General features: G+C 35.7%; 1 protein-coding gene and 1 long non-coding RNA gene across 2 annotated transcripts; one reads left to right on the top strand and one right to left on the bottom strand.

The window, feature by feature from the left end:
• Nucleotides 1–38640: 38640 nt before the first annotated feature.
• Nucleotides 38641–39393, top strand: LOC141627186 (uncharacterized). Its single transcript, XR_012536737.1, has 3 exons — nucleotides 38641–38688; nucleotides 38871–38951; nucleotides 39322–39393. It is a non-coding gene; the product is annotated as an uncharacterized LOC141627186 (long non-coding RNA).
• Nucleotides 39394–44085: 4692 nt separating this feature from the next.
• LOC141632487 (protein FAR1-RELATED SEQUENCE 5-like) lies at nucleotides 44086–46749 on the bottom strand. The gene is made up of 5 exons (XM_074445034.1): nucleotides 46560–46749; nucleotides 45404–45663; nucleotides 44985–45241; nucleotides 44768–44895; nucleotides 44086–44099 (listed from the first exon to the last, which is right to left on the bottom strand). The coding sequence occupies exons 1-5, from the start codon at nucleotides 46747–46749 to the stop codon at nucleotides 44086–44088; spliced, it is 849 nt and encodes a 282-aa protein (XP_074301135.1).
• Nucleotides 46750–72089: the final 25340 nt, after the last annotated feature.

The raw sequence follows: 72089 nt of genomic DNA, 5'->3' as shown, positions 1-72089 counted from the left end.
CATCAATGTGATTATATTTCTATAACTATATCTCTCAAGCACATCCTAGAGGTGTGACCTTTAGGGACCAGTTGATCACCGCCATCTGTATGATAATAACGTCAAACTTTCTAGCAAGCCAACCGTTATTAGGTAATCGTTAATCAACTAATTAAAATACGAAGTATACCCTTGTGAACCTGTAAGAGATTTACAAATATTATCACACTAATTTGTGGAGGACACAAGCTCCAACAAGCTCATCTTTATAAATGTTTAGAAAATATAATAATACGAGGCCTTTTGGGAAGGAGCCCAAGAGTAAATCCGTGAGGGCTTGACCCAAAGCGGACAAAATCGTACTATTATGAATTGTGAACACAGATGCAGCAGAGGCCCAACACGGGATATTCACGCTTCCGCACAACAGAAACATCTTGCACCGCTTTAAGAATTGAAAAGTCAATTCCATAATTTGAAGGGGGAGCAAGGACAATGGACATAGCATAAAGCATAAACAGCCTTCGAAATTCATCTCCCCCATCATCCCCCATATCAGTAATTGCATTATAAACAGCGGGGATAGTAACATAATTTGTCCCTTCTACATTAAACTTCTTCCGGAACTCAGCTTTCAACGTTTCTTGTGAAGACAATAAACTATGTCCAGTGTAAAGAACCTCAACCTTATCACCACCATTTGGCAATCCAAAAACATCATACACATCATCTTTTGACAGAAAAAATTTGACATCTCTTGCTTGAAAAATATGAGCAGTAGCATTAAAGTGTTTTATAAACAATGGTATAATACCCAATGGCAAACTATTCACTTTAAAATCAAGCAAACCACCAAATCCGATCTCAATGACAGCCTTTCGCTGATTTGGGCCAAGTTGTTTTACTAGATTAACCAAACCATTAGGGAATGACTCACTTTAATGTTTTAAGACTTTGAAAATGGAAAATCAAGTAAAATATAAAAAGAGTGACACAACAAACAAAGGAGAAATAAACGGAAACTCATAACAGGGGGCAGGACACATATACTCACATGTTCAATCTCGGAGTTCCAAAAACCTTACTGAGCTTCTTTTTTGGAAAATTTACTTTTGAGCGTTTCAAATCAGCTTTATTACCAACTTCGGGCTCCCTATTACGTTTAGGACCCATTTGTTTTTATCACTAAGCAAACAGAATACAAAATTATCAGAATAAACACAAAAAATATGACAACAACTAATACAATAACTGAGTTTTGATAATACAATAATCATCATAAAATAATACAATAATTGGACTTGACTAAAAATGATAACTAAATAATTTACGTATAGAATAACTAAATTACTATATTGCAATAACTACCCCAATACATTACAATAATAAACATCACTATATTACAATAAAAACATCACTATATTACAATAACAAACTTTTCATATTAAAATAACTGGACTTGACTAAAAGCTGACTTAAAAACACTAACCAAAGATCAATAACTAAAATAATACTCATTACAATAACTGAGTTTCTACATTACAATAACTATCACAACACATTACAATAACAACATCAATATATTATAATAACACAAATAATTCCAAACACACACACATTATGTTCATTAGAATTATACGAATTCACAACAAAAAGAAAAACCTCAACAACAGATACACAAATGAAAAATGAATTACGAAACCCTAAATTATGCAAAGACAATTAAAAATGTAAATTAACAACAAAACACAACAAATTAAACTATATACTAAACAAAATGAGAATAAACACAGAAAACAAGAAAATCAAGTAGAAAACAAGAAGAAGAACATGCAAAATTGAACAAAATCAACGAAAAAAACAATTTCAGCTCATTGATTACCTGTTGAGAAGGACGAACAAACTGAGAACCACGATTATGAGAGAAACGACGATAATGAAGTAGAAGAACGACACAAATTGTGCACAAATTGAAGTAGAAGGACAGCGAAGATGAACAAAATCAACGAACGCACTGATATTTTCAGAGTGAAAATATGAGAGAGAGAAAGAAAGAAACTGTCGAGAAAATGGGAGGAAAAAAGAAGTCAAAACATTAAAATTGGGTTTATATATGAGATGTAAAATTAAATCTCAGCCACATATCTTATGTTAGATGAATGATCCAGATTTAGAGGGGTAACTCACCAAAAGTACTCTAACTCATTTGATCCTATTTCTACATATATATATATACATATACATATATATATATATATATATATATATACATATATAGTTAGGTTCTTGTGAGTTTTGTTTCTTATGGTGAGTTGTGAGTTTTGTCCTTGGAAATCTCAGCCACTAGATTATATTAGAGATGAATAGTCAAGATCTAATCCTACCTGTCATATAAAATCACTGTCATTTATTTATTTTCTAGTGCTACTCTTTTTTTTACTTTAATTTTTTTTATCTTTTTTTTCACCTCGTGTTATTATGCTTTTTTTTACAACTTTGATTTTTTTTTCTCTTATGTTTTTCTCTAATTTTCTCATTATGTTACCTTTTTTTCTTTTTCTTTTTGTACTAGATTTTTTTCTACTTGAATTTTTTTTACTCATATTTTTTTTTACCTCGTGTTATTATGTTGTTATTGTGCTTTTTTTTTTACGACTTTGATTTTTCTCTTTTTTTACCACATGTTATTGTGCTGTTATTGTGATGTTATTGTTATTCCGCTGTTATTGTGATGTTATTCTGCCGTTACTTTGATTTTTTTTACGACTTTGATTTTTTTTTCCTTTTTTTTTTTAACACGTGTTATTGTGTTGTTATTCTACTGTTATTCTGCTGTTATTGTGATGTTATTCCGGTGTCACTTTGATTTTTTTACTACTTTGATTTTTTTAATACTTTAATTTTTTTTACTACTTTAATTTTTTTACTCTTTTTTTTACCGCATTTTATTGTACTGTTATTTTGGCGGTATTGTTATTTTGGTGTTATTGTGATGTTATTCCGGTGTCTCTTAGATTTTTTTATTACTTTGATTTTTTTACTCTTTTTTTTTTACCGCATGTTATTGTGCTGTTATTCTGGTGTTATTAGAGATGAATGGTCAAGATCTAATCTTACCTGTCATATAAAATCACTGTCATTTACTTATTTTCTAGTGCTACTCTTTTTTTTACTTTAATTTTTTTATCTCCTTTTTTTTACCTCGTCTTATTATGCTTTTTTTTTACAACTTTTATTTTTTTTCTCTTATGCTTCTCTCTAATTTTCTCATTATGTTACATTTTTTTCTTTTTCTTTTTGTACCAGATATTTTTTTTTACTTTAATTTTTTTTTCTCTTTTTTTTTACCTCGTGTTATTATGCTGTTATTGTGCTTTTTTTTTTACTTTGATTTTTTTTACCACGTGTTATTGTGCTATTATTGTTATTCTGCTGTTATTGTGATGTTATTCTGCTGTTATTGTGATGTTATTCTGGTGTCACTTTGATTTTTTTACTCTTTTTTTTTACCATATGTTATTGTGCTGTTATTCTGGTGTTATTGTGATGTTATTTCGATGCCACTTTGATTTTTTTTACGACTTTTATTTTTTTTCTTTTTTTTTACCACGTGTTATTGTGTTGTTATTCTACTGTTATTCTGATGTTATTATCATAGTGTTTTTGTGGTGTTATTCTAATGATATTTTAGTGTCATTATGGTGTTATCCTCATGTTATTCTGTTGTTATTGTACTGTTATTATGGTGTATATAAAATTTAAAAGGGCATAAAAGAGACTCGCGTAGAGAAAAATAATTTAATTAAAATTGGAAACAAAATAGCTAACTAATACTAGTATAGACTATGGAGTAGGAAGGAGTAGCAAAATTGCCAAAACAAGGAAATGCACATATTACGACGTGTCGGTGGGATAGTTTGTCTGTCAATTTTTAATCCTCTTTGTATTCCCATCATCACTCATGTGAATTCTCTATCCTATTTCAACAGTAAAAACCGAAACAACTGTACAACAACGCCGAAAAAAAACAGATCGACAAATGACCAAAGGTAAATGTTACCTAAACTAATTTGAAAGGTCCACGTGTGAGAACCTTATTCTGAAATGCTATTTCTTAGAAATCATACACCATATTGTAATAGTTGATTTGTTCGCTCAAGCAACTCGACATCTGCATATAGTGCAAATACCTTCCCTGAAAAATAAACAGGTCTATCAGAGTTCAGTGCTGCACAAGTGTTAATAACACAAATCACACCATATCCTGTAACATTCCGTTTCACCCGCTTAAGTTCATGAGTTCTTGTACTAGAAAATCTGTTTCGGTAACCACGGCGATGCTTGGAGGTTTGGTAGATGAACGAACTTCGGGACGAAGTTCATTTTAAGGGGGGAAGACTGTAATACCCCGTATTTTATATTGTTTATTGAGCCGAGTAATTGTCTGGTCGTATTGATATCGTAGGGTCGAGTTATTCGTAAGCTTGTCAAGACGGATTTAACTGAATGAGATCACGTTAACTAATTCTTTTACCAACCACGCGGACCCATAACATTTACCCACTTACCCAATCACGTTTACCCATGACCCATTTACCATCTAACCTAAAATTTAACCTAATTCTACCCTAACATTACAAACCCTACTCCCTCACCCGCCTACCTCTTTTTTTCGGCATCAAACATCAGCCTTCACGCAATTCGAGAGAGAGAGAGGGAGCGTGGGCATTGATGGCGCAGCAGGGAAGAGCTTAGGGTGGTTGTCGACGTGGTGAGGCGGCCCTGGTGGTGTTTTTCGTGGCGGTTTAGGTAAGCAGTCACCATCCCTTTTCTCTTTTGTTGGTTGTCAGGTTGTGGTTGTTGTCTCGGTGTGTCGCAGGGAGGTAATAAGGGTGGTTGGTGTCGGGGTAATGGTGTTGGGTGGTCTGAGTCGCCCCTATTGGTGGCGGTCAGGTGGGCTTTAGGTGGTGGTGGTGGCAGAGATAGGCGGCATCGACATGGGGGGGTAGCAAACGAGTTTATTTATGTTTTCAGGCGAGTTTAGATGCTAGGCTTGGGGTGGCGCCACCGTGGACTCGGGGAGGTCGAAAGGCGGCGCCACGGCGTGTGTGCATGGCTAGACGGTTAGCGAGTGGTGGTGATAGGGTGGAGTCTTTGTTGACAACGGCGGTGTTTGTGGGGTTGTGTTGTGGCTGCTTTGTGGTGGCAACCGTGGGAGGTGGAGTGAACCGGGGGAGTTCGTGGCCACGGTCGACTCACCGGCGGGGAGTCGAACCCGGTGAGGGTGTTGGTGGGTGCTCAGGTCGGACCGGTGTCCGACTGGCGGTATCACGGTGGAAGGGGCGCGTGGGAGTTCGGGAAACGGGTTGGAAGTCGTGGGTTTGGGCGTGTTTTTAGTCGGCTTTGATTCGTTTCTTTATTGTTTAAATTATCGTATTTTGTAGTTAATTTAATTCCCGAGTCATTTAAATAATTTATTTAATTTAAATTCCCGAGTCTTTTAAAATAATTAGAGACGGATTTTGAGTCGGGTTTGTTAAAAGAGAAAAGTTACTATATCGGGAAAGTTTTCATTTTAAGAAATTCTATTTTTAGTAACTTCTATTTTGGGAACGGGAATAGTTAAGTGATTGTTTATCATTTAATTATCTTTCGGAAGGAGCATTGTTGTAGAATATTCTTTGGACACCCGACTATTTGATTGCGGTATTGAGGTAGGGAAATACACTTGACTTCTTATCGTGTTATTGAATCGTGTTGGCTTGTTTGTGTTTCATATGACCAAGTTGTGAACGTGACTTGATTCGTGGTTGTTGATTACGCTATGATATGGTTGACTGAATTGTTCGTGTTGAGTGTGTTATCACGACATTTGGTAGCTGGCATGATTTCATTCATTGTTATACATTTGTATTGCATTGTTTACTGTGGAGCATTCATATACATTGGAGATGGAGGATATTGAGGTGATATGGTGTGGTGATGATGAGGTTGTGATAAGGCCCATGCGGGTTCTGCAGGACTTGCCCTGGTGTCCTCGGTGCGGTGGCGGATCGGCTTCGGTCGATATATATAGTCTAAGGGGGATCGGTATGGCTGGGTTGTCCGGGTTATGAGTTATGAGATATGAGTTATGAGATATGAGTTATGATATATGAGTTGAGGTGGAGATGGAGGTGACGGAGGAGCATGCATATCATATTTTTGTTGTTTCATTTTTTTCCCTACTCAACCTCGTGGTTGACCCTGTGTATTCGTGAAAACCTGTGATGACCCAAACATTGGCGAGCAGACTTGACAGGTTTAAGATACAGAACGGGAGCTTGGTGGGCGTGAGACACTGGATCAGAAGACTTAGTAGCTAGATCATCATCTAGAAGACTTTCACTTTTATTTTTGTTAGTTCTTTGTAAATTGACGTAAAAGAGGTTTTGTAATAATTAAGTTAAAAATAATTATATAAATTGCCTTGGAGTTTAATTTGTTATTCACTACCTCGAGAAACCGAGATGGTAACAGTCCGGTTTATTAGGGAATGTCTCGGCGAAGGCTCCTTCATAAACCGGGGTGTTACAAAGTGGTATCAGAGCCGAACGATCCTCAGGCCTAAACCAATGAATCCAATGAACGTAGGATGTGTCTAAATAAAATGAACCCCTGGGAATAAACTGTTAGGAGCTCACAGTGCGGTTAAGAAGGCGCCCTTAATACGTGCTCTTTTGCCCTCTCAGTTTTGAACCAGGTAACACGAGAGAAAATTGAGTGAATGAGGTAGTTAGCAGGAAAACCTTGGATATAATCGAGTTGATGTATACCTTGAGACCCATATATTCTAACCATTCTGCAGAACAACGTTACGGTAAGTATTTTGTATGAATGATGACGTGATCATATGATGTTGTGGAAATGAGAAATAAATTTTCGTGTTCAGATTGATAATCAATGAAGTGTTGGATTGTGGTAATCGTGAGCGTGAAAATAATTGTGAATTGATGATATTTATCTGGATGGATGTGAATGACGTGTTGATAGTGTTATTATGTCTAGTGATATGCAGTTATGTGATCCCGAAGCCATGCTAGTATAGTATTGTGATAGTAATTAGAAACACTAGTGACTTGCTTGTTTCTAGTCATAGCAATCGTGATTTAGATGTAAGGAGTAGGTCGAGATACGAAGGGATTCTATGGGATAGACGTTTACGTAAGTGCAAAGTGTGAGATTTAAGTTGGGATGGGTTAGTGTACATAGTGGGTTCATAAGAGCTTGTAACATAGTAAAGAATGACCTAGTGCTGAAACACGTTTGTTTGATTTTACTCCCTAATTGATCTTGCTGTTATTTCTTTTCTGTTAATTTCCTATAGATGAAAATTTTATTAGAGATAGCCACGTGAGTTAGTGTTCATTTGGCGTTGGTTTCATGTTTATAGGATATACGGATTAGGAGTAATAAATATTTTAGTGGGCTGTGGTCAGGAAGTTCCTGTGCAGTGATGTTTTGACCAACGATTTTGTAAAAATCCTCATTTAATTTGTGTAAATGATTTTTGCATAATTCAAACTCCATCGACTAGAAGGTTCGCATACGTTTTCAAATTGATAAGCCACGAAAATTTTTGATGTCTCTATATTAAATGGTAAGTTTTGCAAACTGACCCAAGTTTCGGACCAATTGCTGCCACATACTTGTTTGGACCAACTGAGTTGTAAAATTCTTTAAAAATTGAATTCTTGAACTTTGGACCTCATTCTTTTTATCACGAATTATTAACTCTCTCTATGTTATGAAAAGTAATATAACTCAAGTTTTCGTTGAGCGGCTATTTATTCGTGATTTTTGAAATTTACAACGTGAATCATAACCTGTAAAATGTGCGTTCTATGTTAAGTTTTCATACAGTTGATTGATTAATTCATGAGCCTTAGTAATGTGAAATTATAATGTTTTTATATGAAGATAGTCGCACGCATGTTCAGTAGTTATGTATCTTAACAAGTGATAAAATTAAAACTTAGTTGATAACATTGTTGGCATGATAGTATGAGTAAAATTGAATAGCTTAATTTGATTCTTAATCGAGGGTGAAATATGTTGTACGAGTCCAGTTGTTTGCATATTTTGTGGCATGTTGTAATATCTCTGGTGTTCATCATATTTGTATAGTGGTCGGGTATACATAAATATAAAACTATATTATCATATCTTGGTAAAATTGGTGGCGTTAAACGTCCTAATGTACTCGCATGAATATTTACAATAATTATGTTAAATGTTTACACATGAATGGTAGTAATGATTATGTCTAAATGTTCCCACATGTAGGATGTCATCTGAGTTCTAAGGTCCTTTATGTGAGTCTGTGTGCCTATAGTTATACTTATTGCTTTCATTACATTAAATTATTTGATTGAACCTAAAACCTATAACATGATAATAAATAAAGTGTCGTTATTCCTTATTGAATATGTTCGTTATTATATAGTCATAAAACGCTAAAGTGATTCTTGCAATTGTAGCACGACATTTGACATACCTATATTTCCGAGTCGTTGCTATCAATTATAATCTAACGAATATTGTTTATGATAACTATGTTGACAATTATAATGGGATAACCCTTTGATGATCCACATGTTATGTGTATGTTTAAATGATAGTCGTTATAGTTACGTTTAATTGAGCCGTGAGTTGCCTATTTGTTCAAACCGTGCAAACTAGAGAACTTGTTCACCTTGCTAATCTTTTGCCATAGATAATGTTTTACAAGTTATATGATGGTATATGTACATGTCTAGGCTAATTATGAGATATCTTTTGTTTTGCTGAAAAGGAGTTATACTAAGTTGCTGGACACGATTGAATGATGTGGTTGCTAAAATGTCAAACACATGTGTGATATGGAAGTAATGTTGTTGTTGTCATGGATCATATGTTGTTACTTTTATTGGGAAATATGTTTCAGAATTTATATCAAACAAATTGACTAATTCGTGTTGTATGTCTGATGAGTCAAAAGGTTTTGATTACGTGTTATGTTTTCTATGGTTTCAAGGTGTTTAAGTAGTGCTTATGTACCGCATGTTTTAATACTCCTGGTGATTTATTAGTAGTAGGGCGGGATGAATGCACATATGGTTCAATTGTTCGGAATTGGTAACAGTTTTGACTTGGGAGAGGAATTTGGTGGGGTCAATGTTAGATTGTATGCTGGTTTACGTGTATTCTTGCGGTTGATATTTCTAAAGTGGTTGTTCTCACGGTAGATAATGCGAACGTGGTGATCTTGAGTTGACCAAAACCTGGTATTACAACAGTTACCCTGAAAACTTGTTATATAACTTTCGCACACTTAAACCTCGAGAATGAATCCTTTATCTTAACACCCTTCTACGGTAACACCCTTGTGTCTTAATTTGTTTAACTTTCCACTTTGTAGGATGGATCCCTACAATGTGCACTGCGAGATTACATATCACTTGATGCGACTTTAATGAGCATTGTGAGAAACTTTGTCTTTGCCATGGACAAGTATGGCCATAATGGGCACCTTGAGTACCTAACTAATACTCGATTAAGAGCGTATACCCTTATCGATACTATCCCACGACTACGGCATACTAAAGGACAGCAAACGCTTCTATATGAGAGAGTTGTCCACCCATTGCATGAGGCTATTCCGTGACCCCAATGCTGCGGCGGGGCCGGATACCCGCCCGAGCATACCTTTGACTTTATAGCGGGCGACTGAGATACGAATTTTACGCTAATGTATCGATGCCTAAAGTACGTGAACCACTCATGCCGGACTTCGGGAAGAGGTGAACCAGGAAGGGAATGACGTAGAAGTCACCAGAATCAGAGGAAGCGCAACCTAAGGGCCGTTAGGTTAGGGTTAGTAACACCATGATCGGTCTGTTGTGGAGCCGTGTAAACCTTTGGCTCCTTTCTTGTTGTTCTTTAGTTGATGTTGTATTTTAAGTCAAGCATGGGCTAAGTAATAAGTGTTACTTGATGACAATCAGTTAATTCCATAATAAAACCTTGTTTTCGACTTTAATGTTACTGCGCAATCTCTTATCATGTGTTCTTTTCTCGTGACATGTTGTTGAGTGATTTTGTTGCATAGGGATATGAAATTTGAAAAGAGGTTACGAGGACGTAACCATGTTTTTAGTTGGGTAGGATTGTAAAATCTTAATGTTTATGTTGCACTTGTTTATAGATTGTGGTTTTGATCAAGTTGTAGATCGTGGTTTTGATCAAGCTGATGTTTCGTTGCGTGGTACCCATACAAATGAGTTCTCTATGTTGTGTAATTAAACTGCTGCTGTTATGGTGCTCTGATAGTTTGCATGAGTTCATGAGTGGTGATAGTTTTGCATGAAGTAAGTTCCGGGACGTAACTTTCTTTTTAGGAGGGTAGAATGTAACATTCCGTTTCACCCGCTTAAGTTCATGAGTTCTTGTACTAGAAAATCTGTTTTGGTAACCACGGCGATGCTTGGAGGTTTGGTAGATGAGCGAACTTCGGGACGAAGTTCATTTTAAGGGGGGAAGACTGTAATACCCCGTATTTTATATTGTTTATTGAGCCGAGTAATTGTCTGGTCGTATTGATATCGTAGGGTCGAGTTATTCGTAAGCTTGTGAAGACGGGTTTAACTGAATGAGATCACGTTAACTAATTCTTTTACCAACCACGCGGACCCATAACATTTACCCACTTACCCAATCACATTTACCCATGACCCATTTACCATCTAACCTAAAATTTAACCTAATTCTACCCTAACATTACAAACCCTACTCCCTCACCCGCCTACCTCTTTTCTTCGGCATCAAACATCAGCCTTCACGCAATTCGAGAGAGAGAGAGAGAGAGCGTGGGCATTGACGGCGCAGCAGGGAAGAGCTTAGGGTGGTTGTCGACATGGTGAGGCGGCCCTGGTGGTGGTTTTCGTGGCGGTTTAGGTAAGCAGTCACCATCCCTTTTCTCTTTTGTTGGTTGTCAGGTTGTGGTTGTTGTCTCGGTGTGTCGCGGGGAGGTAATAAGGGTGGTTGGTGTCGGGGTAATGGTGTTGGGTGGTCTGAGTCGCCCCTATTGGTGGCGGTCAGGTGGGCTTTAGGTGGTGGTGGTGGCAGAGATAGGCGGCATCGACATGGGGGGGTAGCAAACGAGTTTATTTATGTTTTCAGGCGAGTTTAGATGCTAGGCTTGGGGTGGCGCCACCGTGGACTCGGGGGAGGTCGAAACGGCGGCGCCACGGCGACTGTGTGCATGGCTAGACGGTGAGCAGAGTGGTGGTGATAGGGTGGAGTCTTTGTTGACAACGGTGCTGTGGGGTTGTGTTGTGGGCTGCTTTGTGGTGGCAACCGTGGGAGGTGGAGTGAACCAGGGGGGAGTTCGTGGCCACGGTCTGACTCACCGGTGGGACTCGAACCTGGTGAGGGTGTTGGTGGGTGCTCAGGTCAGACCCGGTGTCTGACCTGGCGGCTGTCACGGTGGAAGGGGGCGCGTGGGAGTTCGGGAAACGGGTTGGAAGTCGTGGGTTTAGGCGTGTTTTTAGTCGGCTTTGATTCGTTTCTTTATTGTTTAAATTATCGTATTTTGTAGTTAATTTAATTCCCGAGTCATTTAAATAATTTATTTAATTTAAATTCCCGAGTCTTTTAAAATAATTAGAGACGGATTTTGAGTCGGGTTTGTTAAAAGAGAAAAGTTACTATATCGGGAAAGTTTCCATTTTAAGAAATTATATTTTTAGTAACTTCTATTTTGGGAACGGGAATAGTTAAGTGATTGTTTATCATTTAATTATCTTTCGGAAGGAGCATTGTTGTGGAATATTCTTTGGACACCCGACTATTTGATTGCGGTATTGAGGTAGGGAAATACACTTGACTTCTTATCGTGTTATTGAATCGTGTTGGCTTGTTTGTGTTTCATATGACCAAGTTGTGAACATGACTTGATTCGTGGTTGTTGATTACGCTATGATATGGTTGACTGAATTGTTCGTGTTGAGTGTGTTATCACGACATTTGGTAGCTAGCATGATTTCATTCATTGTTATACATTTGTATTGCATTGTTTACTGTGGAGCATTCATATGCATTGGAGATGGAGGATATTGAGGTGATATGGTGTGGTGATGATGAGGTTGCGATAAGGCCCAGGCGGGTTCTGCAGGACTTGCCCTTGTGTCCTCAGCTGCGAGCTGGCAGATCGGCTACGGTCGATATATATAGTCTACCGGGGATCGGTATGGCTGGGTTGTCCGGGTTATGAGTTATAAGATATGAGTTATGAGATATGAGTTATGATATATGAGTTGAGGTGGAGATGGAGGTAACGGAGGAGCATGCATATCATATTTTTGTTGTTTCATTGTTTTCCCTACTCAACCTCGTGGTTGACCCTGTGTATTCGTGAACACCTGTGATAACCCAAACATTGGCGGCGGACTTGACGGGTTTAAGAGACGAACGGGAGCTTGGTGGGCGTGAGACACTGGATCGAAGACTTAGTAGCTAGATCATCATCTAGAAGACTTTCACTTTTATTTATGTTAGTTCTTTGTAAATTGACGTAAAAGAGGTTTTGTAATAATTAAGTTAAAAATAATTATATAAATTGCCTTGGAGTTTAATTTATTATTCACTACCTCGGGAAACCGAGATGGTAACAGTCCGGTTTATTAGGGAATGTCTCGGCGAAGGCTCCTTCATAAACCGGGGTGTTACATATCCAGACAGAAGAATTACAGGAGACCCGAGATCCACCACTTTCATATCCTCGGCTTCCTCCTCCGTTACCACCGCGGTAACTACCGCCTCCGCGGGATCCATGGGATTGAGCTTGGTTGACAGTTCAAGGGTATAGCTGTCTGCTGTCATTGAATAAAGTCGCTCATTCTAAGGCAGTTACGAGTATTTAACAAAATCCTTGAATAAAGCGGAAATGCATTATACTCGGAAACAATTTTTAAAAAACTATCATAGATTACGCGAAGGATAGACACACTAGAATTTAGCGTGAAATAGTTTAATTTTATTAGATACTTCTTGGATTTATAAAAAACTCAGATTTCACAAGCTGCAAAAATGTCCTTATAAAACACCCTTAAATGCACAAACCTGAGAGTGGCGTTTATTAAATCACTCCAATATTCATTCCTCATCACTGTCATACACAATTGCCATACGATGATGAGTAGTAGGTTTCTTACGAGGAGACTCCTCATCTGACTCGTATTCCTTGCGTTTAAGGCTGCTTCCAGCTTCTTTAACCGTATGCTTAGGCTCCTGTGAAAGCTTTTGAGTAAATAATGAAACTAACAATGATTTCATGACACTCCTGAGAACATAAATTGTAACAATCGAGGGGTGTATGTGGAGGAGTATCGCATGCTACAACCACATTCGACCACCATCCAAGCATGAATTTGTGTATCATTCAAGAATGAAGATTAACAGCAACAATATAGTTAACGAACGGATCGAACCCAAATTAAATTTCACAAAAAATAACTATTTCAACCACAACCCACATACTAATTCCCTGTCAAATGTATTTTTTTTTTACAAAATTCCTTTTTAATTGGTGTGATTTGAACTTGTTCTAGGTCAAACATAATTGATTTTGAACTAATAATCACCATAATCTAGCATTTAGGTTTCAAAACGATCGTGAACCCCGAAAATAAAATCAAAATATACAAAGGGGAACCAAATCAAATGACACGCATGATTATTATTATTAATAGCAGATTTGATTAATTGAGCTGCAAAAAAAAACGATACGAAGAAACGAAATCTGGTACCTGACCACACCAACAGCAATAGAAGGGAGTTCATCTTGATTCTTCATTGATTAATTGGTGTTAATCAATTAATCAATAGTAGGAAGACCCCTTTCGTCGCCATGATCACCGAGAGCTGTATGTAACACACTTAGGGAATTGATTCCGAGAATGTATTACACGAAGGCAATCAAACAAAGGAATTCCTGGAATTAAGAAAAGAATTCGATTGAATTGATTAAAGTTGAAGAACAATTACAGAGGTTTGCAAATGTCTTCACTAAGAATTACAGAGAAGATTATTTGAGAAGATTTGTGTAAAAAGTGATAAGATGCAAAATGAATCATAACAAACTATCATTTATACTAGAGGCTTTGGCGGGAAAGTAGTTGGAGCTAACTAACAGCCTGTCCCCAGTTGGCTTTGCTGATGTGGCATTAAAAGTAACAGAATTTATTAACATAACTTGAATTCTGTTACAAACCACCTTCCTTAAAAGAAACTTGTCCTCAAGTTTAAGCAATTTGAAAATCTGGGAATCTCTTCTCTATATCTTCATAAGGCTCCCAAGTAGCATCCTCTTGTGAACCATTGGACCACTGAATAAGCAGATAGACCACTGCCTGGTTGCCTTTCTTCACCATTTTTCTTTCCAGCACAGCTATTGGTTCAGCTCTAATTAACCCGTCTTCATCCAAAGCTGGTAGAATGACTGATATAGGAGCATCTCCATGGTGTTTCCTAAGTTGAGAAACGTGGAAAACTGGATAAACCTTGGACTGAGGGGGAAGCTTTAATTTGTAAGCAACCTTCCCAATCTTTTCCAACACTTCAAAAGGGCCAAAATACTTAGGAGCCAGTTTGTTACATGACCTGTAGATCACTGACTGTTGCCTGTAAGGCTGTAGCTTGACATAGACCCAATCACCCCGACTAAATTCTCTGTCAGTCCTATGCCTGTCACTCTGGCTTTTCATTCTTGACTGAGCCCTCACCAAGTGGAATTTAAGCATGTCAATACACTCTTCTCTAGCTTTTAAGCTTCTGTCAACAGCAGCAACAGGACTGTCACCACTCACATATGGTACATGAAGGTGGGGTGACTGCCCATAAACCACTTCATAAGGAGTGAACCCTGTAGCAGAATGAAAGTTGGTGTTGTACCACCACTCAGCTAAAGGTATCCAACTTGCCCATTCCTTAGGTCTTTCACCAGTCATGCATCTAAGGTAAGTTTCTAGGCATTTGTTCACTACCTCAGTCTGTCCATCAGTTTGTGGATGGTAAGCAGTGGACATGAGAAGCTCCACATGTTGTAGCTTGAATAATTCCTGCCAAAACCTACTCAGAAAAATCTTATCTCTGTCACTGATAATTGTTTGAGGATTTCCATGCAACCTGAAAATTTGGTCAAAATAGACCCTTGCCACAGTAGTTGCATCAAATGGGTGAGATAGTAAGAGGAAATGAGCATATTTACTCAGCCTATCCACCACCACCAAAATTGTGTCCTTCCCTTGAGACTTAGGTAAACCTTCTACAAAATCCATGGAGATATTTACCCATACTGCCTCAGGAATGGGTATGGGTTGTAACAGGCCTGCTGGTGACTGTAATAAGGGCTTGTTTTGCTGGCAAACCATGCATTTTCTGACAAAATTTCTAATGTCTTTCTTCATGTGCTTCCAATAGAAAATGGAGTTTAGTCTTTTATAAGTTCCATGGACACCAGAATGTCCTCCATAAGAAGAAGAATGCATCAATGTGATCAGTTCTTGCCTCAAGTCCACATTAGGACCCACCACCAACTTTCCCTTTCTAGTAAACTGATCATTGCTCCACTGATATTTGTGAGAAGTAGCTGTTTTATCAATTAGGGATTGAATAATCTGTGCACATTCAGAATCTTGCCAACTCAATTGCACTTTCTGAAGAATGTCTGACCTGATCTGAGTCACCATGGTGGCCATTAATTCTGCTCCAGAAATCCTAGAAAGAGCATCAGCTACAGTATTCTCCTTGCCCTTCCTATACACTACTTCATAGTCTAAGCCAAGCAATTTTGGTAAACATTTACTCTGAAAAGGCCCAGCAATTTTCTGTTCCAACAAATATTTCAGACTGAAATGATCAGTTTTGATAATAAAGTGTCTTCCCACTAAATATGGTCTCCATTTCTCCACAGCTAAAACCACAGCCAGCAATTCTTTCTCATAAGTAGATAGGGCTTTGTGTTTCATGGATAAGGCCTTGCTCAAGTAAGCTACTGGATGTCCCTCTTGGGTCAACACTGCTCCAATTCCCATGTCAGATGCATCAGTCTCCACAACAAATTCCTTAGTGAAATCTGGTAGCACTAGTACAGGAGCTTGACTCATAGCTTCCTGTAGCTGCCTGAATGCAACAGTAGCCTCTTCAGACCACTTGAACCCTTCTTTCTTCAATAAATTTGTCAAAGGTTTACTGATAACGCCATAACCCTTAACAAATTTCCTGTAATACCCTGTTAGGCCTAAGAATCCCCTCAAGCCCTTCACATTTTTAGGAAGTGGCCAGTCCATCACTCCCTTGATTTTAGCAGGATCAGTAGCAACTCCAGCAGCAGAGATAACATGACCCAAGTAATCCACTTGAGACACTCCAAATGAACATTTGCTTCTCTTAGCAAACAAATTATGCTTTCTTAATGTTTCAAGAGCTATCCTCAAGTGTATTGCATGATCTTCTAATGTGGGACTGTAGATCAATATGTCATCAAAGAAAACTAAAATGAATTTCCTAAGATAATCTTTGAAAATGGAATTCATTAAGCTTTGGAATGTAGATGGAGCATTAGTCAGGCCAAATGGCATAACAAGGAACTCATAATGCCCTTCATGAGTTCTAAAGGCTGTCTTTTGTACATCTTCATCCACCATCCTTATCTGCCAATAACCAGCCCTCAAATCTATTTTAGAAAAAATGACAGACCCATGCAATTCATCAAGTAACTCATCAATAACTGGAATTGGAAACTTATCCTTAATTGTGTGCTTGTTCAATTCCCTATAATCTACACACAATCTCCAACTTCCATCTTTCTTTTTCACCAACACTACAGGTGAAGAGTAGGGTGACTGGCTATACTGAACTACCCCACTGTCCAACATTTCCCTTGTGATCTGTTCAATTGCATCTTTCTGGATCACAGGGTATCTGTAGGGCCTGACATTAATGGGAAGGGTGCCAGGAGCTAGATGTATTGTGTGGTCATGAGCTCTATGGGGTGGTAATGCCCTAGGCTCCTCAAACACATCCTGAAAACCCTGTAACACCCGTTCAATGACTCCTGGAATTTGTGGTGCTGTTCCCTTATCAGCAGCTACAACAAAAGGACTGACACTTAAGGCAAATAATTGCCCCTTGCTGCTGTTCTTTGCCATTTTTCTCCCATTAACCCACTGCAACTCCCCTTTTTGTATGCCCCTCAACACCACTCTTTTTCCTTTATACCTGAATTCCATTCTTAACTCATGAAAATCCCAACTCACAGGACCAAGAGATGCCAACCACTGTATTCCCAACACCATTTCACACCCTCCCAAGGGAACAATCATCACATCAGTGCTGTACTCATTGCCCAACAGCTGCCATTTAAAATCTTTACAGATTCTGGTAGTGATTATAGTGTCCCCATTTGCCACAGAAACTTGTAGAGGATAAGTGTTAGTGGTTCTACACCCCAATCTTTTAGCTACTCCCTCATCCAAAAAATTGTGAGTACTCCCTGAGTCAATCAGGATGTGGACTGGTTGTGTCCTCACTCTACCCGTGACTCTCATGGTCTGAAAAGAATTGTTGCCAGCTATTGCGTTTAAAGAAATCAGGGGTTGCTCTTCCACCATATTCTCCTCTATTTCTTCCACAGTCTCCTGAAATTCACTCCCTTCCTCCATTTCATTTCCCTCACAAGTTTCATCATTATCCTCGATGGGAATAATCTGGATTTTATACAATTTTCCTTTACAAATATGACCAGGGGAATATTGCTCATCACAGTGAAAACAAAGGTTCTTTCTCCTCCTTTCTTCTACATCAACAGGTAAAGGTGGCCTCCTCCCCTCTGCTCAAAACTGTTTCTTGGAGTTGTATTTTGAGAAGCTTGTTTATTCTTAGCTGAATTATTTTTTGTGTAATTATTATTGTAATTATTATTATTGTAACTGGTATTTTGGAAATTTCTATTGGAATAAGAAGAATATGGTTTCTGTACTGGTTTTTCTAATATTGGCCTGTGCAAATTCCTGGTAGCAGACACAGCTTCCTCCTGCAACCTAGCATACTCCACTGCCTGTGCTATAGTTGCAGGCCTAAAAGCTTTCACAAACGGCTTAGTAACAGCCTTCAAACCACCAACAAAGCTATCAAGAAAGTATTGGTCTGGCAATAATGGGTTTCTTTGCAACATTAAACCCCTTAAGTGTTCAAAACTATCAATGTACTCATCAATTGAACCACTCTGATGCAGTTTGTTGAACTGTTCTACCACATTGCAATCAATTTCTTCCCTAAACCTAGCACATAAGTCAGTTTTGAAGTCGTCCCAATCTACATTTCTTCTTACAGCTAGGTAACTGTGCACCCACAGTTCTGCCTTCCCAGTCATGTACAAAGTGATGCTAAATCAATCTTTTGATGTTCAGGAATTTTGCACAAATCAAAGTATCTTGCACATTTCTTTAACCACATACGAGGATTTGTACCATCAAACACAGGGAATTCGACTTTGGGGTTAAAACCTAAAGTGCGATTAGGGTTTATACCTGCTGTAGGTTGTCCAGTTTCATGATTCTGAGGATTATCAGACGCTTTATCTTGAAGCAGCTGCAGAATTGTAGCCATTTGATCCTCAATTGTCTTCATACGTTCCTCCATTGTTGCAGACAATTGAGCTACTGTAAGTCGCGCCAGTGTTTAGCAATTAAACCCAGAATTATGCAATGCAACCCAGATAATTGATAAACCCAGAAATTCGAGCTTGAATCTTGATTTCAATGGCGGAAGATAGGGATATTCAGGACCGAAGTCTCTGATACCAACTGTAACACACTTAGGGAATTGATTCCGAGAATGTATTACACGAAGGCAATCAAACAAAGGAATTCCTGGAATTAAGAAAAGAATTCGATTGAATTGATTAAAGTTGAAGAACAATTACAGAGGTTTGCAAATGTCTTCACTAAGAATTACAGAGAAGATTATTTGAGAAGATTTGTGTAAAAAGTGATAAGATGCAAAATGAATCATAACAAACTATCATTTATACTAGAGGCTTTGGCGGGAAAGTAGTTGGAGCTAACTAACAGCCTGTCCCCAGTTGGCTTTGCTGATGTGGCATTAAAAGTAACAGAATTTATTAACATAACTTGAATTCTGTTACACTGTACATGCTCATTGAATCTTATTAACTAGCGATATCAAGTTCTCTATTTTTGTCGCAACGAATCAAGATTAGAGGAAGAGAAAGAGAGAATTACGTTTTGGGATCTGCGATTTTGAATGTTGAATCGAAGAAATTGGGGACGAAGAAGAGTAAAAGTCTTCCAGTGGTAAGTTTGTTTTCAGCGGCGTTCTTTTGTTTTTTTATTATTATTACAATTTTTATAAGATTCAATCTTAGCCATCTATTTCCCTTTATTCAATGACTGAGATTTGTGAGCACACAAACTCACAACTCACCGTAAGAACCAAACTCACGAGATCCCGCCTATATATATGTGTGTGTGTGTGTGTGTGTGTGTGTGTGTGTGTCCTTAATATCTTTTGAGTCCTTAAGTCTTTATTAGGGCTCTTGGATTAGGTAAATGGAGAGTGGAGATTTGCCTACTGTAAACCCAATATAGGCGTAAAAAAAAAAGGAAATAGGTTTAGGAAGAGAGAGGGTGTGTGTCAGTACGATTTTCTATTACCCACTGTGCACACACAAACACATGCATAATTATTCAACAACCTTGCTCAACACAATTCTAAACAAACTTCACAAAAAACACAATTTGAAAAAAACTCATCATGGATATTCATCCTTACTGGCGATAATTTTGAGCAAATAAAACTTCTGCAAATAAAAATCATACATTCTTCCTTTATCATCTTCCTTTATCATCTTCCATTCTTACAGACAAACAACAAGACCATAGTCCAACCTAAAAAATGACGGTTTGCAAATGATTCCATTTGTCGATGGTAATTTTTGGATTGTTTATTTATTTGCTTCATTCAAAGTTAGGTTATATTTTTTTTTTATCAAAATATTAGGTTAAATATCAACAGTAGCTAAAATATGAGAAGGAACTGTATTTTATATTATTTTTTAAGCTTGTTTTTTATTATCTGAAATCTGTAAATCCACTCTTTCAACATGAACTCCAGCATTATTGAGTTCAACATCAACTCTTTCAAGTTGAAGTTAAACTTATCGACGTTGGAATTATTTATTTGGTAGATAACATCACATTTGTTATGAGTTGCTTCATATTTCAGTTTCTTATTTGGAAGACTCAATATAGTATCTGCAACGTGACAGTAAAAAGACGAATAAAGTGTAATTGTAACATTCAAAAGTGTAATAATGATGGATGAAAGAGTAATTTCAGGATTAACAAAACTGTAGATGTAATGGTCGTAAATGTAATTTTAACTACCAATGGTGTGATCTTAAACAACAAAAGTATTAATGTAATTGTTATGGTAGAAAGTATAATTGTAATTGTAATCGTACAAAGTACAATTCTTGAAACTGTAATTATAATTTTGAAATTCAAAAGTGTAATATTTGAATCTGTAATTGTAATTGTAAAAATTGCATTTCCACAGCATAATCCTTCATCCTTTGGCTTTGAAAGAATGATTGCGTGCATTGTGTAGCGACAGGGTCACTAGAATAGTTCAGACCTCCTATTAACCTTTTGAGCGTCATGGCTGCATCTGCATACCATGAATAGAAGACAGTAGCATTCCTTTGCATCTTCAAATAAAGCTCATGCACATCCTACACTCAAAAAAAGAAAAACAAAGGTAAAGAATCAGTTGGTGTAACTTTAACTATATACATATAGTAACAAAAAAGTGTAACTGTAACTAACAAAAGTGCAATTCTAGTGCAAAATAGTGTAATTACGAGAATCTTAAAAAAGCGTAATTGTAGTGGAGAAAAGTGAAACTTTAACAACAAAAAATTGTAATTGTAATGAAAGAAAGAGTAACTTTAAATCATGTTAAATTAGATTTGACAAATGAACGAATAACACTTACATCTACAGCCCGAGCTTTCAACTCCTCGTCATCATCAACACTAGATGGGAGTTCAATCTCGATGAACTTCTTCCTGTCTGAAGTTGAAGGCAGTTGTAATGCCGCATCAGTAACCACATTGCCAATGGCCAACACTGTGCTATCATTAGGCACACCACCAATGCTTAACACTTCCTTTTGAAGGCACCGAGGATACTTGACCAAGGACCAAGTTTGCCGACCCCAACGGTTCTTGTCAAGCTCACCATGTAATCTTTCAGAAAGCGTCTTCCGATCCCAGTGCTTAATGAGAGGGAGGCTGTGGCGACAGCTCTTACCACGGAAATCTAAACGTTGAAAGTACGTAATTATTAAGAAGGGGATACAACCGAGCAGGGTCTATTTATTTTCACCAATAGCTGACGCGGCCTTCACCAAATTTTCCAGGACATAACTATACCAATCGTACTGCGTAATAGCCTTCACATCTTCAACGGCTCGCAAAAGCTTGAAGTCAATCCCGCTGTATGAAGTTGGAGTTAGGAATGATGACATAGTGAGCAGAACAAACAGCCTGCAGAATTGAGGACCTCCGTTTTTGTATTTTTTTTTAAGATATCTTGGAAGACAATTCATAAATTAACCCCTTCGTTAACCCCTTTTATGTTGTACGCTTTCCGCCATTTGTCTTTCAATTGCTTGTTCTCCGACGCTTGAGAATCCTTTTGGCGGCCCGTAGGTACTAGATCGACTGTTTTAGGACCAAGTGGTAACATAAAACAGTCATACACGTCATGCTTGGTGACCATGAACTCCTTATCTTTAGAGGCCCGAAAAATATACGACTCGTCGTTGAATGCTTTGAGAAAATATTTAACATGACCCATTGGATATGTTTTGAGCTTAAGCTCCAAAATACCACCAAAACCAATCCTCCGTACCGCGTCTCGCTGAGCATTATTAAGCTTTTCAACCTGCTCAACAAGCTGCTTCGGTCGGCACTTGACAGACACCTTTGCTTTTTTGGCCTTGCCTGCTTTAGCCTCATCATGATCTGACATCTGCTGAAGAAACAAAAATTAATTAACAATGTAACAGATAGAGCTTACATAACACAAAATATAAATTGTAATTTTAAAAGACAAAAGTGTAATTTTAACAAAAAAAGTGTAATTGTAGCAGCATAAAGTGTAATTTTAGCAGACAAAACTGTTATTTTCACAAAATAAAGTGTTATTTTAACAGACAAGTGTAATTCTAACAAAATAAAGTGTTATTTTAGGAGACAAAAGTGTAATTCTAACAAAATAAAATGTTATTTTAACACACAAGTGAAATTCTAAGCAAACAAAGTGTAATTTTAACAGATACAAATGTAATTTTAATCAACAAAAGTGTAATTTTAACAAATACAAAAGTATAATTTTAACAGACAAAAGTGTAATTTTAACCAAAAAAAAAGTGTAATTGTAGCAGCATAAAGTGTAATTTTAGCAGACAAAAGTGTAATTCTAACAAAATAAAGTGTTATTTTAACAGACAAGTGTAATTCTAACAAAATAAAATGTTATTTTAGCAGACAAAAGTGTAATTCTAACAAAATAAAGTGTTATTTTAACAGACAAGTGAAATTCTAACCAAACAAAGTGTAATTTTAACAGATACAAATGTAATTTTAATCAACAAAAGTGTAATTTTAACAAATACAAAAGTATAATTTTAACAGACAAAAGTGTAATTTTAACCAAAAAAAAAGTGTAATTGTAGCAGCATAAAGTGTAATTTTAGCAGACAAAAGTGTAATTCTAACAAAATAAAGTGTTATTTTTACAGACAAGTAAAATTCTAACAAAATAAAGTGTAATTTTAACAGATACAAGTGTAATTTTAATCAACAAAAGTGTAATTTTAATCATCAAAAGTGTAATTTTGACGGATAAATGTATAATTTTAACTGACAAAAGTGTAATTTTAACAGACAAAAGTATAATTTTAACGGATAAAAGTATAATTTTAACAGATAAAAGTGTAATTTTAATCAACAAAAGTGTAATCTTGACAAAAAATTATAAAAGTGTAATTTTAAGCAACAAAGGTATAATTTTAACAGATACAAGTGTAGTTTTTAGCAACTAAAGTGTAATTTTAACAGATACAAAAGATTGATTTTAACAGGTAAAAGTGTAATTTTAACGGTTAAAAGTGTAATTTTAACAGACAAAAGTGTAATTTTAATCATCAAAAGTGTAATTTTGACAAAAATGTGATTTTGAGCGACAAAACTGTAATTTTAACAGAGAAAGAGTAATTGTAAGCAATAAAAGTGTGATTTTTCAAAAAACTCTAGGTTATCTGAATGAATATGAACATAACAATCAAAAAGTGCTAAAATATCTGGGTAATCTCAATTAACATGAAAGGTTAAAAATCTGAATGCATGTGCTTCAATGGAATGACAATTACATAACAATGAAGTAAGCCAATACAGTGATCAAATAGAATAGTACAACAAAAATGGTGAATGGCAATTACATAATAATGCCCAATAAATTAAAAAAAATGTCTAATCAAAATAAACGAAGAGAAAAAATCATAAAACTCTAAAAACCAAAAAAACAATTACCTTTATAACCTACAAAAAGTAATCTGAATGGACGAAAATGGCAGGTTGCAAGTGATTGAAGAAAATGGAGAAGAAACTGATAATAAGGTAACAAAAAAAGCGATAAAGTTTGGAGATTTTGAGAGCAGTTTCTTTCTTAGACGGTTGATATTATTGGGGTTTAATTTGGGGGAAATTTAATTTTGAATAATTGAGTGAAATGAGAAATGGGGGGAAGGCAGTGGGACGTGTATGATGTTTTATTGACAACCTGCATGCATGCTCATAACCTATGAGAGGTAGGATGAGAGAGGTAATTGTTTTAGCCATTAGAATAATATTAAAAATTGCTTTTTACTTTAATATAAGCCATTCAAACGCATGATCTAAGGGTAGACAATGGAACTTATGGACTCACATGTAAGAGGAGGACTTAGTTGAATATATATATATATATTGAATCATGTGAGGCATCCTCCTTAGGGTGAGGCGGCTGAACCATTTACTCACCATTGGATCTAATTATTACAAATGCACCAGATGTTGACACGTGTCCCCATATATACTCCCAACTAACACACTTCCTCACCATTTACTCACCATTTACATCACACTTCCTCAACATTTACTCACCATTTATTTCTCTCTCTTCCTTTTCCGCCATTATCACATTACAAGCTCATCTATTCCGCCATTATCACCATTTCTCCGTCCTCGCCATTCACTCCGTCTTCGCCATTCGCCATTCACTCCGTCTTCGCCATTCGCCATTCGCTGAACTCCGTCTTCCGCCATTGAAGTCGATTTCTTCTTTTCTTCGTATGTTACTTTACGCCATTGAAGTCGATTACTCAGTTTTCTCTTATTTTTATATTTTACTTCGACTTCGTTTGATTTTTATGCATTTCGTTTCTGCTCGATTATGTTCGCAATTTGATTTAAACTTTCTCTTATTTTTGTATTATGTTTGCAGGTTTTAATCGCTTTGTGAGCATAAGCGAAGACAGTAGGAACGCATAAAATCAGTTGCAGTCGATTTCTCCGCTTTTTCGTATGTTCCTTTCTATTTCAAACTTGTGAAACCAGTAGCTTATTTTGTGAATCTAGGAGGTAAATTTGTGAAACCAGTAGCTTATTGTTATATTATCTTCAAACTTCGACTTAATGTTTGTCATCTGTTTGTTAAGATTTCGTTTACCTGCTTTTGTGAAACCTAGAACTTATTTTGTGAATCTAGGAGGTAAATTTGTGAAACCAGTAGCTTATTGTTATATTATCTTCAAACCAGTAAATTTGACTACGTGTTGCATTTTCTACTGTTGTTGTTTCTCTGCGTGTTGTATTTTATGCTATTGTTGTTCTCATTGAATAAGGTCTGAGATTATTCAAAGGTTTGCGTAAATTACAGAGGTTTGCATAAATTACACTAGCTACTGTTTGTCTTCTGCTGTTGTTGCTTGAGTGTTAATTGAATAAGGTCTGCGATTACAAAGAAGCAGAGAAACAAATTAAGAAGAAAAGAGAAAAATAGATGATTTTAACCACTTATAATGACCAAGTTTCACAAAACAAGCTCTTAGGTTCACTGAATAAGGGCTGAGATTCACAAAACAGGGTCTGTGAATTCACCAAATAAAGGAATGAACAAAACAGATGATTTTAACCACTTATAATAACCAAGTTTCACAAAACAAGGTCTGAGATTCACAAAACAAGGTCTGAGATTCACCAAACAAGGTCTGAGAATCTAAACCTTTTTATTTTTCCGGTTTTTGTGCTTCCTAGATCTAATTTTGTGAGGAATTTGTGCTTACTAGGTCTGAGAATCTCCTTCACCTTTGTTTATTTTCCCAGCTTGTTAGTCCAACTACCTAGGAATTTGTGTTTTGTATTTTCACATTTGTTTTGTTTAACTAATATTTGTATTTCACTTGTTTCATAGACAAGTATGACACCTTGGTGCAATGGTTGTGTTGTTAATCTTCTTGACGAAGATCAAAAGTTATTTCGCGCACTTTATGTCAGTGAAAAACAAACAGCTATGGATTTCTCTTTTTCGCCGTTAAAGGAAGTTATAGTGTCTGGCCGTCACTATCAAGCATGTCATTCGGTTTTTAATAACCAAGATCTTATGCAAAAAATCTTCTCAAAAATTAATCATAACGAAGATAAAGCAAATATGGCGCTCGTTTGTCGAAATTAGGCTTAACTATTTCTGATACACAAAAGTGCAACTGGGGTCACCTTGGCATATTGGCTTTCTGTAGACATAAATGATATGAATGATGTTCGGACTATTCGTAGGGGTCCTAGAATAGTCTTTCAAACATGCAAATGTTTTATGACGGAGGATATGATTGCCAAATTCTTACTGCATTATAAGCAAGCAAAAATTCCATCTCAGGGTACTCATCTCAATGCTCTTGATGATATTGCACACAGTGCTTTTAATGAGTCATTGCATGTTTTAAAAGCTACACCGAGTGAAGAATGAGCTATAGCTATTGGAATTGCTGCAGGCTTACTAGTCACTCGTAGAGATATATCTTTTCTTGACTTACCTATGATGATGATGTATATATAGCCTAGAGGTGTCCCTTGTTTGTAATGTACTATCTGTGTAACTAGGGCTTTGCACTTTAAGGTTTTAACTTTGCCCTTTTGTTATTTTGTATAATTTCGTAGTAGTGTCAACCTTATGTATAATTACGTACGTCTTAGTTTAACATTTTGGATAACATAAATTATCATTTAATGTTGTACTTTTGTTTTAAATATTTGCATGGATCACTTTTCTATGTATAATGCAAAGTTCTTTACTTCTAACTTTCTATTTAATTTTGTATTTGTTTTCTTACATAATTCTTCCATGCACTTATAATGACCAACTTATTTTGTGACCTTATTTTGTGAATTGTGGATCTTCTTTTGTGAATCTTGCAACTTATTATGTGAATCCTGGAAATTATTTTGTGAATCCTAAAACTTATTTTGTGAACTTATTTTGTGAAGCTTAGACCTTGGTTAGTGAATCTGAGACCTTTAAATTCAGTTAATTGACCATAGCTTGTTGACCATAGCTTATTGTTATAATGTAATGTTCTTTAACAACTTATACTGACCAAGTTTCACAAAACAAGCACTTAGATTCACTGAATAAGGTCTGAGATTCACAAAACAAGATCTGTGAATTCACCAAATAAAGGTATGAGCAAAATAGATGATTTTAACCACTTATAATGACCAAGTTTCACAAAACAAGCCCTTAGATTCACTGAATACGGTCTGAGATTCACAAAACAAGGTCTGTGAATTCACCAATTAAAGGTATGAGCAAAATAGATGATTTTAACCACTTATAATGACCAAGTTTCACAAAACAAGCTCTTAGATTCACTGAACAAGGTCTGAGATTCACAAAACAAGGTCTGAGCATCAAAACCTTACTGACCAAGTTTCTTTATTTTGTGAACTTATTTCCCTTGTTTTGTGAATAATAGGCTTTACTGAGTTGTAGGAAGCAAGCCAAGCCAGGATGAAGCGACGTGCTGAGGACGTACTAAAGCTACTTTGCACCACTCTTTCAAGCACCTATCGAAGCTCTTGAACCACTCTCTAAGCCACCTACAAAAAAGACAAGAATTTACAAAGACAGACTTTGCTGTGTTAAGGACTCGGATGTCTCTGCTGGGCTTTACCACTTTCTCAACAATAAGGAGAATCCACCATCAGATAAGCAGATTGAAGCTATACAAGAAATGGGATTTGGTTCTCTATTGCATCTTAAAACAGATGTTGTTCTGGGTCCCTTGGCGTACTGGCTAGTTTCAAATTATGACCACTGTACACGATCGTTGTGTGATGGTAAACTCCTTGTTTTAGAGGAAGATATCCATCTGTGCATGGGATTGCCAATGGATTCAAACATTGTGGAAGAAGCAAAAATTGGAGATAAGTGCCCTTCTTATGTGTCTCTTTTGGAGGAGTTCAGAAGTCAATACCAAGGTAGTTCCATTGACGTCAAACACATTATGGAAAATCTCTCTACACAAAGAGATGGTGGAGATGATTTCAAACGCACTTTCATCATTTATATCTTCAATGCTTTTTTAGGCGGTGTTGTAGGCAATCGGGCTAGTTTGAGACTTCTTAAAAGTTTGGTAAACACTGAGTTGAGTCTTGGCAAAAGGAGGAGTGGCATACCAAAAAGCTGAAAGAAAATTGGTTTGGTGGACCTATTATGGTCTTGGTTTTCATTTATCTTGACCGATTTGTCTTCAAAGGACGCCTTATTACTCGGCATTTTCCAACGCTCTCAACTTGGACTAAAAAAGCTATAACCAAGAGAGTTAAGCAGGAAGTGAATGACAAAAATTCGGACAGGAAAACTTTTGGTAGGGGTTCTATTGAGCCTCAAATGGTCTTCAACCACCATATTCCACAGTTGTGTCCTCCTCCTCCAAAGATTGAGCTCGGCCAGTCTTCCAAGTCAACAATTCAAGATAAAGCATCTGAAGCTAAAGCTGAAAAATTACCGCTACCTGGGAATGAAGGCACTGGTGAGTTTTTCCATAAACTTGCGTTTTCCGCAAAGGCAATGGCTCAAGCTTTTGCGGACTTCAAATCACTTGTTAGTCAAGCTCCTTCCAAACTGCCTTCAACAACAATAGTGAAGAAACTAGTTGCAGCTGTAGACGGCATAGCAGAAGGTTTTAAGTTATCTCAACAAGAGGATGATGCTGAAAATGTGAACGATGTGAAGAATGAGGAAAAGGTGTCGGACATTGTGGATGAGAATATCGCTGAGAAAATGGTTGACGATATTCATGAGAATGTGGAGAAAGGTGGGGAGAATGTGGAGAAAGGTGGGGAGAATGTGGATAATTTATATGGGTGGACTGAGGCTGATTTGTTGGCGGGATTGGATGTGATGGGTGAAGCTTTGCAACCAATAGCGCGACATCATTCACCATCACCAAATGCAGAATACCCATCCTTTAGGCTCCTAGCAGATGATGACCATTTGTTGTCTCAACCTGAGCCTGAGCCTGACACATATACTGCTGTGTCATACCTCCTTGTGGATGTCATCTCTCCTTTCACTGAGCCCACTCCTTTGGTAAGGAACACATCCTCTCACGCTGCTCTGGATGATGTTCATCCTGACAAGGACATCACTGAGCCTACAATAATTGAGATAACAGCTACTCCTCCTACTACTGTGGTACGGAAGACAACTCTTGATGTTATTTGCCTACCAGATACTCCACTTGTTTCAACAATCGATAAAACATCTGTCAGTAAACGATCTGTCAGTAATGTCTATATTCGTCGATCGCCACGTCATTTGGCAAAGTCGATTGCCCGTGTTCCTTGCAAAACCCTAACTATTGCTGCAATCCCATTTCCCTTATCTTCATTACCAATTGAAGAGGATGTTACGGGTTGTGGTAAGAGGAGGGTTGTAGTTCCAGCTGAAGTTTTCCGATCGCCCTATTTGCAAAAAAATCTTAACGTTTTTAGGGATTTGAATCAAGCTGAGAAACAAGTATTAGATTTTATACTTGGCGAATCATATGATGAAACGGAGATTCTTTTCCAAAGTCAATGTCAGACTTTGACAAGGAGCCAGTTGAAGAGTGTGCCTGAAGGCGATCGGATATCATCTCATGTCATAGATGTGTATTGTGAGATCTTAAAAAGTATTGAGATATTCAAATCCCGGACTTCCCCTTCTTATTTATTTGTTCCGTATAGAAATGAAAGTGTTAGTCTTATTACCCTGTACTTATCCAATTCTCCAAGTCTATTTTACATGATGTTGACTTCTAATCGTTACTCATACTGATCTTATTTTTTTGTTCCCAGTGTCTCTCGAATGTTGATGTTTCTGCAGTTCAACTAGTAAGTCTTTGATTTTGGTCTGCTTATATTTCAACTTAAGTTCATTTTTGTCTTTTTTATTCACTGCATTTTTGTCTTTTTAATTCAGTTTACTTTTTGTCCTTTTTCAGGTTTGCGCTCCAATAGTCTCCGCCTCATGCCCACCTTTCTTGATTTGTATCGACCTCAGAACTAAAAGTAGCAAAGTGCAAATCATCCATCCTATGAAAGGCAGATCTGTTGATTATTCTTGTTTTATCCAACCTTTGGTACGTCTATTGTTTCCATTTTGCTTAGGAAAATGTGTTTATAGTGATTCTACTAGGAAATGACTTTGTGAATGTATGATTTTATTTTGTGAAGCCTACACTTAAGGTTTGTGAATCTTATCACTTTAGCTACTTATGTTGACCAAGTTTCACAAAAACAAGCCCTAAGATTCACTAAACAAGGTCTGAGATTCACAAAATTAAGAGCAAAATAGATGATTTTAAACCACGACCAAGTTTCACAGAACAAGCCCTAAGATTCACTGAACAAGGCCTGAGATTCACAAGATAAGGTCTGAGATTCACAAAATTAAGAGCAAAGTAGATGATTTTAAACCACGACCAAGTTTTCACAGAACAAGCCCTAAGATTCACTGAACAAGGTCTGAGATTCACAAGATAAGGTCTGAGATTCACAAAATTAAGAGCAAAATAGATGATTTTAAACCACGACCAAGTTTCACAGAACAAGCCCTAAGATTCACTGAACAAAGTCTGAGATTCACAAGATAAGGTCTGAGATTCATAAAATTAAGAGCAAAATAGATGATTTTAAACCACGACCAAGTTTCACAGAACAAGCCCTAAGATTCACTGAACAAGGTCTGAGATTCACAAGATAAGGTCTGAGATTCATAAAATTAAGAGCAAAATAGATGATTTTAAACCACGACCAAGTTTCACAGAACAAGCCCTAAGATTCACTGAACAAGGTCTGAGTAGATGATTTTCCTTTGTTTATACCTGTGCTAAGAAAGACTGATTTCTCTTTTGTTCATACAGAAAGAAAAGCTCATCCGGCTTCTTAAACCAAAGGTGCCAGCACTGACAAGTATTTTGTGGACGCCCGAAGTTTTTATCCCAAAATCAAACTTAACTTCTGATGAAATAGATAATGGCATCTATTTATTGAACATATTGGAGAATTACAAAGGAAACAAAAGTGATTGTCCAATAACCATATATACTGTAAGATTACTTTTTCAACTCTATTTATACATTGATAAATATAAATTTTTATAAGTTTGCAACACATTATTATTCCCCTTTTTCCATTTATAGGAAGCTCAGGTAAAGCGTTTTGCACTGAGGGTGTGCTATCAGATTATTACATGTGGTAAGAACGTATTAAGAGATAGAGTGAAAAAAGATGCACTAGAATGGAGTCGTGTACCGCTGTAAGAACCTTCTTCTTTTAATATTATCATATTTTTCTTGCAAAACCTTTAGTACTTTAGTTGATTAAATAATGTTATATGTTCGTATTGTGGCAGTGGCTCTCGACCACTTCCTTACAGTGACCAGCAATTGTTGGATTATGTATGCAGATCAAAATCGGCACAAACTAAATTGTAATGATTTTGCTTTGATTTTACAATATAAAAGTTATATGATTTTGATTTTATTTTACAATATAAAAGTTATATTGTGAGAGATATTGACTAATTGCATTTCCTCATTATTTAAGTGACGCTATGGTGTCCACTCCATGGATGGAAGTCATAAGACAGGCTTTACAGACCCTTGGACCACGTGGCTTTGTTATGGATTAGGTAAGTATCATTTTCCTTTCCTTTTTCTTTTCATGTTTCATTTTACTTTTTTTGTGAATCCTAGAACTTGTTTTGTGAATCCTAGAACTTATTTTGTGAATCCTGGAACTTGTTTTGTGAATCTTGGAACTTATTTTGTGAACTTATTTTGTGAATCCTGGAACTTGTTTTGTGAATCTTGGACCTTATTTTGTGAATCATGGACCTTATTTTGTGAATGCTGGAACTTATTTTGTGAATCCTTTGCCTATGTTTTGTTAAATTTGATTTTGTAGGTGATTGATATGTTTGGAGTGAAGTCCACGCTCGGTAGATCAGATCTCCTCTACTTTCCAACCACTGTATATGTGAGCTTCAAATCCTTTAGATGTTGATATTCAAGTATTTGCTTTCTTAATGTTGCTCCTCTCTGGTTTATTAAAATGGTCCTACTTTTGTCACTTGCAGACCGTTCATGAAGTACGCAACCCAGCTATTTGACATCAATACCTGAAGTCTGATTACATTCCATTTGATGGGAGCAATATCCAAAAGGTGAAAGATCCCTCTTCTACTATTTATGTTCTTTTTTATTTATTTTCGTTCATGTGTTTTGTTAATTGGTTTGTCTATTGCAGGTTTTTATCCCTATGTTTAACGATAAGTGTCGTCATTGGTGGTCTTGCGTTTGCGATTTAAAGCAAAAAGTAAATTTCATCCTCGACTCGAGCACCGATTTACATGCGGATCCTGATAACCACACAGCCCACGAGATTGTATGATTTTTTCCCAAAAAATTTTGGAGTATTTATCTTTAGTTTCTTAAAAATATATCCCTGTCATATTTTTATGTTCTATTGGTTTTTCATGTTCCAGTTGTACCAAGTTTCATCTGTTCTTTGTGGTGGTTCATCTGCATTTGAACCTTTGCGGTTAATGTACATGAACCGAATTGAAAACCTTCAAGTCCCTCAACAAAAAACATGGTATGTAACCATGTATATTTGTTTTTTAGGCTATATTATGAGATATATCGTACAAGTTTGAATGGTCCCTCTCTGACCAAAACCATGTACCAAATCCCATATTGCTGAAATGAATGGTTGAATTGTTGATCTTCACTTGAGATGTTTCTTTTACTCATAAATGTTTATTTATTTATAGTTTTGATTGTGGAGTGTTTGTGCTGAAATGGTTGGATGCGTTGGACAATGAAAGTTTATGGACCAACAGTGAATATTTTGAGGTATAGATTTACGAGTTTTGCCTCCTACCTTGCCATTGCTACATATTAAATATATACTATACTGTATGAAAATGTTTTTTGCAGAAATTGCCTGACTATCGAAAGAAGATAATATTGGAACTTCTTAAATGGGATAAAAATACAAAAACGGTACACTTGCTTGACTTAAAATTAATGCAAAGTCCATTTGGTCATAACTTTGGTGAACATCTCTTAATTGTTACTTGTTTTTGATGGTATAGGTGTTTCATTGATGACATGAAAGTATTTTTGCAAGCAAATGATATTTCTCCGATGGATATGTGTTCACCGCGGACATCCTTGCTTGACAGCCTGCTATATCTATCTTGTGTTGATGTACTCAGTATTCAAAATGGTGAAATTCGGCCATATGACCTTGTTTGTTTATAATGGTACCATGAATTGATTAGTCTGTAGTCTTGTATTTGAGTAGTCGAGAATGTATTTAGTAGTCGAGAATGTAATGCTACAAGAAATTGTGAAACTTGGATTTGACCATAAGATGAGACGGGTGTACTTCGTATGACGGTCTTTTATTGAGAGACAAAGATGTTTAATGCAAGCCGCCTTCTCATTTGATTCGCATCTTTTTTTGTATTATGTACAATTACATGTTTAATGTCATCAACTAAAGGCTTTATTTCATTGGGGAACGATTCTGGATTCAGGCTAAATTGGGAAACGATGACATCGACTAAAGACTAAATTTTGATCAAAATCACAAAAATACTTAATGCTGGATTCAGGTCTAGGTTTCATAATTTTAGGTTCCAGTTTCACAAGATAAGTTCCAGGATTCACAACATTGATTAAAAGAAACATCTTAAGTGAAGATCAACTATTCAAGACTTAGTGTCACAATTTTATGCTCCAGTTTCACAATTTCATGCTCCAGTTTCATGTATTCTTAAGTAAAGATCCACGTGGTCTCAATTTCGCAATTTCACAATTTTGCAATTTCAAATTTCTCTTCAACTTCCATATTCACTAACTGCTCTCTCTTCAACTTCCATATTCACTAACTGCTCCAATTTCACATCCGTCTTCGCCATTATCCGCCATTATCATTGAGCTTTTCGTCTGCCATTAGCATTACCATTTCTACTATCGCTATCATCCGCAAATTAGGTATTTTTCTATCTACTTTCTCAAGTTTTGATTCATCCTCCTTTTGTTTCGTTTTTTTCACCATAATTTTCAATCAACTTCTTTAATTCGTCAAATTATTGTTTTTATTATGCAGGTTTTTGTTATTGAGGGTTTAGCGTTTTTGCCAGTTTTTGTTAGTGAGGGTTTATGGTTTTTTTAGTATATTTCGCTTCTCTTGCGTATGGTTTTGTGATTAATTTATCGTTCTTTGGATGCATGTTCTTGCCAGTTTTTAAATGTTGTTGTTAGTGAGGGTTTAGGGTTTAGGGTTTTTGCCAGTTTTTGTTAGCTACATCTCATTTGCATTTCGTGAATCTAGGATCTAGTTGTGTGAATCTAGGACCTAATTGTGTGAATCTCATACCCTGTTTTGTGAAACTGAAAGATAATATTGTTATACTTGTTAATAAGTGCATGAAATCACCTTATCTGTTTTCATTATCTTATCCTTCTATATTGCCAGTTTTTAAATGTATTGTTGGTTATGTTTTCAGTAGCTACATCTCATTTGCATTTCGTGAATCTAGGACCTAGTTGTGTGAATCTAGGACCTAATTGTGTGAATCTCAGGCCCTGTTTTGTGAAACTGGAAGATAATATTGTTATACTTGTTAATAAGTGCATGAAATCAACTTCTCTGTTGTCAGACTTACTTAAAATGTTTACATTTCAGATTTTAGTTCTAATGTTATTTTGCCTTACTTGGTGCATAATAGGAAGCAAGGTAAAACAAAGCGACCTGTTGAACCAGCTGTTGATTCTACTGAAGCACCTACTGAAGCTACTGAACCACTCTCTGAGCCACCTACAAAAAAGACAAGAATTTACAAAGACAGACAGCCTGTGTTGAGGACTCGGATGTCTCCTACTAGGCTTTACCACTTTCTCAACAATAAGGAGAATCCACCATCAAATAAGCAGATTGAAACTATATAAGAAATGGGATTTGGTTCTCTATTGCATCTTAAAACAAATGTTGTTCCGGGTCACTTAGCGTACTGACTAGTTTCAAATTATGACCCCTGTACAGGACCGTTGTGTGATGGGAAACTCCTTGTTTTAGAGGAAGATATTCATCTGTGCATGGGATTGCCAATGGGTCCAAACATTGGCGAAGAAGCAAAAATTGGAGATAAGTGCCCTTCTTATGTGTCTCTTTTGGAGGAGTTCAGAAGTCAATACAAAGATAGTTCCATTGAGCTCAAACACATTATGGAAAAGCTCTCTACACAAAGAGATGGTGGAGATGATTTCAAATGCACTTTCATCATTTATATCTTAAATGCTCTTTTAGGCGGTGTTGTAGGCAATAGGGCAAGTTTGAGACTTCTTAAAAGTTTGGTAAACACTGAGTTGATCTCTGAATTCAACTGGTGCAATTTTATCAAACGTAAATTGGCTAACCAAGTTGAGTCTTGGCAAACGGAGGAGTGGAAGACCAAAAAGCTGAAAGAAAATTGGTTTGGTGGACCTATTATGGTCTTGGTTTTTATTTACCTAGACCGATGTGTCTTCAAAGCACGCCTTGTTACCCGGCAGTTTCCAACGCTCTCAACTTGGACTAAAGAAGCTATATCCCAGAGAATTAAGCAGGAAGTGAATGACAAAAATTCGGACAATAAAACGTTCGGCAAGGGTTCTATTGAGCCTCCACTGGTCATCACTCAGCATAAGGCACATGCAGTTTTGCCTACTATTGAGTTTAGGGAGTCTTCAAAGCCACCGAGCGCACCTTTGCCTACAATTGAGTTTAGGCAGTCTTCAAAGCGAACAAGTGAACAACATTCTGAAGATGAAGAACCTTCTGATCCTCCTACTGAGTTTATTAATAAACTTGCGCTTTCCGCAAATGTTCATCCTCTTCTACCTAATAATTCAGGTAGTACTATTGAGTTTTTTAATAAACTTGCAGTTTCCGCAAAGGTCATGGCTCAAGCTTTCATGGAGTACAAATCTCTTGCTAGCCAAGCTCTGAGCAAACTACCTTCCTCAACAACAGTTTCTAAACTAGTTGCAGCTGTAGATGGTATTGCAGATGGTTTTAGGTTATCTCAAGAAGACAATAATGAGGAGGGTAATGTACAGGAGAGTGTGGAGGGTAATGTCCAGGAGAGTGTGGAGGGTAATAGTGGGTATAATTTAGCTGAATTGTTGGAGGCATTGGACGTGATGGGTGAAGCTTTGCAACCAATACAGTCACGTCGTTCACCACCAAAACCAGAATGCCAAATCATATTACTTGGTGAACCTTCAACATCTTGTATTCAAGCTGATGAACAGCCTGATCATCTTTTATCTCCCTCTCATAATACTACTACTGATGATTTCCCTCCCGTCAGTGATGATGCCTCTCTCGTCAATGATGAACAACCTGATCATTCTGAGCCCACAGTGGTAGCGGATGATCATCATAATCAAGAACGGTGGGTTGAGTACAATAGGAGGAGAACAAGTGAAAGAGATATGCAAACAATTTCCAGTGCTATTGATGATTTCCCTTCCGTCAATGAGCCCACTCACGCCACTGTGAGTGTTCTAGCTACTCCTTCTACTCCTACTCCTCCTCCTCCTCTTGTTGTAGGGAACAGTGATCCTCCTTCTTCACCATCTGCCAGTAAGGAGTTGAGGGCGTGCGATCAAATTATTACATGTTCTGAGAATAGTGAGCCCACTCACCCCACCGTTACTTTTCTAGCTACTCCTGCAACTTCTACTCCTCCTCCTGTGGTAGGGAACAATGATCCTCCTTCTACACCAATTGTTTCCGGCCTCGATAAACCATGTGCCAGTAAGGAGTTGAGGGCGTGCAATCAAGAGAACCTATCCAGAGAAATAGTACAAAATGATGCACTAGAATGGCCTCGATACACTGACAATGAATTGCTTAATTTTGTTCGAAAGAAATCAAAGAAAAATAAACAGTAATGTCATATTTTTGCTTTGATTTTTTGATTTTTTTTATTGTAATAAATATATCTACTAATTGAATTTTATCAATAATGAAGTGACGTTATGGTGTCCACTCCGTGGATGGAAGTCACAAGAGAAGCTTTGAATAGCCTTGGACCGAAAGGCCTTATTATGGATGAGGTAAGTAACCCCTGAGTATTATTTTCCTTTTCCTCCCCATGTTTTAATTTTGTTCACGTCACTCGATGTGTATATTTCCTAACAAATTTAATTTTGTAGGTAATTGATATATTTGGAATTAAGTGCACATTCAGTAGAAGAAATTTACTCTACTTGCCAACAACAATATTTGTCAGTCTCAAATCCTTTATATGTTGATATTCAAGTATTTTGCGTTCTTAAAGTTGCTTTGTTTCTAAAATTGCCTTCTTGTGACTTGTAGAATCTTCATCGAGAAAACAACCCCGAAATTTGGGGTGCACACATAAAGGACAGTTACACTCCACTTGCTGGTAGCCATATCGACAAGGTCAGATATTTGTGAATCCTGGACCTTATTTGTGAATCTTGGACCTTATTTCGTGAATCCTGAAACTTGTTTTGTGAATCCTGGACCTTATTTTGTGAATCCTGGACCTTATTTTGTGAATCTTGGAACTTTTTTTTTGAACTTGTTTTGTGAATCTTGGTACTTATTTTGTGAACTTATTTGTGAATCGTGGACCTTATTTTGTGAATCGTGGACCTTATTTTATTAATCTTGGAGATTATTTTGTGAACTTATTTGTGAATCCTGGAACATAATTCGTGAATCATGGACCTTGTTTTGTGAATCCTGGACCTTGTTTTGTGAACTCCTTGACCTTAGTTTGTGACCTTGTTTTGTGAATCCTTGATCTTGTTTTGTGAATCCTTGACCTTGTTTTGTGAATCCTTGACCTTATTTCGTGAATCCTGGAACTTGTTTTGTGAATCCTGGACCTTATTTTGTGAACTTATTTTGTGAATCCTGTACCTTATTTTGTGAATCCTGGACCTTATTTTGTGAATCTTGGAGATTATTTTGTGAACTTATTTGTGAATCCTGGAATATAATTCGTGAATCCTGGACCTTGTTTTGTGAATCCTGGACCTTATTTTGTGAAGTCCTTGACCTTAGTTTGTGACCTTGTTTTCACTACTACAAATCCCTTACATTGATGACGGTTTTGCATTGACGCTTTTATCAAGCGTCGACCACATAATTAACCCTCCTTTTTTTTTGGAATTACCGCCCATATATTCATTAAGTGAGGGCAACTTTTCTAATCTAATTTTCAACTAAAACCCCGGCCACCCTTCACCATACCCACATACCCACTATCAACTCATCACTATTCAACTCCCGCACAAAAAACTCCTCCAAGAAAAACCCTAACCTTGCACTTTATCGTTTGATCATCAACAAATATAAGATTTTGCCTCTGATTCTTCAATTTATTCCAACTTAATTCCATCAACTTCGTTTCTTCGACCTGGTATGTATCAATATTTTCTCTTCTTTTCAATTTTTCCTCCAAATGGTTGTTTTTGTTCAGATCTTGCGATTTCTGCTCGGTTTCGTTTCTGCTCGCGATTTTCATTTCATTTCTGATCATATTTTCATCTATCTTAGGTGTTTAATCGTGCGATTTTATGATTAATTCCAATGTTATGATATTTACGATGATTTATTTGTTTATTGTGTTAATTTTTGCGATTTTATGATTAATTCCGGTGTTATGATATTGACGATGATTTTTCCCCTTGCTATTATTTGTTTTGTTATCGCTTCTTTCTTTCCTCTATTTGTCATTCCCTCTATCTCTCTCCCGATTGCTATTTTGTTTCTTCTTGCGTCCTCTTTTTCGTTTGAGTCGATTATGGCGGAACCCCCTCTTTTTTTTTAATCCTAACCCTAACCCTTGCCAAAACAATCACGATCAACAACAATATATAGCGACCAGGAATTGAATGAATCTGACTGGTTCGAACATGTAGCAGGTAGGTTTTCCTGTTGATTCTTGTGATTTTCAACAGCAATGGTGATTACGACTTGAACAACAATGGCCATTACAACTTGAATTCGATTATATTTTCTTTTGTTTCTCAATTAATTATACTACTTCCACTGATTCTTTTCTGTAACTGTCTGCATTTTCGGGCGATTCTTATCTTACTCTCAGAGAGATGTGCATTGCATGGAGGATAAATGGCGATCATTTCAATGACGAACTTCATCAGCTAGGCACATTGGTATCACCGAGGTAGTGTGAATTTAATTAAGTTGTTGATCCTGCTGTTAGATGCTAACTACGTACTGAGTTGGAATATTGGTTGTAAATTAAATAAGTTAGGATTTACTTTTTTTTTTTTTGGGTTTATAAATTGATGCAGGCAATAATCCAATGATAATTATGTTAGATATTAGCTACTGAGGTAGAATATCGATTGTGAATTAGATGAGTTGGGGTTTAGTTTTTGGTTTGAAATTGATTGCATGCAATAATTTGGGGCAATGGCAATGACAATGGCAAATTCGAACAGGTATTGGCTCAAACCTGGATTGTACTCCGTATATAATAGTTGGGTTTGGGCTTTATTTGTATAATCACTTCTCTTTTGCTTCATATACAGGAGAAAGGTTTTGGTCACTCATGAAAACTCTAATATCCAAATTACTGGTAAAATATTACAGTGTCTGCGACCAGGTGCATGGCTGACCGATAAGGTGATTTGCTTGATGAACTTCAGTAATTTCCATAGGACTTCCTGTAGTTATGGATGCTTGTTTCTTAATCTTTGTAAAATTTGCCTTTTTGTTCCATGATACAGGTCATCAATGTGTATCCTGGAATCTTTGAAACAAAGGGAAAGACGAGAGACGAAGAAATATTTGAATTGTCATTTCTTCAACATATTCTTGTATAAGAAGGTTAGTAGTAGTTTTATATGGTGTTCAGATTGATGCTTTGCTTTGTTTGCTTTCGGTTAAAAGTGTACTTCTTGCCTGTACTCAAAATTGGTATACACCATATGTGGAGTGTAGGTTAGGGATCCGTTCATTTGTTTGTGTTGTTCAGCTTTTGGCTATAAAGTATATTGGATTAATTCATGTGCATTGTCTATGAAACACTACTCATGTTAGAAGCACCCAATTAAATGGCCAATCACCAAAGATCGAATACTTTGACCATAAGTTAATATGAAACTAATATATCTTATTGTTTATGAAACTTTGATGCAAACTTATATTTGGTTACGTTTTTAGCCTTTTAACTGATTGCATTTACTATTAATAAATAAGTAGGGTAAGGGCAAAATATGATAACTAATGTTTTAGCATTATCATTACTCAATGTCCCATGTATTAGGATAACTTTTTTCGTAGCTTTTTTTTCGTAGTTCTCCTATTCTCTGTTCGAATACTTTTATGGCAAAGAGTCGTGAAGCATTAGTTTTTTAAAAAATATTGTTGTTTAATGGAACCAAGTTGTAGTTCATATTGTTAATTTGAGGCTATGAAATAGTGACTGGTATAGAAACTATGCTAAAAAAGAATTTACTGATGCTAAACTTCTGTTTAGGTGAACTGTTGTTCACAGTATTAAGCATCGGTTGGTATTTAGGTTATTAATGTCGTGCTTGAAATTTGCAGCTAAGAATCTGATCCTTGCTGGAGTTAAGTCTTTCACGTTGCATGAAGAAGGAGTTCTAGAACTCTGGGATCTGTCCAGCAACTTCATATTTTCAGAGGAAGATGTAAGAAAGAATTGTGCTCGAGCGTCCCTTCAGAAGCTACAAGAACTAAATAATTGTGTGGTTAGTGCTCTCTTTTTCAATTACACTCCCCACTGTCAATCTTCCTTGTGTTTAGTGCTTCCCTGTCGCGGGGTAATTGCTATGGTACGAGTACCCTGTTTGAAATCTCATGAGACTCTTTTGAAATCTGATGACACCTAAATTATTTTATTCAATTTGAATAGATGTCATGTTTCCAACTGATGTGCATGAGCTTGCTTCTAACCAAGTGTTGAGCTAGCCGCTACCATATGATCTGAAACAGCGTTTGTTAATACGGAACTATAAAAATCAGTTTTTTTGCTTCATCTTAATCTTTATTAAGAAAATAAAGGCTCTTTAAAGTTAGTCTATGTTATTTATCATGTCTCTTGTTGTTCTAACATATCCATTCCTGAATAATGTGAAGTAGTCTCATACTCTAGCTAATTTTCTCTCCTCTTACCCCTTGACGGGTAATTCCATTCAGCACAATTTTGAAACATTTTGGTGAAGTGTATATGTACTAATTAAATATATTTATATAAATTAATTTTTTTTGCCCATTATAGGTTTCAGATTCATCAGATGGTGACGATGCGCCTTCATATGTTGATTGAAGTCCCTTTGACATTGTGCCTACATGATTGAAGCCCCTACAATATTCAAACTACTAAGTGTCCTTGTCTAGCTAGTTGCGTAGCATTTTTTACGATTTTTTTGGACAACTTTATGTTAGATTTTACTTCGGATCTCTTTTTATATTATTGATTTTGTCGTACTATAAAGTACGTACTAGTTTATATAGTTAAATTGTCAATGCTAGTATTTGTGACGGAGACGATATATGTATCAAGCGTATGAATATTTATAAAAGTACGTGGGTACTTACTTCATTTTATATATATTGCATTATGTTTTTTAATGATTTTGTAATAGCTAGTAGTACTATACTACATATAGATAGGTCTATTTAATTATTCTCTATGATTTTATCAGGTAATCAAAAAGCCAAAATTATATCGTGATATAAGAAGTGTCAATATATAAATAGTTGACGCCTAATTTTGTCTCATCGAGTGACACATAAAAGCATCAATAGTCGTTGAAGACGCTTAAAAGCGTCATATTTGTCGACAAATAAAAGAGTCAATAATCAATGAAGACGCTTACAAGCGTCAAAATTATTGACAATTAAAAGCGTCAATAGTCCATGAAGACGTTTAAAAGCGTCAAATTTATTGATAAAAGAAAACGTCAATAGTCACTAAAGACGCTTAAAAGCGTTAACTTTGTTGACAATAAAAAGCGTCAATAGTCCATAAAGACGCTTACAAGCGTCATATTTGTTGACAAACAAAAGCGTCAAAAAATAACGACGCCTCAAAAATTGACGCTTTTTAAAAGCGTCAATAAACAAAATATTGACGCTTTAAAGCGTCAAAAAATGCTCAAAAAAGCGTCATAAATGCAAGGGTTGTGTAGTAGTGTTTGTGAATCCTTGACCTTGTTTTGTGAATCCTTGACCTGATTTTGTGAATCCTGGACATTTACTATCTCAGGTTTTTATCCCTTTCCATAGTAACACAAAGCCGCAGCATTGGTGGGCTTGTGTCTGTGATATAAAGCAGGGAAAAAATTTCATCCTTGACTCATGCGTGGCTGTTAATGTGGATCCTGACAACAAGCATGCCAAAGAGATTGTATGATTTTTTTTTCCAAAATATTGTTATTGCCTTTTCTTTTAAAAGTATACTCCAAAATATATTTTGATCTTGTTATTGCCTTTTCTTTTTCAGGTACATCATGTTTCAGCTATTTTGCCAGAGTCATATAAATCTTTGGAGTTCATGCACATGAACGAATTTGTCAATCTCAAAGTACCTCAACAAACAACAAGGTATGTAAGCATGTATCTTTTTCCTTTTGTTAACAGATCAATAGTTATTATTTTGAGCTTGTTGATTTTAAACCATTACTGTTTTTTTTTTGTCTAGTTATGATTGTGGAGTTTTTCTGTTGAAGTGGTTGAGTGCCTTGGACGATGATAGTTTATGGACCAAAAGTGAATATTTTGAGGTAAGTTCATTAGTATACGAAAATAAAGGCTTATCTTGTGAATCGAGACATTGTTCGGTGAATCTCGAGCTTTTTTTGTGAAACTTGGTCATTATAAGTGGTTTAAAATCAACAAGGTCTGAGATTCACTGAACAAGCTCTGAGATTCACTGAACAAGGTTTGAGAATCACAGAACAAGGTTTGATATTCACCAAATAAAGATATACTTCATTAATATATGTCGCTCTTGGCAGAAATTGACACAATATCGAAAATCGATCATATTGGAACTACTTAGATGGGATAAAAATACTCAAAAGGTACACTTCATTGTCTTAAAAATGATGTGAAGTTCATTTGTTCATAACTTTGGCAAATATTTCGTAAATAAGTCGATTGTACTTGTTTTTGGTTGTATAGGTGTTTAATTAAAGAAGACAATTGTCCGTGAAGTCATAATATGCAAAAGTGGGTCGAGGCTCCTGTAAAGATTGTTGCCTTCATCAACTCTTGTACAGATATTTTGATAGTTGTAAAGTCGTAATAATTTTTCAGGGTCACTTATGTGACTTATGTACCTAATTTGACATTGACATTGACATTGAGTTGAGCAAAAATGGTTCAACTCTTGTAAAGATATTTGATAGTTGTAAAGATTGTTGCCTTCATCAACTCTTGTAAAGATATTTTGATAGTTGTAAAGTAGATGATTTTAAACCACGACCAAGTTTGACATTGACATTGTCAATGAGTTGAGCAAAAGGTCTGAGATTCACAAGATAAGGTCTGAGATTCACAAAATTAAGAGCAAAATAGATTATTTTAAACCACGACCAAGTTTCACAGAACAAGCCCTAAGATTCATTGAACAAGGTCTGAGATTCACAATATAAGGTCTGAGACCAAGTTTCACAGAACAAGCCCTAAGATTCACTGAACAAGGTCTAAGATTCACAAGATAAGGTCTGAGATTCACAAAATTAAGAGCAAAATAGATGATTTTAAACCACGACCAAGTTTCTGTAACAAGCCCTAAGATTCACCGAACAAGGTCCGAGATTCACAAGATAAGGTCCGAGATTCATAAAATTAAGAGCAAAATAGATGATTTTAAACCACGACCAAGTTTCTGTAACAAGCCCTAAGATTCACTGAACAAGGTCTGAGATTCACAAGATAAGGTCTGAGATTCATAAAATTAAGAGCAAAATAGATGATTTTAAACCACGATCAAGTTTCACAGAACAAGCCCTAAGATTCACTGAACAAGGTCTGAGTAGATGATTTTCCTTTGTTTATACCTGTGCTAAGAAAGACTGATTTCTCTTTTGTTCATACAGAAAGAAAAGCTCATCCGGCTTCTTAAACCAAAGGTGCCAAAGATGACAAGTATTTTGTGGACGCCCAAGTTTTTATCCCAAAATCAAACTTAACTTCTGATGAAATAGATAATGGCATCTATTTATTGAACATATTGGAGAATTACAAAGGAAACAAAAGTGATTGTCCAATAACCATATATACTGTAAGATTCACTGAACAAGGTCTGAGATTCACAAGATTCACTGAACAAGGTCTGAAATGATAAAAACGCTTGATGCTAGATTCAGAATCAAGTTTCACAATTCTACGTTCCAGTTTCATAAAATAAGGTTCAGGATTCACAGGATTCACAACGTTGACAAAAATAAAACGAGCTTAAAACTTGTCTTCTTCAATCGTCATCTCTATTCTCACTACATCATTCTTCATTCTCGACCTCTTCCTCTTCTTCCGATGTGTCTCCCTTTGTGAAGAATCAAACCTTTATTAGATATCTTTTTTTTAGAAAAAAAAGAATTAGTAGACAATAGTAGTTGTGTTTTCAAGCAACACTAAAATGGAAAGACAAGAGTAGAATTATACATACTTGATTCTTAGGAGGATGCTCTGCAAACTCATTTGGACAATTTCTTTTATCGTGGTGTGACATGCGTTTACACTTAGCACACAACCTTTTTGGTTTTTTTGCGTTCATAATTGCCTTATTTTTGCTGCTCACCATCCTTTTACCACTACCTTTGTTTCTAGAGACTTTAGGTGGTAAGATCTTGATTTCTTTTGGAGCCTTGCAGTTGAGAAGGGCCTCCAATTCTTGTTCTTTGGTCAAAGGCTTTGGGTTTGGCTCCAACTTCTCTCGGAATTCTTTTATTAGCTTGGCAAACTCTCTCATATCTGACTCTTCTTCTTTTCTTTTGAGCATACCAACAGTTGCGTAAATCTCAAACCACACCCAAGACATTCTAAACTTACTATTACCAGTAAGATCATTGTTTTCCAGTAGATTTCCATTCAAATCATAAACCGGGTTTCTGAGTGCATTCTTACTCCACCTACGAAAAATGTATTTTCAGGAATTTCCTTAAACTTTCCCGAGCAAATCCAAATGATGTGGTTGCATAAGATACCTTTCCTTTCAAACAATTTACATGCACAACGGACATCCATTGTTCTTCGATTGTACTCAACTGCATATCTCTTTCGCTTGTTCGCGTCCTCAACAATTGAAACTTCAAAGTTAGTTACTGGATCTGGTGGGGTGTATCCACAAACACTACACGCATTTACCGAAAATTTAACCTCCTCTTGGAAATCAAAGAACACTTCATGTGTATAGACCTTCACTGCATGGGCCTCACAGTTTGACCCGAATAGGGTTTCAGGCATTGAGTTGTTGCTCTGTGCTTCAAAAAGCTTTAGATTGTGCCTTTGTTGGTCCATGGCACTCTCAAATCTCATCCAAAATTCTACAAGAGTCCCATATTTATTTTCAAATCTCTTGAAGAAGATATTCGAACTCTCTGATCTTTGTGTGGTTTTTAAAATGTTGCCCATCATCACATTCCTGAAATAAGCAGATATCCACTGATCTCGTTCCGCAAACTTGTCAGTCAACCATTTATTCTCTTCTAACGAAAACTCGCTAATGACTTTAGCCCAATTCTCTTCAAATTCCTCAGGCTCCAAGTCCTCGCTCCAGACAACATTGTTCAGACGACTTAAGAAATCAGTCTCTTTGCAAATTGTGCTCCCAACCTTGCCTATTACTTTCTTCATAATGTGCCACATGCAAAAGCGATGTCTTGCTTTTTTGAACACGGCTTCAAGTCACAAAATCCACATTATCTATTGTCATAGATATTTTGTCACAAATCAAGCTCTAAGATTCACAAAACAAGGTCTCAGATTCACAAGATAAGAGAAATAACAATATAGGCAATTTAAACAACTTATGACCAAGTTTAAAAATATTAGATTTGTGTGTCACATAACAAGCCCAAAGATTCACTGAATAAGGTCTGAGATTCACAAGATAAGGCCTGAGATTCACAAAATTAAGAGCAAAATAGATAATTTTAAACCACGACCAAGTTTCACATAACAAGCCCTGAGATTCACTGAACAAGGTCTGAGATTCACAAGATAACGTCTGAGATTCACAAAATTAAGGGGAAAATAGATGATTTTAAACCACGATCAAGTTTCACATAACAAGCCCTAAGATTCACTGAACAAGGTTTGACATTCACAAGATAAGGTCTAAGATTTAAAAAATTAAGAGACTGATAGATGATTTTAAACCACAACCAAGCTTCACATAACAAGCCCAAAGATTCACTGAACAAGGTCTGAGATTCACAAGATAAGGTTTGAGATTCACAAAATTAAGAGTAAAATAGATGATTTTAAACCACGACCAAGTTTCACATAACAAGCCCAAAGATTCACTGAACAAGGTCTGAGATTCACAAGATAAGGTCTGAGATTCTCAAGATAAGGTCTGAGATTCACAAAACAAGGTCTCAGATTCACAAGATAAGAGAAATAACAAAATAGGCAATTTCAACAACTTATGACCAAGTTTAAGAATATTAGCTTTGTGTTTTACAAATCAAGATCTAACATTCACAAAACACGCTCTATGATTCACAAAATAAACTTCAAGATTCACCAAATAAATAACCAGTTTCACAAAAGTAAGATATTCCAAACACACCTGGAACTGCATTTATTATTCCGGCATCTTGGTCATGATGATGTAATTGGGTTCTTTGCCACCCATTGCTTTCAGAACTGCTTTGAAATGCCCAAATAAACGAGTCATCGTCTTCATGATCTAAAAGCACGCATCCAAATGTTATTGACTTTTTGTGATTGTCAATGCCAGTGAAAGGTGCAAATTTCATGTTATATTTGTTCGTTCCATAGGTTGGATCGAATGAAATAGCATCACCAAACAATGCGTAACATCTGATGGAATCCGCATTTGTCCAAAAAATTCTTGTCAAGGCACTGTCAGCATTTGTTTCATATGAAAATACCAGCCCTTTTGTTTCTCAGAGGGTTTCTAAACGAGAGATGAACATATGTCCATCCTTGCTACTAAGGAGACACTTTACTTCCCTTTGGAAATTCTTGAACTGCGTAAGGGTAGCTCCAACATTTTCGAAACCCTCTGCTTGTTCCTTGCATAATTTGTATGTTAAACTAGCCCCGACATTCAAGATCGAATTTTGGATAATCAATTGCTTATGATATTCGTTCAGTTGATTTATATTAAGAGCAAGTTTCTCAAATTCCCTATTTTTGACAGGCGTCACTGGATGATTGTGACCCTCACGGAATTGTTCAATCTTGTACATCTTTTCATGGTACATGAATTTTATCATTGCTTCACAACCCCACCTTTTAATTTTAGTTATTCTTGTACCACTTTGCTTATTGGAACTCTCAGCTTCACCTGCACCTGCAACTCCACCCTTTTTCGTACTGGTTTTAGCAGTTTTTGTTTTTCTATTTGCACTTATTGCACCAGCTTTTGTTTTGTCACCAGTTTGAAAAGTTGTTGTTTTTGCATCAGCTTTGGGAGGACGATTTTTCCTGTTATTAAAACCTTGACGATGACAAACCATGCATTTTGTTCGAATAGTACCATCTTTAAACCTCTTAGTTGAAGACTTCCTTGCTTCAAACCCACAAGCAATAGCATAAATTTTATAGAACAACATTGCTGACTCTAAGTCCACAAATGTTTTGCCAAGCACGGGTGTAAACTTCTCTTCAATCCTACTTATCCATTGCTCAGTGCCACCCGGTGTGTAAGTTACCAAAGTAGTAGGTGTGGAAATAGTTGGCATTGTAGGGGTTGTTAAGACAATAGTAGAACCCTCACCATCCTGACGAGAACCAACATTAGAGCAAGGAACCTCACCACAACCGACACGAGGCGTCACACTACACTGTGAGTTGTTGTTGACATTTGAATCAATACCTAAGAAGATAAAAGGTTCACAAAGTCACATCTCACATTCACAAAACAAGGTTTAAGATTCACTAAATAAGGTCTGTGATTCACAAATAACGTCTGAGGATATTATCTGAGCAAGGAACAGAGTAGAATAGGTCATTCCTCTAAAGGGTTCACAAAAAGAGCTCTAGGATTCACAAATACAATGACTGAGATTCACAAGTTCACTTTTTGGTTCAGATTATTAGTTCAGTTTTTAATCTTACCCAGGTTATATATATTAGTTATTAAGTTTCACAAAATAACCTTCTAGTTTCACAAACTAGGGTCTCTGATTCACACAATAACAAATAAATAAATTGCATCAGTAACGTTTAACAACAGAGATTCACAAAATAAGGCCCAAGATTCACTAAATAAAGGTGGAGATTCACCAAATAAAGTCCGAGATTCACTAAATAAAGAATCAGATTATTAGTTCAAATAATTAAAAAAAAATTGGTGAAGATTATGAATTCACTTTTAAGAAAAGGTCAGGTTGTATGTATGAGGATATTTTGTTGATTTGTTAATAACACTTCCATTCCCAAGAAAAGGACATTGAACAATCAAGCATTCAATTAAAAAATTTAATATATGGGTAATGTGAACAGGAATTGTTGACAGTTGTGCCAAATACCAGGCCTATAAATATCTAATTTCTGAAACATAATAGTATATACCAATAACCTCTCTTCTCTCTTCTGTAAAACATTTCAAAAATCCCTATTGCACACAATGTCTCATTTATTTGTATTTCCTTATACTTGTGTTTTGGCGAATGTTCTAGGTTATATGGATCAAAAAGGGAAATATGTTTGTCCTGACCTCTCTAAATTGGCAGATTGTTTAATGAGCCAAGGTTATGAGATAGACTCTTTGGTGCCTGTTATGTGCAGGCAGACTTGTCATTTTATGGGATTAGTACTAATTCAATTTGGCACAAATGACAGTAGCTACAAACAAGTTTTTAAGTTGCAGGAGAAGTTCGAGCAATTTGGGCGTACTAGATCTGAATGGCTGGCTACCCATTCTCGAGTTCAGGGGCCCTTTCTATGGGTAGCATCAAGGCTTGATTCAAAATATTTTAACTACACTCTAGTATGTAGAAGAGTCCCATATTCATCTAAACACGCAGGAAGATCACTCGCTGATGCAGATGAATGCTGCACCTATAGCTATATCAATATTGCTCTATGTGCATTGCCTCGAACAAATAGGGGTGATTGATAAACTAAACAAATATCATATCTTGCTTAATTTTTCAGCTTTTCATTTTATTTTATTTTTGAATGTTGTTGTTTAGTTAATTCCGAAAGCCATGAACCTGCGAAATTTTATGTGATGAAAAATTACAAGATTTGTAAGTTTTCTGAATATTATATTTTAATTAATTATCACACTATCATCATTTGCTAAGATTCACTGAGTAAGGTCTGAGATTCACAAAATAAGGTCTAAGATTCACAAAATAAGTAAAAGAGTAGAAAAGGTGATTCTAACCACTTATGATGACCAAGTTTCACAAAACAAGCTCTAAGATTCACTAAACTAGGTCTGAGATTCACAAAATAAGGTCTGAGATTCACCAAACAAAAAAATCCACTCAATTCATAAACTCTTACAGTAACAATTCAACCAACTCTTACAGTCACACAATTAGGTCCTAAGATTCACAAATTCAACTCAATTCATAAACTAAACCTTGCAAAAAACTGAGATACAATATCGATCCATATATTCCATAATAATCGAGCAGAAATTTTGACAAATGCAAATTGAATCAGAAAACATGAGATTTTACAAAAATTACATAAAAAACGATATACCTGATTCAATAACACTATTATCATCAGTCATTGTGATATCTACAATCTCCATAGCAATTAGAGCTGCAAAATCGTCAAAAACAATTTAGTAAGCAGTATGAAATCCACGAACAATCTCCATAGCATAGCAATTGAGAAAATGGAAATCGCTCAAAATATTGGTCAAATTCGAACGTTCTATTTGCAAAATCGTTCAATTTGATCAAATTCGAACCTGATATCATCAATTTATGAGTGAATTGACAGAATTGTATGAATATACTCAATTTTGATCAAAATTATGAAATTACCTGAAAATTAATCGATTTTTCTTCTGAAATTACTTGAATCAACGTTGTTGAATGTTGTTTTGATGAAATCCGTGAACAATCGATGAACAAATTGATGAGCTTTGCTGAAGAACTTCCGTTGAACGAACGAGAGCTTGCTGAAGAACTTCCATTAAAGAATTTTCAGGAAACAATTTTGTTTAATATTTTTGAGAGATAGTGTGTAATTGGGCTATTGTATGATTTAATATTTTAGTGAGAGAAAGTATTTTGGGCTAAATAAAAAGATTTGGAGTGACCCCTAAATTTTCAGCCCAATGAATAATAGGAAGTTAGTCCATATAATGAAGGATTAATGAAGGAATTTGGTGAGGCCGGCCGCCTCGCCATAATTAACGGCCTCACCGGATTCGGCCTCTATATATATGTGTGTGTGTGTGTGTGTGTGTGTGTGTGTGTGTGTGTGTGTGTGTGTGTGTGTGTGTGTGTGTGTGTGTGTGTGTGTGTGTGTGTGTGTGTGTGTGTGTGTGTGTGTGTGTGTGTGTGTGTGTGTGTGTTTGTGTGTATATATGTATCTATATATGTATATATATGTATATATATATGTATATATGTATAGAATTGGGATCCTGTGAGAACCACCAATATAATGAGAACCGTGAGAACTCCGCTTTATGGATTTTTTTACTAAAAAATAACAACATATTTGGATTCGGCATAGAATTTTATGGCTAGATAACATATTTTTTGGTCCAAAACGTATAAATTATTGACGGAAATCGACACGAGAAACATTTTATTAATTTTCATGCACCTACTACTCATTTTTATGTATCTAACATTTTTCATGCACCTAGAACTCATTTTCGTGCACCTAGAGCCTGATATTTTCATGCACCTAGTAATCATTTTCATGCACGTAATAATTTTCATGCACCTAATATTCGTTTTCGTGCATCTATAGCCATTTTAGTATACCTAATTGTATTTTTGTACATTAAATTTATATTTTGTTAATAAAATCAATAAATTTTGTATAAATATATTAAAAATGTGTTTGAATAAACTAAACAAAGGGTAAATGATCCATCAAAACTTTCGGAACAAGATTCGATGATGATTTAGTAAGGGTTCTCACGGTTCTCATTATGTTAGTGGTTCTCACTAGGATCGACCTATATATATATATATATATATATATATATATATATATATATATATATATATATATATATATATATATATATATATATATATATATATATATATATATGAGTTTGGGTTGTATTGGAAATGGTAAAATAAGATAAATGAATTGAAACCGGTATAATAATAAGACCAAATGATAACAGTTCTATGTTAAGCCATTATCATATTACATATATCAACAACGGTTATTTTAAAGCCGTTGTCATATTACACCAATAAACAACGGTTTTTCTTAAAACCGTTGTAAACACAGATCCAATGTGAAAACTGGAAAGTTTGTGATTTTACCAATGCCATGCCCTATTATTATTTGTTGTTTTACCATTATTCACCTCATGCATGCATGCACAATTACAACGGGTCTTATTAGAACCGTGTTAGATTATGCAACTCTAAAAATAAATGAAATTTGAAAGATATTAATAATAGAATGACTGATGGTGAACAAGTCATCTTTTCCGTCATCGTCGTCATTAATCTTTATAGCTTAAAAAAGGTAATCTTATTTTCATAGCTACTAGCTTATATATGGTCGTACTTGGATGATTGATGGTGAAAGTGGTGATCCCATTTATAATGATGGAATTGCTGAATTTTACAATTTTGTTAGTGAAAATTTCATCTCCACTCATCAATCCCCTGCCCTTGTAATAGATGTGGTAATATTAGGGTTTTGCCTATCCCAGATGTCAAAATACACTTAGAAAAGAATAGTTTCAGTAGAGATTATAGGAGTTGGATTGTTCTTGGAGAATTAGACGATGAGGATGGGGAATCTGATGTTGATGTAAATAATCATACACCTGAAGCTGCTGGTTTAGATATAGGGAATGGGGGGATATGATGTGTATGTAAATAATCGTTCACCTACACCTGAAGTTGTTTTAGATGAGAAGTTTGCTCAAGATGATGGATTCGATGATTTTGAAGCTACCGGTAATGGGGAAATAAATGCTGATGATTTCATTGAGAAGTTGAGTCAATCTGAAATGCCTTTATTTACTGGTTGTAAGAAGTATACCAAATTGTCCGCGGTGGTAAAGTTATATAAATTGAAGGGGTCAAATGGGTGGAGTGATAAGAGTTTTATCGATTTTCTAGCTTTGCTATGTGACATGCTTCCTGAAGGTAATGTTCTTCCGAGTTGGACATATGAGGCTAAAAAAATGATTAGAGAATTATGCTTGGAATATGAGAAAATACATGCTTGTCCCAATGACTTAATATTGTATAGTAAAGATTATGAGAAATTATCAAATTGTCCGCGCTGTTCTGTATGGCGTTATAAGATTAAGGAAGGGATTCCAGCAATGGTGTTGTGGTATTTTCCAATAATACCAAGATTCAAAAGGATTTATTTGAATGAAGAAGATGCAAGAATGTTGACTTGGCATAGTAGTGGAAGGATTGAAGATGGAAAGTTAAGACACCCGGCGGATGGTCAACAGTGGAATGATTTTGACGCTAAATATCCTGACTTCGCCAAAGAAGCAAGGAACTTCCGTCTAGCACTCTCCACAGATGTAATAAACCCTCATGGAAACATGAGTACCTAACACATTATTTGGCCAGTGGTGTTGGCCATCTATAATTTGCCCACATGGGTTTGCATGAAACGGAAGTATATCTGATGTTGTCTTTGTTGATGTCTGGCCCTCGACAACCTGGAAATGACATAGATGTGTATTTGGAATCACTTCTAGATGATCATAAGATTCTGTGGGAAAGAGGGATACCAATGTTTGATGGTTATAAGAAGGAAAGTTTCAATCTAAGAGCTATGTTATTGTGTACAATAACTGACTTTCCGGCATACGACGATCTTTCTGGACATACTGTACATGGGAAAGAGGCTTGCCTATTGTGTGTGTGTTGGGGGGGGGGGGGTTGAATCAGAATATTTAAAGCATTCTCGTAAGCATGTGTACACGGGAAATCGTTGATGGTTATTCCCTGATCATCATTATCGTAAGCTTTAAAAGGCGTTTAATAGGTGTCCTGAGCAGCATGGGAGTCCTCAGATTTTGACTGGTCATCAAGGGTATGAGAAAGTGAAAGATATTGAGATAACGTATGCGAACAGGGACCTAAGTTGTCTACTCGTGGTTATAAAGAAAATCTATATTTTTTTACCAATTCCGTACTGGCATGACCTCCCGGTTAGACGTTGCCTAGATTTTATGTACATTGAAAAGAACGTTTGTGATAATATAATCAATAATCTGCTGAATGTTCCGGGTAGGACAAAAGACAACAAGGCAGCTAGGGATGATATGGTTGAGATGGGTATTAGGCCCGAGCTGGCAGCTAAAACAAAAGAAAATAAGACATTATTGCCGCCGGCAGCTCATAGTCTTTCAAAAAAGGAGAAAAAAGAGTTTTGAGAATGCTTGCATGGTATTAAGGTGCTAGAGGGCTATTCGTCTAATATTAGAAGCCTTGTTTCGGTGCAGGACCTAAAAATTACTGTTTTAAAGTCACATGACTGTCATACATTGATGCAAACTACTAGTTGTGGCCGTTCATTCCATTCTACCTCCAAAGGTTCGACATGCTATAAATAGATTTTGCTATTTCTTCAAATCAATCAATAGTAAAGTCATTGATCCCGATGAAGCGGAAAATTTGCAGGACATCCTCGTCACCAGTCTTTGTCAGTTTGAAATGTATTTTCCTCCCTCATTTTTCACTATCATGGTTCATTTGACTGTCCACCTAGTCCGGGAGGTTTTGTATCTTGGGCTGGTGTATTTGAGATATCAGTACCCATTCGAACAATTAATGAAAGTTTACAAGGATTACACATCTTATAGGTATCGTCCAGAGGGGTGTATTGATGAGCGAGCAATTATCGATGAAGCTCTTTCGTATTGTTACGCGTACCTCTCTTTGGATGAGTTAATTGGAGCTCCTACGAATTGTCATAGTCACTAGATGAATGGAAAAGGTGTAAGGGGTCGTGTTTCTATGGATATGTCACCTGACATGCGACATACATCTCATAAATACGTTCTTTTTAACGATGATTATGTCCAGCCTTACAGTATGGAACACCAGCGTTACCTTAGGGTAAAACACCCTCATAAGAACAAAAGGTGGTATGAAAATGAGCATAACAAGCAATTTAGTGACTGGTTTAAGGATACTATTTAGATGATGACAACGCAATTGATTATTGCTCACCCAGGCTACGACATCTCGCTTTCGGTCCTGATGCTCGTGCAACTTTTTATAGCGAGTATGCGATCAATGGGTACACTTTCTACACCCGCATTCAAGATGAGGCGAGCACGCAAAATAGTGGAATTTGCGTAGATTCTGAGGCAATATACTTTGCTAGTTCAAAAGATAAAAATCTTATTTTGGGTACAAGCAATATTATGGAGTTATTAAAGAGATATTGGTTTTAGACTACATGGATTTTGAGATATCTCAATTTCGATGCAAGTGGGTTGACAACAACAATGGTGTTAGAAAGGATGATTTAGGATTCACATTAGTAAATTTTGAGAAGTTTGGAAACAAGGACGATCTTTTTATATTAGCGTCAGAAGCAAAACAAGTGTTTTATGTTACAGATCCTATGAATAAGAAGTGGTCAGTTGTTCTATCTTGACATCGCCGTATTCCTGATGATGAAGACGTCAAATTTGAAGGACTTGATCACAGTGTTATATCGCAATTTGGTAATGATGTTGAAAATGTTAACATTCCAAACATGTATACACGAGATGATCATGATGAGGTATTTGGGTTAATGAAGAGACTAGCAAATCCAAAAAACGTTCCAGGCAGCCGTGAAAATATCAGCAATCCAAACAAGATATTTTACGTCATGTGTAATAATTGTCTTGCTGTTATATATCAAACTGCTGTTGTAAACTTTTTCTGCTGTTGCAGCAGCGGGTTAGGGAAAAATCGTACCAAATGATGATTTATTTCTTGGCAGTAAAATCAAACAAAATGAAATATAAAATACAACGGTTATACCTAAACCGTTGTTCAGGACGTATGCAGTTATAACGCTTCAGGTCGTTGTTATCTATATAAAAATGATGCTTTATTTCTTGGCGGTAAAATCAAACAAAATGAAAAGATTTAAGGCAGCGGTTATTTCTAACCCATTGTAGATAATACTAATCAATAACAGTTTATTACAAAACCGTTGTCTAATTGGAAACAAAGTATAATGGTTTTTCTTATACCGTGTTTATTACTTTCCATTAAACAAGGTCTTGCAAGTGTTGTATTTTTCACACATATATACTCTGATCTTCCCCTCCCCCACATAAAATCCTCAAACACTGAGCTTCCCATCAACCACCAGCCTACTCCATCGTCGTGGCAGTCATCATCGTCATTGCTATTGCCGCCGCCAGATCAACCCGGATTCTCCTCTTTAAAGAAGTAATAAACCCTCCTCTCTAGGGATTTGTTTGTTATTATAAGTATGCATTCTTATTATATGTTTATTGATTTCTGCTTTAGATATGGTCGAAAAGCGAAAAAGAAACGATGGAAATGCGTCAGGCGACGACTCAGGTGATGAGAATAATTTTCATCACACTACGGGTCGAATGCGCCACGGGTTTCCCTAGAAGCAATAAATTCAAAGATACCTAATCCTTTACAATGGGATAAAGATACGGGGTTGCCATATGGTGTGAATATCGGGTATTTTGCGAGTTGGATTGGTTGTTTTGTAAGACAGTATGTGCCTCTCGGTACGCCGCGTATCAATGAACTGAGTAAAATACGGAACATCATGCTAATAAACAGAATAAAGGTATGTATATATAATAATAAATGCTTTAGTTGAAATAAAGTAACTACTTGATATGTGTATTAGCCGAAACAAACCAACTATGCTCATCATATATGAAGTTAGCTTATGTTGTCCGCGAAGAGTATGATAAGTACCTTAAAAAAAAGACAGGGGAATCCCTCAGATCTTGGAAGTTAAAGATTGCTGAGAACCACTTGTTCAATAAGGAAATCGGGGAGATGAACAAGAAACCACCAACAAAGAAGTATCCGTATGTCAGTCAAGACCATTGGGATAGCTATATCGCTTATAGGCAATCTAACAAGTTTAAGGTAACTTCATAACTACAGAAGTATACTTAGTTTAGTGTTTGGTCATTCTTACGTTTCTCGATACAATTTATTTGATGAAGGCTATGATTGAGAGGAACAAGGCGAACATTTCAAAGAAAATGACCGTCTTTTACGGCTCCCGAGGTGGTTATAGATTGATTAAGACGAAACTTGTAAGTACATAATTCTTATATTATTAAACTATTATTAGGTATTTTAGTCGGGTGTTATATATGTTCGTAGTAATCTTACATATTTTGAGAGGATATCAATGTGATGAATGAATTGAAGGCAAAGCTTGAAAAATTCAATCGTTACGACGCTTGGGATGAAGGTCACACTCCTAAGAATGGAAAGACGGAAACTGAATATGATAAGGACATAAAAGAGAAAATTGTAAGTTTTACTTAATATTTCACTCCTACCACTGGTGGTCGGAGTTATATAATTGTGAGTTTAAATAAAATTTAGTTGCTTAATGGTTATTTTGTGTATGTAGAGGATCTGTGAGAATGAGGTAGAGGAAGAAAAATGGAAGCCTCAAGGACGTGATGACATTCTTGCTAGGGCAATCGGTAAAGCAGAGCATCCAGGTCGTGTGAGAGGGGTATCGACGCATGTTGGTATCACTAAGTATTTTGGGAAAACTACTCGAAGTGGTGATGATTCCAAGAAGGTAATCTATAAATACTGTATTTGATTCAACATAATTTATAATTATATACGCTGACATTAATTTCTACTACACAGCTATAGAACATGGCCAGGTTTATGCTGTGAATGGTGGAAACTGGGGAAAAGCCATCAGAAGAAGAGTTGGATATGGTTCAAGAAGTCATATAGGAAGTAGAGGAGGAGGAGGAGGAGGAGGAGGAGGAGGAAAAAGAGGTAATAATATTTATGTCTTATATACAGTGTGTTATATGATTTAGAAAATCAGTACGTGTTATATGGACAAGTGTTAATGTACAGAAGGAAGCCGGGGAGGACATGGCAAGGGAGAATAAAATGGCAAAAGAGACTAAGGTGGGAGCCGAGGATTGATATCATGCAGTTGAAGAGGAAGAGGAAGCCATGAAGGCCGTGACACAAGATGAGGTAGTTGATGATAAGACGTTCTTCTCAACACCGAAAAAGGTAATAGCTGCTAGTTTATAATTATTCATATCATACATGTTTTTTACTTATAAAATTTATTAAAGGTAGTGCATGTATGTATACTAATTGATTAAAGCTGTTCTGAAGGGCGATTGCAAGGTGGCTTGTCGTCTGTTCTACTTACAGAGGAAACAGAAAGTTGTCGTTGCCAGAGGATACGTGTTCGCTTACGACCAGCTTCAAGAAGTTAAGGTTCATGGTATACCCCTTTGTGACAAATGCAGGAAAGTGGAAGTGTCCCAATTATATAAAGACGAGTATGGAGAAGTAAAAGTACCATTTCCTAATGAGGAGGTCACTTATTTGAAAGAAGCCCTAAGTTCTTATGTGCAATGGCCTGACAACCTCGTCAATGTTGTCATCCCCGAGGTACCTATATGCAGACGTTAATTATTACTTGTTCTTTAAATATATTAGGGTACGAATATTAACATATCGTAAGTACTTTAATCTTTACATTTGCAGAAGTTAAGAAAAGCCATAGCGGCAGCTAAAGCTATTACTACTACGTCAACGGACAAAGTCACCGAAAGGACTACGTCTTCCCCGAAAAAAAACCACACGACATACAATATAAGCCAGCTACTTTTGTTGCAGTCAAGCATGCTTATGATTCTTATTATAAATCGTGTGCATATTAGAAAAAAATGAAAACTACTTCGCTGAAGGCTTTGCACAACCTGGCTGTAAAGTAGTCACCTAGAAGGGATGTAGTCATGATTAACATTGAAGAGGAAATTATGGGCGCAGCTGATATAGCTGTACTTGACCCGAAGCAACTGATGGAATTTGTCGACCTTTACAATTTAGATGTTGTTCACATTTTGATTTGGATGAAGTAAGTTTTATTAATAAAACTATTTAGTCATTTCCATTTACGAATAATAATGTTTGTTTAAATTATCGACTACAATAACATTTTTTGTTCCATGTGGCGTAATAGATACCTGAATAATCAGATCGTTGAGTGGAAGTTCCCAATTTACGCCTACGGTCTTGAGTCCTAAGGCGTTCTCTGTGCAAAGAATTTCATACGAAGAACAAATCAATAGTATCGCTCGTCGGTTGATGTCATCCAAAAAACTATGGCTTGCCCCCTACAATGAGAATATGTATGTATAGTACGTGATTATTGTAATGAATCACGATTCTATAATTTTATTATTAACATGCTTACATGCGTGCAAATGAACTAACAGTTCAATGTCCCAAATTGAATAGGAAGCATTGGGTGCTAATGGCAATCCAAGTGGAAACAAAAACAGTGTACTGGATTGACGCTCGCGAAGGCAAACCCTCTGACAGTATAGTAAAGATGATAACTGAGTAAGTTTACATCCTTCAATAATTTCATTTGGTATTGTACGACTTGAGCCATATATATGCAAATAATAATGGCATGTGTGTATATTTATGAATTAGTGTTTTTGAAGCAAAAAGAAGATTATGTCCACTTGGGAATTATGAAAGAAACACCGATCTCAATTTTATCACGCCATTAGTAAGTGTATTCTTAATAATTACTCGTATCATTTAATTTATGTTTATGCGAGAGGTTGATTATCTAATTCTGTTGATTTTTGTGTGATTTATATAATAGTCTCCTAAAACACCAGACGACAAACAATGCGCCTTTTACGTTTGTCAATCCATGTGGGAGGTTATCAACGAAAATTATTCTAGTGTGATTTAAAAATTATTTCAGACGTAAATTGAGATTAATTCTGTATACTTCCATGTATCCTGTCTATTTTGATTATGTATATTTTGAATTATAGTTTCCACTAATACTCAACAAAGCCCCAGACTATTTGCCAGAGGATATCACCCAGTTGAGAAATATGTGGGCCAATTATGTTGTTTCATTATCGGAGTCTCAGTAGTTTGCTCATGCTTTATGTACGTGTATATATAGAGCCGTTGTGTATTGGCTTCTTTTGTTTTTTTGAGGAAGTTGTGTATTGGATTTTGATCATCCTGCTTGTACTATTTTTAAACTGGGTTAAATTGATCATGGGGTTTAATATTTTAATGCAGGATTGAATTTTTGCAGTGCACAGCTGCAAGAATGCTATTCTTCAGCAGCTGCTGAAAAAATAGTATTTTAGCAGCTGCTAGAACAAGATAAAACAATTTTTTTTAAAAAAAATAATTAAAAACGATAACGGTTAAAAACAACCCGTTGTAAACAATTATTTGACATCGGTTTTATTTAGATAAATAACCGTTGACATATTTTTCCTCCCATTCAAACCGCCAAAAATATAAGATAACGAACGATAACCGTTGTCGAATTCAAAACTTTTACAACGGTTTATCTAAACAGAACCGCTGTCAAAGTTTCATCAATAAAAATAGATAACGGTTACATACCGTTGTCAATAGATAAATATACTAACGGTTTTGCATGCAATAAAGCCGTTGTTAAATTTTGACATTCAATTAAATAAGATAACAAAATGAACCGTTATCGTACATAATATTTGACAACGGTTTTGGTACCACTAAACCGTTGTCAATAGTAAACTATTGAAGGAAAAGTAGATCTATATACTTAACATACTCATATATGTTTTATTTTAATTTGTCATAAAATTAATTAAATGATCTTATGCATGCAAACTATAAACAAAATAAGAGAAGAATCTTCCATCCTTACATTGGATTTTCGGTTTTAAGGCACAAGAGAGATCTCCTTCTCTCTTGTTCTTGAGCTTTCCTTTTGGATGAACAAAGACCCAAGTATAGGATCTCTCCCAATGATTTATACCCAAAGCTCACTCTTAATTAAAATTAATATTATAAATACTAGTACAATATTAATTTTTGTAGAAAAATTGACCCAAAATAATTTGGTTTTTGACTCCTAAAACCGGGTAGGAAAAAGAAAAGAGGAAGGTAAAATATTTTTATCTCTCTAAAAATATTTTGGTGAATGAATGAATAATTTAGAACAACAATTACATTATTGTGTATATGGGTAAAAAGATGAGAAAAACCCATGGTTTTTCTTCTCTTAAAAACCGGGTGGATGGGGAAGGGAAAGAGCCAATGCATGCTTGAGTTGTTCTTCACAATGAGCAATAGGTATGCATGGCTAGACAATTAGGGCAATCATCATGTTCTCCACTAATTTAAACAACACAATATTAGCCTAATTCTTCCCTTAATTTCGGCACACATAGATAATATGGACTCCATATTATCTTTGTCAAAATGTCAATTTGTCTTATGTCACATGTCATATGTAACATAAATTTGTTATGTATTTTTAACATATTAAAAATCAACGTATTAAAAATACGTCATATACAAAAATTGACTTTAGTAATTCATAATTACTTGTACCAAAATATTTTACCAATTATAAATCACAACAAATTGTATTTATAATAATTCATTCAATTTTAATTGTTTCTTCAAACAATAATTTCATCTGAGTAATAATACAATTCGATTACTCAGACCGTATCTCATTTAATCAAATTCCAATGTGATACGTAAATTTTACTTCCAAAATTGTCCGTCAATTTTCAAGAAATTTAATTAACTCGTAACGTTGTACGATTAATTTAATGATCAATTAAGAGTGTTGCCCTATAGGTATGACCTAGGGATCAACTGATCACCACCGTCGCACGACAGTATTGTCAAACTCTAGTCAGCCAATCATTACCGATATATGTTGATCAGTTGACAGTAAAAATTACTTCCCAATTGTATTCTTTATAATGAGACTTAAACATGTGATCATCATGATCAACAGTCGTGATCGCATTATTGTCGGAGGACACATATTCCAACAATCTCCCACTTGTCCTCGACATGTGTGCGTCACCAATTCTCTTGTCCTATTACTATCTCCCACTCAATACAAGGTGTCTTTCAGGTCGTACTTGCAAGTGATCATATCAAGAGTGGTTTCCTCGATCTGGAGAATAACTGATAGACCAGATTTATCCACCATGGATATATTCCGAGCGTGGCCACGCATTTCCAGTTCATTACTCCTCGAGTGGCCCTGAGATATTGTTATAACCCTGACTAGAGGTGGACAATTCCTATCGCACTCATTCCCTTCGACTAGCCACAACCATCATAACCCAAAATATGCTCATTTGACCCCATTTACGAAGGTCGTAGTAACACAAATCAAAGTTAATCTGAAATTGTGCCATCTTAGACGAATAGTCTTTAGTCAAAAGAATCGACTCATTTGAATACTATAGCAGCTCTCGCCACGACCAGGCTATATAAATTTGCCAGAACTCTATAAGCGGTCATTAGGCCCGACAAAAGTTCCTAATGATGCCTTATGTGATCGACTAGTCATTCTCATATGACTCTATGGCACTTGAACTTGCCATCAATCGCATCACACTCTAGTCACTTCGAGACGTGACCTCATGCAAGTGACTATGGGCAAATACAATGTTAATCCATGTTCACTTTAACGGGGTTCAATTGTCTCTACAACCCGTTTGGATATAACAATGTATAAGGTGAGTTAATAATAACTCAAACGACAAATGTCGACATCACACTCGGGTAGTCAATACCATATTACAACCTTGTGTTGCAAATCGTAAGTGTATAAACACTTGTTGATTGCAATAGAAGTTTAACATGTCATGTGTCCATGTGTTCAAACTTCTTATAATCGCATTTTCCTTTATGTTCATGTTATCTTCTCATAGCATGGACCTTACCAAGTACACATCAAGGTTCCCGACCTCGGTTTTGGTTCTTTATCTTGAAAGAACTTCCTTATCGATTATCACATAACGAACGAATTTGTGGTGAATGATATAACTTGTACTGATCAAGTACTCCATCCACACACAATGCACTAGGTACATGTTTTGTAGAGTCTTGCAACAATTTGTCAAGATGATTAGCCTAGCACTTCATACAAGTCCTAGCATAGTTAGGAAAGATTAGTTTTGAGTAACTTCTTATTCAACTAAGTATCTTTCCAAAAATTCTTATTTCTCCTTTTGACTTGAAAAGTTTAGGATTTTCATAAATCTTTACGTGTGTTCGGACTTTCTATAATATGTGCAACCTCTTAACACATAATAGAGTATTCTGTCAAACACTAAAATCGTTCATCGGATTCTCCACGAGAATTCATGACGTTTCTTGTATGGCTTGCCAATGAATCATCATGCTTTCATGCAAATGATTCACTATTGGACAGGTGCATGATTATTCTAATGGCGGAAACATTAGTTACTAATAATCATGAGATCAACCGTTTATAGGTTAAATGAACGACCATGACTGCTAATGGCAATTCCATTTTCATCTACATGAATAACCTATGTGTATGTTGATATGATGTGTATCTCTTAATACTAATCCAATATCTCATGATGTAGTTGGATTCATCATGGTCCATTTTCATCCAGAATTGAAAAATCAAATGCTTCTTTATGAAAGAAGGTATTAGCTCGTCATTCTTCAATGAGTGATGAGTTGTAAACATTCAAAGGATGATAGCTCCCACTAAATTCCATGTCTTCACATGATAATTTCTACACTCCCACTTAATTCCACATGTTTCGAAATTGATTACTTAATCGAAAACATTTCAAAATTGGAATGTATGATGCTTTGCAAAGTTATTAAGATGAAGCCATATATGTTCCCATCATATCCTTTCAAAATTCCTGTTTCGAAGAGGTCTCATCTTAACCTTATGAAAAGAGATTTCAATCTCTAACTCGAACATGTCATAATGATTCGTAGCAATGTCATTGTTTAAATATAAATAATATCTAATACACGTCCTTCAAAATATCCCTTTTAGAAGGAGGTTTAACCAATTCATTTTCATAATGAGGTTAAGTAATGACATCTGCGTGGTTTAAAACTTTGGCTATTGAAGATATCGGTATATCAATCTTTGCAACCTCTAGTCATAAATATCGCTTATCACTAGGATGTTACGTTGATTCATTTAGGCTCTTAAGTAAATATCAAGGTTGAAACTATTGGTCAAAATTTTCATAAACTAGTCAAAACTCTTGTTAAGACTTTACATTAGTCATTTTTCTTCCAAAACTTTCTTTTGGTCTCCTCGTGTAGTTATCTTGAGAACATACTCTTATGATTACTTCACTTGGTCTCTATAGTCATATAGAACTTACTTGAGACCATAGATCTCATCTATTGGGTATACTATGTGAATAGATATACCCTTCATTCAAATCATTCTACCTTGCGTAGATCTCATTTACACAAGTACACAATATATCTTGCCTCGTGTGTTGTGTCCTCATTTTTCTCCCACTCTATCTTTAGAATAAATACACTAGAGATTCAAAGATAGCATATGAGACACAAATAATGAATTTGAAGTATAAGGAGAACTATCTCATAGGTTGACTAATAGTTTTAGATTTCGTAAGTGTACTTGGTGATTGACATTCTTTTGATAGAGTTCATAGACTCAAGATCACTTTATAAATGATCATACACAAGCCTTAAGCATGTGGACATATAATGAAACCCATCATTATATTTGTCTATTAGATCACTTTAAGTTATATGTTTCTAAGAGTAAGCATTTAAACACGAATTTTAGAACAAAGGATAAAATGATAAAACGGGTGACTTGGGTTGCAAACCAAGTCACCATTATCCAAAATACAACCAATTATCCAAAATACCTTTCCATGTCAAACACGGAAACTTAAGGTTCTAAAAATCCAAAACATAATTTAAATAAGACAATGAAAAGCGAAGCTCCATGAAAGCTATTCCTAGCTACTTGAGGGTTTCTTAAGCTTGCTTTTCTTTTCCTTTGTCTTTGCTTGGTGGAGGCCCTATTTACAATAAAGAGGGAGATACATTATCACAACTTTGTATCACAATACCATAGTTGAATTAGAAACATAAAAGAAAGGATAGTCATTTACCTACTGGAGTAATCTTTCCAGCCTTAATATCACCAAGGTATTTGGAACAATTTCTTTTCCAATGTCCCATACCATTACAATAATGGCATTTATCAAGAGGACCCTTCTTGATTTTCGAAGTGCTAGCTTCACAAGTCCTAGCTTTGGTGAAAGTGGGAGCGTGCTTCTTACCCTTCCTCCCATTCTTCTTGAACTTCCCCTTACTCTTAGTGCTTATGGTAAGCACATCCTTTGGAGGGTTCACATTTAACCCCATGTCCCTCTCGGCTTGCACAAGTAACTTGTGCAATTCTTCAAGAGACACATCCTTGTCTTGCATGTTAAAATTCACCTGGAATTGAACATATGCTTTGACTTTGGACAAGGAGTGTAGAATCCTATCTACAATGAGTTCTATAGGGATTTCAACTTTTTGAATCATCAAGGTCTCAACTAGCTCCATAAGTTTGAGCACATGAGGGCTAACCTTTTGGCCCTCTTTGAAGTCGAGATCAAAGAATGCCGCGGCCGCCTCATATTGGACGATCCGCGGAGTTTGTGAAAACATTGTCACAAGCTTGGAGTAAATCTCATTAGCGTTGCCCATTTTAAAGGCTCTCCTTTGGAGATCCGCCTCCATCGCAAATATCAAGACATTTTTCATTGCGGCGGACTCCTTTTGGTAAGCCTCATATGCTTCCCTAGTGGCGGCGGTTGACCTAGTAGTAGGTTCGGGTGGATAGGCCTCGGTAAGGTAACGAAACTTGTAGTCACCTTGGGCGGCTAATTTGAGTTGGGCATCCCAATCGGAGAAATTTGACCCATTCTTTTCAAGTTTACATCAATCCATGAAGGATCGGAGCCATGATGAATTAGCGAGAGGCGTGGCAATAGGGGTTGGTGTTGCCATTTGTTATGAGAAAAAGAAGTGGTCTACAAAACAAAATAGAAGGAGTAAAACAAATGTCGTTTTAATAATAATACTCGTAAAAATTTATAATTTAAACAAGTTTTATGCATTTTTCTAGTGACCTCTACCCAACTAGACAAATGATTCCAAGACCCAAATTCATATCGACTTAGGCCGGTAGGGTCGATTCATCCTTTATCTATATAACTCGGTGGATTAACGTTTAATCGATTCTACTTTTAGAACTCTTGGTCGATAAAATTACTCTAATGTTTATCTATAGCCCGGAACACATGCGACTACGGTCACGAATACTTCCGTTGAGCTCAATCCAAATTTCGAATAAATGTGTCCATGATCCAAATCCACATCAACAAAAGCACGGTAGGGCCGATTCATCCCTTATCAACATGAATTCGGTGGATAGACATTTATCACCCACTTCCCCTACGTAACAAGTTTTGTACCCCGGTAGGGCCGAGTGCACTCCCTCGCGAAATAGGTTTTCATGGTTTCTACTATTTGGTAAGGCTATGTCTCAATTGATTATTTTAGCGAGAGGTCATGTCAATTTATTATCTATCACGTTTTAAGTGAACTAAAGTGGTGAACTACGATAATTCTAATTGACACGGTCGATAAACTCGATGAAGATGAAGATGCATGTTTTAGTTATGGCGATTTAGCGATGCATGTGACATATAAATAAAATGCAAAACATAAAAATAAATCCTAGTATGGCCTTCCTAAAATAGAAAAACTATTTAACTATTACATATTCGAAAACCAACTCCATTGGTCCCTTGAACTTCGGTTGTGGCACGCATCTCGAGGTAACACCGTCTTTATGTATCGCCATCTTGAAGAAATCCGTCTTTGGGAACTCCGAAATGAATAAAATTACATAATAAATTACATAATTTCCTATTATACATTTGTAACTAAAATAAAATAAATCTATTAAATTACAAAACGGTGATACGAGATCACAATAAAATTACAACCGAATCGATATTCCCATACATTTCGGGAAATACCAATTAAAAACTAAGGCCATACTAAGTAAAAATTACATAATTCAAAAATTACATAAATTAAAATTATGACAATCATAAAGAAAATGCAGCATTATAATATGTATGAACATGCCCAATTTTATGCTAAATCGCCTTTAATTAGCCAATATTGTATATTACTCGGTTTTTACGGATTTGCGTGATTTCAACATTTTATAATCACAAAATTACATAAATTCATATTTATGCATAAGTTAATTACCCTAACCTCTTAGGACTCAAAATTAAGTCTTCACTAATTGTTTGACCATAATTAACTCATATTTCTAAAATTTGTTCATTAATGGACTTAAAATTATAAAAATAAGCTATAAAATTCAAATAAATCACAAAAATTTCAAATAAATTTGAAATTTGAAATTTAAACTCATGAACATTTTGGAAAAATACCATGACACTCATAATGTTCAAAAACCTAGATTAAAAATTTCGAATTTTATCCGGAAAAACAATGTTGCGGTTTATCGGTTTTAACTAAAATAATTATAAAAACATGTGAAAAATTATATACATCAACTTTTCAATTTTAGATCTGAAAAATATAATAAAATGCAACATATAATGTTTTTCCTTAGTCATAGAGTATGTTTTATCAATATTTCACTAATAAAGTCATTATTCATGCTATTTTTCTTCAAAAATCCATAAATCATGCAAAACGACTTCACTATAGCCTATTATTTTACACACATCTTTTAAAATTGCATGTGACAACATACTAAATTTCTATGACCAGATTTGAAATTTATCTCATATTAACCTATTTTTCACCTAAATCCGAATTTAATAATGAAAAATCCATTTTTCGAGCATAAGAAGTCCAAAAATTATGAAAATTTACAGGTTATCTCAAAATAATATATGTGACAACATATCCAAAAATCACTAGAAAATTCGAAGTATAGCTAATTTTAGACCAAAAATGACATTTTAACTCATAAAATCATATTTTAATGCCATTATTGTATAATATGAACAATAAAAATCCATAAATTAACCAAAATATCCTAAAAACATTTTAGGACCAGAAATTTTAACATGAATAAATTAATTTCGTGATATATCATAATAACACAAATTATACAAGTTTTATATGTTAATCTTTATAACTCGAAAAAACTTTTAACCGATTTGCATGCAAACAACCATGGCTCTTGATACCGATTGAAGGAAAAGTAGATCTATATACTTAACAAACTTATATATGTTTTATTTTAATTTGTCATAAAATTAATTAAATGATCTTATGCATGCAAACTATAAACAAAATAAGAGAAGAATCTTCCATCCTTACATTGGATTTTCGGTTTTAGGGCACAAGAGAGATCTCCTTCTCTCTTGTTCTTGAGCTTTCCTTTTGGATGAACAAAGACCCAAGTGTAGGATCTCTCCCAAGGATTTATACCCAAAGCTCACTCTTAATTAAAATTAATATTATAAATACTAGTACAATATTAATTTTTGTAGAAAAATTGACCCAAAATAATTTGGTTTTTGACTCCTAAAACCGGGTAGGAAAAAGAAAAGAGGAAGGTGAAATATTTTTATCTCTCTAAAAATATTTTGGTGAATGAATGAATAATTTAGAACAACAATTACATTATTGTGTATATGGGTAAAAAGATGAGAAAAACCCATGGTTTTTCTTCTCTTAAAAACCGGGTGGATGGGGAAGGGAAAGGAGCCAATGCATGCTTGAGTTGTTCTTCACAATGAGCAATAGGTATGCATGGCTAGACAATTAGGGCAATCATCATGTTCTCCACTAATTTAAACAACACAATAATAGCCTAATTCTTCCCTTAATTTCGGCACACATAGATAATATGGACTCCATATTATCTTTGTCAAAATGTCAATTTGTCTTATGTCACATGTCATATGTAACATAAATTTGTTATGTATTTTTAACATATTAAAAATCAACGTATTAAAAATACGCCATATACAAAAATCGACTTTAGTAATTCATAATTACTTGTACCAAAATATTTTACCAATTATAAATCACAACAAATTGTATTTATAATAATTCATTCAATTTTAATTGTTTCTTCAAACAATAATTTCATCTGAGTAATAATACAATTCGATTACTCATATCGTATCTCATTTAATCTAATTCCAATGTGATACGTAAATTTTACTTCCAAAATCGTCCGTCAATTTTCAAGAAATTTAATTAACTCGTAACGTTATACGATTAATTAAATGATCAATTAAGAGTGTTGCCCTATATATATGACCTAGGGGATCAACTGATCACCACCGTCGCACGACAGTAATGTCAAACTCTAGTCAGCCAATCATTACCGATATATGTTGATCAGTTGACAGTAAAAATTACTTCCCAATTATATTCTTTATAATGAGACTTAAACATGTGATCATCATGATCAACAGTCGTGATCGCATTATTGTCGGAGGACACATATTCCAACAACTATGACAACGGATTTGAAACCGTTATTAATATTTAATAACATACAAAGATAAATAGTAAATAGGTGGAGTAGCCAGTAGGTTTTATAAAAAAACATACAAAAACAAGTTTAACGGAAAAGGCCCTTTTTGATCCCTGGTATGGGGACTGATCCGTCACTCCGGTCTAAACCAAAGATTGCGGATTCGGGGGTAAAGGTACAATCAGGGAAGGTGTTAGGCACCCGGATCGCCCATCAAACTGACGGCCTCTACTATTTATTTGTAATATTATATATTTGACGAAATTTATCAAAAGAATAAGAAAAACGATACAAATTATATACAAAGATAAATAAACTAGGTTATTCAATACAATAAATAGAGAAAATAAATAAAAGAATTAAAGAAAAAGAAAGAGTAAAGAAAAACTTATTTGAACCCGGTACCCTCAGGCCTATGTGGATGTTGACTATTAATGAATTTCGACTTTGTCGTAAATTAATGGCTCTTATGCGCTTATATGAAAATTGGGACAATTTTATTGTATCTGAGTGGTTTTTGATTGATCTAAAATTGAGATAGTATATTTGAGATGGTGTACATATATGAGAGTAGAGCTTTTGGGACCGACTGTGTATATGAATGTTGGTATTTGTATCTCGGGTCTGTATCCTCTGGAATATTTGTTGTCCATCCTCCGTCTGTATATTTTTGTGAGCCCCTCTTTTTGATATGATAAGAGCGGTATTTATAGCAAATTGGAGTTAGACTTTGTCGTGGTCTAGGATTACACGAGTTGTACTTATACCAATATAGACCTGGCAAAAGTATACCGAACCCGAAAAACCGATCGAAAATACCTGAATCGACACCTGACCGTACATCCGAAAGGTATAACTGAACTTCACCCCGAAACCTGAATCGACCTGAATTGATTCAAAATCGAACTGAATTTGTAATATCCGAAATCGACCCAATATCGAATGAACCTGAACCGTTTCAACCTGAATTGTTTTAATCCGAACCGATATATACCTGAACCGATTTCAACCCGTACATTGATGACTGAAACTCAACATTCAAACCCGAAATGACCCGAATGTAACTAGGCGTCACATCTAAGGTGTCTTTTTGTATATGAGTGTCACCCATTTGAAATAAATGAATTATTATTATATCGTAGTTATACAAAAAAAACATTATATATTACTTTTTAAAAATAAAAATTATTTGTATTATATAAAAACAAATTATATATTACTTCTTGACATCCGATCCGATTATGACCTGACTCGAATCTCATCTGCTTTGATATTGACCCGACTCGAACCTTATTTGCTCCGATATTTACCCGACTTGAACCTGAACCGACCCGAAATATCTACAACCGATTAAAAATGGAAACTGAATCCAACCTGAGTTAAACCGAACTGAAATCGAAAAAAAAGATAAACCGAAATAACCCGATCCAAAAGAACCCGAACCGAAACTGATCCGATTGACCCGTTTGCCACCTCTAATACCATACATACATGGTTGACTATTTGGATGTAATTTGCACCCTGTCTTGATAGAAGAATACGTACAAATTTTCTCTCTTTGATATTGGCGTGTTGCTCTATACTAGGACTTCGATATGATCTCTAACAACTTATTCCATGCTGCCGTATAGTATTTGGTCATCAACTGAAGTGATTAGCAATTGTTTTTGAATTGGTTTTTGCATAGAGGTCGTGGGCTTAAAATACAATTATTTCTCATGACGATTTTATTGATTTTGGGCCAATGACAAATTTTCCATATTACCTTATAAAAATGTAGCTTTTGGATTTTATAAAATGGTTAATAATATAAAATGGATCAAAGCGGTTTGAATGGGAGTACGGGCTTTGAGGTGGTTTTATGCCATTTTGAGTAATTTCTTGGGAAATAAGCGTAAAGAGTCGTAAATTATAACATTGTCAATATTCATTTAGTCATTTAAATTTGAGCCTCATCATCGGGTACCCTTAAAGCTAGGTAGACATTTTGAGGTGTCTACAAACGGTTTCTTAAAAGTATACCCGTTGCCATAAACATATTTAACAACAGTTTTATAACGGTTTTAGAGTTGTGATAACAGTATTATAGATCCGTTATTGATGTTATATAACGTTCGCGTGTTTGTACATTCGTGGTATATATTTAACAACCGTAGTTGCAATAACGGTTCCGTGTTTTTATTTAAAAACGGTAATTACATTATGTGACCGTTATTGATGGACTTATTTGGCGTAATGTAATGGAAAAGGAAAGGAATTGAATTCCCTTTGATTTTAATCCATGTTTGTTTTGATAATGTTAAGGAAAAGTTAATAATAGCCCACTAAAGTCAACCACCATCAACACTCACAACTCCACTAGCAAGAACACTAACGCCACAGCCGCCCAACACCAACACCAACACCAACCTCCATATCTGCCACTATCATCGGCACCCCTAAGAACGTTTGTCGCCACACGAGTAGAGTCGTGCGACCGGCGAGTTAGGCCCGTTGCCGGCGAGTCCCGCTTCCCTCTCCCACCCTTCGGAAGTTTTACCCAACCCACATAACCACCACCCAAAAACCCACGAAATCAGCCCCAAAACTCAAAAACCCCTCCCCTTTCATTTTTCGGGTTTTGGGGGCTGATTTCGTGTGTTTTTCGGTGCTGGTTATATGGGTTGGGTAGAATTTTCGAGGAGGGGGGGGGGGGGGAGAAGGCTCAGTGAGGTTGTAACGGTGGGGGATGAGGCAGGGTGGCTAATGATACACTTTCGACGAGGGCAATAAGGGTGATGGACATGGTTGCAATGACGGTGGTGGTTCATGACAATGATGTTTATGGTAGATTCCTAAATGAGGTAGGAAAATGGAATCTTATACGTAATAGTAATCATAACGTAAAGTATTATTATTGTTTATAAATTGAACATACGTTAATAAAAGAAAATTGTCGTTAATATAGTTGATTAAACTTAAGACATACATAATAATAAGAAAATAAAATAAGAAAAGCCTTCAATTACAGTTGAGTTGGCCGGATGACCAATGATTGGGTTTAAACGAGTCTTAATCAACTACATAGTTAAACTACATAGTTTATAAATTTTATTATAATGGCAATGTTAATAAATTTAGATGGCCAAATCTCGGCTTATAAATCACTTGACTTTAACCCCTTCTCGCTAAGAATCTCATTTTTATATAATTGATTTTTAACTTTTTCATATTTACTTAAGACGGGCATAATTTTCTTATTATTTATTATCACGTTTTCATACACGTTTTAAAGAAAAGAATGAGAGGTACAACTTAACAGTAGAATCTGAATCTGCTGGATAAA

Source organism: Silene latifolia, chromosome Y (assembly GCF_048544455.1).
Source record: "Silene latifolia isolate original U9 population chromosome Y, ASM4854445v1, whole genome shotgun sequence".
Classification (NCBI taxonomy): Eukaryota; Viridiplantae; Streptophyta; class Magnoliopsida; order Caryophyllales; family Caryophyllaceae; genus Silene; species Silene latifolia.
This window is presented reverse-complemented; position numbering and strand designations above follow the sequence as displayed.

Coding starts and splice junctions, on each gene's coding strand:
- LOC141632487 (XM_074445034.1), bottom strand. CDS start 46,749: ATGAAATTTGCACCTTTCACTGGCATTGACAATCACAAAAAGTCAATA. Junction 45,664..46,559: donor AATAATAAATGCAGTTCCAG/GTGTGTTTGGAA, acceptor TGTGACTTGAAG/CCGTGTTCAAAAAAGCAAGA. Junction 45,242..45,403: donor TATCTGCTTATTTCAGGAAT/GTGATGATGGGC, acceptor TTTGAAGCACAG/AGCAACAACTCAATGCCTGA.